The sequence below is a fragment of the Dipteris shenzhenensis genome, chromosome 12 (assembly GCF_047967505.1).
Source record: "Dipteris shenzhenensis isolate YYH24624 ecotype China chromosome 12, Dip_SZ_1.0, whole genome shotgun sequence".
Lineage (NCBI taxonomy): Eukaryota > Viridiplantae > Streptophyta > Polypodiopsida > Gleicheniales > Dipteridaceae > Dipteris > Dipteris shenzhenensis.
This window is the reverse complement of record NC_141607.1, coordinates 18,527,215-18,598,979: the sequence shown is the minus strand read 5'-3', so window position 1 is coordinate 18,598,979 and position 71,765 is coordinate 18,527,215. Positions and strand designations below refer to the sequence as shown.

The 71,765-nt window shown below is 43.5% G+C and overlaps 1 protein-coding gene across 1 annotated transcript; it reads left to right on the top strand.

The window, feature by feature from the left end:
- The first annotated feature begins 11,021 nt into the window (after positions 1 to 11,021).
- On the top strand, positions 11,022 to 39,818 carry LOC147895926 (arginyl-tRNA--protein transferase 2-like). Its single transcript, XM_087382772.1, has 7 exons — positions 11,022 to 11,154; positions 16,729 to 16,851; positions 20,447 to 20,485; positions 20,655 to 20,805; positions 20,944 to 22,224; positions 38,668 to 38,944; positions 39,099 to 39,818. The coding sequence occupies exons 1-7, from the start codon at positions 11,073 to 11,075 to the stop codon at positions 39,255 to 39,257; spliced, it is 2,112 nt and encodes a 703-aa protein (XP_087238898.1). The 5' UTR covers positions 11,022 to 11,072; the 3' UTR covers positions 39,258 to 39,818.
- The last annotated feature ends 31,947 nt before the right edge of the window (positions 39,819 to 71,765 follow it).

The following is a 71,765-nucleotide window of genomic DNA, read 5'->3' as shown; positions in this document are numbered from 1 at the left end:
CATGCACGATGCTTTGTTCTTCCATGTGCCTTAATGCTTTATGTGTGGATACCATGCTTTCTGCTATGGTCATCTCATGTACTTGTGCTTTTGGCATGCTTATGACAATGATGTGTGCATTCATGCTTTGATTTTCCATTTGTTGCAAAGGTCTTACCAATTGATTTCTTTTGATATTGGCAGTGTCTAATTGCATACAATGATTCTAACTTGACAGGCACGTAGAGCTCAAAAGATGATCACTTTTCCTTTTTGGAGCGTGTCCAAATTCTTCCTGGATTGCAAGTTACGGCTTGTCAAAGTTTCTGTGAAGAAGAGGGGGTCTTGATGATGTGGCACAAGGATTCACATGTTGAATTCCATACTGTGCTTAGCAAGTGACTTTGTGCTTAGGTGGCCTTGTGCCATGTGGCAAAACATTAACTTAACCAAACCTCAATAAACCTAACCATGGTCATATCCAATCTTGACATGTGTCAATCAGTGGGAACCTTAGTTAGAAACCCTGTGACTTGCTTGTGGAAATATGATGGCACACGGGAGGATAAGTCTGTTGCTCTGTCGACTCTTCTCGTTTGTCATTGAAGCTGCTCGCGGCTTTCTTCACAGAGGTTGTTGAATGGTTTGGAGAGGTCAAACTCGTGTGATGATGGCAAGGCTTGGAGCATGTTTTGGAGATGTAGATGGCGCAGCTATAGATTCGCAGAGCTCGTGGAGTGTGGTGCTGAGGCGGGAGGTCTATCGACTGGCTGGGCGTGTAGAGCTTCGTTGTAGAGTCGCGGGTAGGTAGGATTTGCATGTGGAAGCACTCAGGCCTGTTGTCGAAGGAGTTGTTTGCTGGAGGCATCATTTGGGCGACAAGGAGCCTTAGTAGAGCTAGGAGCTCATTACCTCTGGTAGACATTCGTAGGATCACAACCTTGCTGTGTGGTCAGATGCTAAAGAGGCTACCATTCGTGAGTTGTAGAGTTGCTGATCAAGGTCATTGTTAAAGGCGGTATAGACTTGAGGCTAGAGAGGCTTGTTTGGAGTGTCGAAGGCATTTGCTGGTTGTCCGCTCATCGTTTGGAGACTTGGGAGTAGAGGAGGTTGTTTCTGTTGCTTGATGAAGGGAGCTGTGAGCTCCCTGTGCTTAGCTGCAGTCTCGTATGGCAAGAGGCTGAAGCCGCCTTGCTTGAGTGGAAGGAGCATTGGCTATGGAGGCTGCACTTTCGGTTGCTGTTGCCACTGTGTACTCATTTGGCCGTTGAAGATGGACGTGGGTTCGATGAAGGAGACACTTGGTCGGCCAAGCCTTTGGTCAAACAGTGTCGATTCTCTCTCAGAGACTCCTTGAGTTCTATCTCCCTCTCTGTCTTGTTCCTAAGACATTTTCTTCTCTCAATCCCATCTCCTTGGCTCAGGATCTATCTTAGGATGTTAGCTTCCTTTCAATCTCACAAATACATATCCTCTTTTTCAAAGAACCTCACTCATGAATTTCTCACAAGAAGAATCAAAATGAGCCGAAGCCTATGGACGGAATTTTCTCTCACAAAGATCACTCAAGAAAAAACTCACTCTAAAACTGAAACTAACCTAGGAGAAAAACATGAGCTCCTAAGGCATGCCTACAACTAATCTAGGAATGGGAGCAATCCTAGTGAACTACTAATGAGCTGAACTAGGAGAGCTAAACCTATGCTCTGATACCATGAGAAAACATATGTGCCTCAGGATCTATGGAGCACTCTAAGGTGGATGGAACCTATGTGGAAACATGATGAAGAGAGTGCTCATGACATGTACCTCAAGTCAATTAGGTTCCAAGATAGATTAGCTTGGACTCATAAAGAGAATCTTGAGATAGTGCAAAGTGCTTGATTGATATTACTTCAAATGAACCTCCCTTTTATAGGTGAGGGTACTTACATCCATTTGCTTGCTCACATGTGGGATATCTCCTCCATGCCATGTGGCAGCTTGCCCTTTACTCATACCTTTGCTCTACATGTGCTCATGGCACCACAACTCTCAACAGTACTTGTAGCTTTTCCCATACCTCTCGAGAGATGAAATTGTGGCTCGCTCTTGGGTCCACGAGTGCTTTGATGCGCATGTGCGGTACCTATAGCTGAACAAGCAACCTGGATGGCTCTATTATTAGCTCATCCATTAGTTGCATCTGTTCAGTCATTGCCTTAAGCAGGGTCATTTGTCTACGTTGTCAGATCTTAGCATAATGGCGATGGCCTGGCGCTTTATCTTGGCCACCTCTGCCTTGAGTTCTTTTTCTCTATGCATGGCTTGAAGGGTGGGGATAGTGAGTGGTCCGTAGTAGCTTTTCAATTTACTTCCGTTTAGTAGCCATCATTTTTGTTCCATCAAGGTTGGCTATTCGGCACGACCCTTGGGGGTTGATCTCAACTACGCGGTAAGGACCCATACCTCGGTACTTAAGCTTACGTTTGGTGTTGCGGACACTATACAGGAGTGCCAAGTCTCCTTCCACCATGTCCTTGTTCTTGAGGTTGCGATCAAACCACTTTTTACGTCGAGCCTTTTCTACTCAGAGAGCATAGGCTGCTCGTAACCTTGTCTCCTCTAGCTTTTCGAGGTCGACTAGCCTTTTGGCTAGCGCATTTTTCGTGAGTCTTTCCTTTATGGGGCAAGGCGGAGGCTAGGCACTACATACTCCATTAGCATTATTGCCTCTACCCCAAAGGCTAACTTAAAGGGGGCACAATGTGTTGCCACCTTGTAGGAGGTCCTGTAGGCCCATAACGCTGCTATGAGCTAATGCACCTAGTCGGTACGACTGGCTTCTACTGTAGATGTGATAATCCTAGAGCAAGTTTTGTTGGAGCTTTCGGCCAAGCCATTTGCTCTGGGGTAGTATGGCATTGACTTCCTATGAATTATCATAAACTCGCTTGTCAGGATTGCTATGGTTTTGTTGAGGAAGTGAGTTCCTCGGTCACTGACTAACTCCAACGGGCATCCAAACCGCATGATGACTTGTTTATATAAGAACTTGGCGGTGGACCTTGCATCAGCCTTTACCATGGCTCTTCCTTCTACCCACTTGGTGAAGTAGTTAGTGGCTAGGATGATGTATCGAGCCCTGGTCCCCTTAGCGACTGGGCTTACAGGACCAATGAAATCAATGCCCCACTTCTCAAAGGGTTGGTTAGCCAGGATCCCAGTTAGGGGCATCATGTCTGCCTTGTGTGGGATTTGGATGTGCTGGTAGGGGTCACATCATTTGACAAATTCGGCCGCATCTCCAAAGAGCATTGGCCACTAGAGACCAGGTTGAAACACTTTACGTGCTATAACCTCAGTGGCAAAATGGCCTCCTATGATTCCTAAGTGGGCTTCTTCAAGCACCTCAATGTATTCGTATTCGCATATGCATCTTCATAGTATGCCATCCTTATCCATGCGGTAGAGTTGGCCTGTTATAAGTTGATATGGCGCTGCATCCTTAATGAGATTACGGGCTCTATCCTTCTTAAGGTCTTGGCCTAGGGGTAGTCGGTTGGCCAAGTAGTGGCCAATTTTGGCAGCCCATTCTGGAATGATGTCGAGGATGAAGAGGGAAGCATCAGGGAGATCATCTTCTACTCCCGCTGGACCTTTGCCGTTTGGGATCTGGTTGGCTAGAACGTGGGTTTTGCCCTTGCGCACAGTGACTATAAAGTCAAATTCTAGCAGGATCAGCATCCACCTAGTGATGCATCCCATCATGCAGGGTTTGTTGACCAAGTACAACAGTGCTTGATGGTCTATGAAGAAGACAAACTTATTAGCTAACAAGTAGTGCCTGAACTTCTTGAGTGCATAGGCCATGGCGAGACCCTCTCTCTCGGTGCTGGTGTAGTTAACTTCAGCCTCATTTAGTTGTCGGCTCGCAAAGTATACCAGGTAATCCAAATTATGCTCCCTGGGCTAGGCTAACACACCTCCAATGGCAAAGTTAGAGGCATCAATGTGGATGTGGAATATTAAATTCCAGTTGGGAGACCTTAGTACTGGGGTAGTGGCTAGAGCTGGCTTGAGGGTTTCAAAGAATGTTTGGCATTCTTTGGTCCACTCAAAGGATACTAGCAGTTTGTATAACGGGCGGGCTATGTTGGCGTAGAACAAAATAAATCTCCAGTAATATCCCATATGGCCAGTAAATCATTGGACTCCCTTAGTGTTGGTGGGGGTGGTAACTCCAAGCTAAATTTGATTTTGTTGTGGTCCATAGAGATTCCATTCCGGGACACTACGTGACCCAAGATGACACCATGTTTGACCCAAAACTGGCATTTAAGGGGGTTGAGGGATATGCGGCATAAGCATCACTTCTCGAGGACAAGCCTGAGATACTTTAGATGGTCATCCCATTTCAAGCTCACGCAGATATCATCCAAGAAGACTTCCACAAAGTCCCTTAGGTATAGTCGGGGCATTGGTTAATCCAAATATCATAACCCTGGCTGCATATACTCCCCATTCGGCCGCAAAGGCAGTCTTGTGTTGATCTTGGGGGGTGATTGAGACTTGGTTGTAACCCAAAAATCCATCTAGGAAGCTATAAGCTTCCTTTCTTGCTACCCTTTCGAGAACATGTTCCGTGAACGGCAAGGGGTAGTGGTCACGTCTTGTGGCTGCATTAACCTTCTTCAAATCCACGCATACTTTGATTTTTCCATTTTCTTTAGGACTATTACAATGGGTGATACCCAGTCTGTATGCTCAATCTCGTAGATGAATCCTGCATCTATGAGTTTTTGGATTTCTTCTCTCACTATGAGTGCGTATTTAGGATTCATAAGATAGGGGCGTTGCCATACTAGCCTGGCATCATCCATCATGGGGATTGTATGCTACACTACTGTGGCAGGTACCCCTTTCATGTCCATGTATTTCCAGGCCATGCAGTCCTTATATTCCCGTAGGAGAGATATTAAGGCATTCTCCTCATTGGGAGTGAGGTCATCGGTGACAAATACGGGTTGTAGGTCCTGCCCTTCTAGGGCTAAGTTTACTTCCTTGACCAGGGCTAGTCCATCATATCCTTGAGAACAACCATCCTCTTGAGATCTTTTGGCCTGTTGGTATAAGATCTTACGATCTTGAATAGTATAGGCCTTGTAGTGGGTTGGAACCCGGGGTTGGAACCCGTCGTAGGTCTTCTTTATCCTCAATCTCCTTCTCTTTTTCTGTCGGAGCAGTGGACTTTATGGCCTTAGCCTTGCCTTTGGATACATAGGATTTGGGACCTAAAGGGGGCTCTTCCTTTGTACTTATAGAGCCGACGGGGGTGGTTACCTTACTCACCCTGTTTCCCCAGTTAGAGGAGAACTCGTGGTGGGCGATCATGGCGCCTACGTAGGTCAGCCAGTGAAGATGTGATTTTACCCTTACTGTTCCCTTGCTTACCTCTTAGGGTTTGAGTATATTGAACATCCTAAGGGGAACCACTTGGGTCAGACCCTCGAGCTCTGGGTGGTGATCTGAAACCTTACTCTTTCTGGGACATCTATGTTGGCTAAGACGTGCATCCAGTTCTGCGAGAATTTTGGCTTAGGGAGAGGTGCATACCAGAAGTCATCAGACTCCTCATCCTCTTCCTTGTCACAGGGTTGGAATAGATTTACGGAGGTGGTTGGGGCAGTCGTGTCGGACTCTGTGACAAAGAGGTGTCCTAACAATGGGTGGGCCTTGTAGGTGTGCAGGTCCACTCTCATGGTTTGCTCCTCGTGCCGCAAGTAGATATTATCATTACGCCAATCATGCACGAGTCCGGACATTCGCAAGAAGGGTCTGCCCAGGATAGCTTCATATCTGGGTTGTCGAGTGAAGTCCATGACCACAAATCTGATAGGGTACGTGAATCCAAACACCTTAATGTTTATGCCAGTCATCAGTACTCCAGAGGTTCAGCAATTCCTCCATCGGCTAGCTTCACTACTCGAGTACGGGCTTTTCCCATTTTTCCCAGCATTCCTTGGTGCAGACACTCACTCCTGCTCCCCCATCCAGGATGGCTTCCACTTTTGGTTTTGATAGATTATGGGGATTGAGGCGTTTGTGTCATCACCCTCGAAATATTGGCCTAGCTTGTTGATGGGAATCTTGGGTAGGTTTTGCCCCTTTTCTGGCATTGATTGCTTGGGCTTAGGGCTAGGAGGGGCTGGAGGTAGGAATGGTTGGTTCATCCAATTGGATAGATCACACCATAGGATGGGATTTCCTCTTAGTAGAGACGCGATCAGCATTTTCACTTCTGTAGATAGGAAGGCAGCACTCCCCTCCTCGTAGGGGTAATAATCATGAGGTCCATGATTAGGGTCCGTTTCCTCCTAGTCGTTGGGCAACTTACCAACACTTGATTGACTAGGGCAATGCGAGGTAGCGGGGATTGTGGACCTAGTATGGGTGGAGGCAGTGGAGCTGGCTGAGCCTAGTATTGGCTAGAGCTAGTAGCCATAGGGCCACCTTACGAGATCTGGGGGTTGGGTGGGGCTGTGAGGGCCAATGGGGGTCACATTTGATACATGGGTTGGGGAAGGGACCTCGGAAATCGACATTGGGAGGTGTGATGGTTTCCCCACCTATGGCAATGTGCACAGTAGAGTGCCGGCCTTGCCCTTAGGCGCAAGCACTCATTGGAGGGGTGGTTGCCATTGCATACCCCGCATGAGACATTGTCTCTTTGTGGAAACAAGTGGGGGTTGTTCGGCACCTCTTTGGTGGAGGTTCCTGCTCTCAATTGCTGACCTAGCTGCTCCAAGAAATTAGAGGCTAGCTCACTCACATCCAAACTTTTAGGCTTGTTAGCCTCCTTCTTGCTTGACTCTACACTTGAGGATCTAACCGATGGGGCTACTTTGGAGGGGGCCGAGGCCTTGTTCGAATCCACTTTGTCCATCATATTGTCACATATATGGATGGCCACCTTGCTGCTAGATCAAAGGGGGTGGGATTCATCACCATGAGGTGGTCGTGTAGCTTTGGGTCTGCTAACCCAATAAGGAAGTGAGGCAACAGCCGTTCGTCGCTCATTTGCTCATAGGGTTCACAACAGAGATTGAGGTGCTTAATCCTCGCAATGTAATCCCTCAGGGATTCTTTGTCATTTTGTTTTACCACATGCAGCTGGTTGATCGGGCTCCATTTATGGCCGATGGGGGCGAATCCCACAATAAAAGCCTTTCTCAATGTCTCCCAGTTGATCTTTTCCTCTAGGGTGAGAGCCCTATGCCATTGACGTGCCTTGTCGTCTAGGCTAAGGCCGAATGCATTGGCCATTTCAAGGTCACCTAGTGCACCAAAGGCTTCACATATCTGCTCGAACCTTTCCACATGGGAGACCAGGTCTCCTTCTCCGAGGAACTTGGTCATTAGCTTGGAAATGGCTATGGGATGGCTTCTTGAGGGATTTGCCATCCCTGCAGGGAACATTGGGGTAGGTGGAGGTGGTGTTGCCTCCCTCCCTAGGGCGTTCACCAAAATACGCATAGCCTTGTCATTCAACACCGTTTGAGCAGCTAGCGGAGGTGGTTACTGTGGGCTTGACAGGTCACAGGGCTAGCCTTAGGCCTGCTAGCCTAGGTGGTGGTGTCCATGTAGTTGCTAGTGTCGACATTGGGACAGAAGTACCCATGACTCCGTTCATTGGTGCAAATGGTATAGACGGGAAGGGATGGACTCTCGGAGGTGGTGGGTCCTAGGGCATGGTAGCATTGGTCCCATGCTGTAGGCGGTAGGGTGGGAGTTGCGGTGCCCCAAAGTTGATGAACGCTGCTTGGGTTGGGGCTGTTAGAGGGTCATAAGGCATTCCACCTTGGAAGTTGGAACTTCTTGCTCGACTCGAGTCTTTTCTACGAAGTTCCCTCATCCATGGATGTTCATCATCCATGTTCTCCCATCGGGGGGGTCTGGCGTAGGCGGAGGAACCTGGATTAGCGAAGGTAGTTTCTGTCTCGGTCTGTGACTCGAGAAGTGTATGTTGCTAGCCTTCCCTTCCTGCGGACATGCCGGCAAAGGGGTTTTCCATGTCTGCCGACTTTGTTCATCCTAAGTGGCTGAACATGTTAGAGAGCGTACCTCTAGGCCTGGATGCAACCGAAGGTGCAAGAGAGTTGGGAGGGGCCACTGAAGGGGGCTTCCGAGGCCCTTGGACTTGAGGGGTCTTGCATCACTCCTTCAAGGCTCTCTGTTTTGGCTGAACTAGATGGAGTGTCTGGACGGGGACCTACGAATGAGTGGAGGCTCGGGATCGAGCTTCCAGATTCCCAAGTAGGGCAGAGGGTGGGCTGCGACGCACTTTCTTCTAGCATTGGACCCTTTGGCAAAATCCTTCCAGACCTCAAGTGCATGTGGGATGCCTCTGGCTGGGGACACCCAAGCTGAATTGAGGTTCTGAAATTTTCTGTTAATTTGTTAGCTACCCCACAGGTATCGCACCAGTCGGCGGGATAACTATACAGCACGGGTTGGTGGGCTACGGGTATAGCAACGGGTGGTGTAGTACAGTTTTGGTGACGGTGGCGATGTAACCTTTTAGCGCGATGATCGACGTAGATGTGGAGCTGAAAAGTGCAAGGCGCATGCACTCTTCGTGGCCCAGAAGTATGCATCTCCTTGTTCCTAGTATGTACCTCCTTGTTCTAGGCGGGGGCAACTGGAACATACAGCCTATGCACGTTGCCTGGAATCTTTGAATCCTTGGACTTTGGAGTGGACTTTGGGTATTTGGGGATCAAACTCCTTGAGTTTGAGCTATACTCCTTCCGTGTGTACATTGCTTGTAATCATTGACCTTGGTCTATTTGGGTATCAAACTCCCTGGAGCTTGTCTGTTGAAGTAGATCATTTGGCCTGGTCACCTTTACTCATTGACTACCCTGCATTTGGCGGTTGTACTCTTTGGATGTTAACAGGGTCCAATGTTGCCATTTCAACGATGCAAAACAAGCAAATGCCGGTTCGCAAGGTTGGTGCCACATGATGGGCGACCGGTGAGACGGACCCTGTAACTCTGTTCATGCACACGGAAAATAGTAGCAGTTGATTTGGAAGCCCTGCTATGTCAACTATCGCTGAAATTGGCATCGATGCCAGATCAATGGCATGGGTTTGGCATTCGACGATATGCGATTTACAGTGCGAGAGGGCCTCAAGCTCATTTTGTGGCACAGCTGTGCGTACAGAAGTGCACGTATGGAAAAGCACCAATCCAAGCTTGCCAAATTGCAGGGACACAAATTTTCAACAAATATGCCAATTTTCGTTTCCAGAGGAGGGGTTTCGTTTAGTTAGGTAGGATTCACAAACGGGCGTGGACGTTTTAGCAAAAATGATATCTGCGAATAGCATGCTGCCATTTCAATTTTCCTCCCTCAAATGGTTTCACAAATGGACACAGACATGCTTATGTGGCATCCCAATAAAGTTTGGGCAAATGATTTTTCTTGGGTGGCAATCCAAGGCCACCCAAAAAAAAATTGGACGCGGACAAGAGTAGAGAATTTGCCATGATAACCACTTGGCCACTTCTCATTTGTTGATATAGTTAAATTTATACGTTTGTTCGGTAACCGTTTGTGAAAGTGCTTATGCCGAAGCTACCCCTTAGCCGCGGGACATGTAGGGCCCATGGTCGAATGTCTGGCGCATGTTTGTGAAACCTCCAGACATGTAGGACCTCATCTTTGTGAGGGGAGGCCAAAAAGGTACAACAAGTTGAATGATGAGAATCATTCATAAGGCCTGCCCGAGATCGAAAAAGAAAACGAATTGGATGCATAGCATGGAAAAGAGGGCTGAAAGCACGTACTCACACACACACACACACACTTACACACACACACACATAGAGGGGGGGGGGAGGGTTTTGAGGGGTGAGAGATGAATTGGAGAGAGAGAGAGAGAGAGAGAGAGAGAGAGAGAGAGAGAGAGAGAGATGTTCTAGGGTTAACAAGGGAAATCATATAAATGATGAAAATAATTCATAAGGCCTGCCCAAGATCCAAAACAAGGAACAAGTTGAATACATTCAAAAGGCCTACCTTGGAAGCTGAGAGAGAGAGGAAGAAGAAGAAGAGAGAGAGAGAGAAAGGGGGAGAAAAAAATGGGGACAAAAATAGCAAGCAAGAAGAAGAAGAAGAAGAGAGAGAGAGAGAGAGAGAGAGAGAGAGAGAGAGAGAGAGAGAGAGAGAGAGAGAGAGAGAGAGAGAGAGAGAGAGAAAGGGGGAGAAAAATGGGGATAAAAATAGCAAGCACAGAGGACAAAAATAGCAGCAGTGGACAGCCAATCACCCGTTTGCATGAGTCAAAAAAAAAATCCACCACCAATCAAATTCAGCCACCCGGCTAGCCCCAGATAGGAAATTTATCATCTTTAATTAAGAGTGTAGAATGATTACTATAGCCTCTCCCTCCGAGTAGGCCAAAAAGAAGATGAATTGGATGGGTAGCATAGAAAAAGGGGCGGAAAGCTATGTGGGTGAGTGAGACAGAGAGATTTCCATGAGAAAAGTGTGTGTGTGTGTGAGAGAGAGAGAGAGAAAAAGATGGAGAAATTTAAGGGATGAAAATAGCGAGTGAAACTTGCACCAATCATAAAAAAGACAAAAAATAAACCTCAAAATTATGAAATTTCCCTTTGGGAAGGAAACCATCACTCGACTAAAGCCTACCCTCACAGCGAAGGCCAAAAATAGAAAGTGAAAGTTGGTTTAGAATTCGCTTCTTAACCAAAACACCTTTAATAAGGCCAAGCCATTCCGAATTCGCTTCTTAACCGGAACACCTTAAATAAGGCCAAGCCATTCCGAATTCGCTTCTTAACCGGAATAAATAAGGCCAAGCAAAGGGCAGGGCAGGGTAGGGCAGGGTAAGGCCAAAAAGAGTTGGTGGGGAGCCAATGGTTTTAACCAAACCATAAAACGGTGGTCTAAACCACCAGATAAGGTAGCCAGGAGTTTTGTTATAATAATCTTCCTTGATAAATTTCATCTTCGATTCCGCAGCTCTTGTAAGCAATCAAATTTCACAAGCTTTGGATCACTCTCCATTCATTCGATTCGTAGTCTATGCACAGAAAATTCTTGCAATCACAGAATTCCTTCATCTGCTATCATCGATTCCGTAGCTCTCCCGCTCATCGACTTTCCGGTACGTGATCGATTTCTCTAGCTTTGGATCATTGCAATATTCATTCGCAATCTTTTACGAATCACAAGAGCTATAGCTCTGCAAGAAAATGGACACCATTCGCGGCTCAGCAGTTCCGCTCGGAAAGTTGCTAGCTTTGTCGAATCCGAGTCTGTTTAGAGGGGAGCGGGAACGTGAATGAGAAATTCGGCAAGACATGCCTGCGCTTTAAATCTGCAGCGAGCGACGGGCGATAACGAACCGATCGGGAAAGTGAATGAGAAATTCGGCAAGAAATGCCTGCGTTTTAAATCTGCAGCGAGCGACGAGCGATAACGAACCGATCGGAATGGAAATTGGAGAACGCTTCTCATCAAGGCGATGAAACTGCAGAGTGAGATGATTCTGCAAAACTTCGTCACGACGAACGCTGTTGCATTCCACTCTATATGGCTTGCTCAAATACTCAAATTGGCTTGCGCCATCAACTACCAACACGCTTGTTTCGCTCCCCAGGACTTGTCTCGAAGGGCTTAAGTAGGAAACAATCCTAGATTGGCCTACACTTAAAAGACGAAATCTGGAATGCTGAAACAGTACATTCGCTGCTCGGTATTTGACGTCAGTGCGCACTGCGAACCAAAACCACAGTTGAACATGTAAAGCTGCTCATTGTAAGGCAAGTCATACTATCATATAGGTGGTGAAGTTCCAGAGAACACAAACGAGTAGCGAGGACGATCTCAAATTGCTTCCTTATCGTGAGGCGAGCCGTGACTTCCACGGTTGTCCTTTGTTATAGCATAGCATCAATCCACAGTGATAAAATACAATTTAAGCTCAATGCAAACATTGGCCCGCTTTGTGTGCCTTTTATGATGACTCCCGACATACATGGGTCATGTAGAAGAGACAACTGGCGGCTTAAGATCCCGACGATCTCCAGATTATAGGCGGAAATGATGCGGATGGAGCTGAATAAATTCGATACAATGAAAGGTTCTCAAGGAAAGGGGGAAGCAGCTTGCTTATCAGTCAGCTTTCACGACGTAATAACGAAGTGGAATGGGGTTTTTGGGGGTGCTTGCGTGAAGTCTCGATGGCAAAGCTGCATTCATGGCTGATTAAATATTACTCATTTGATTTGGTCAAGGGATTGGTCCAAGCTGCCTAGCTTGAGTGTTGTATGTCTGGTCCAATAAATTTGCTTGTTTGGTTCCCTATTGGGGGCCCTCTTTGCTAGACAGAGTCGATCTGGTGTTTGAAGTCTGTCATGTCATTTAAGGAGCTCCTATTGCATGGATTGACTTGGGTAAAGTCAAGACAACATTAGCTCTAGGGAAAGAAGATGCATGATATTGGACAGATGTATAGGCCGAAAGGACTTGGCTCTCATTCAAAAGATCATTAAGGTGTAGGATTTTGCCTTCTAATCTGTTCTTGGGCGAGCTCTGCTAAATGGGCAATTGGAAATGGGGATAAAATACGTATTTCTTTATTCAGCGATACTTTATACCTATAAACATTTCTACCCATATCAAAGGGTCTGTTATCATTCCTCTTGTCTTCAATGCCCAAGGGATTGGACCGTTAAGGTCTTTACAATTAGAGCACTAGACTTCAGCCTATATACTATGAGGCTGTTGAAGCACTTGACTTCAATGTCATGACAAAGAAAATGACTTTTTTGTTACTTAATAGACACCAGAACTTTACTACATTATGTGCCAATTTGATGACATATGTTTGGACACCGAATGGATGGTGAATCATTTGATTAGATAGGGCCCGTTGGACTGACGCCACGGCTTCAGATGACACCAAATTTGGACATGTAGCACTTATTTATCAATGAAATGAAAAGAGTCATACATTAGGCACCTAGGTGGGGGTAGACACATTAGAGTGCACTTTAATAAGGTCCAACAACCTCAAGGGGGGAACCTTAGTCATTTAATTGAGCTAAGTATATCCCAATTGGGTAAGTGGCGTGGTGCGAAGAGATGTGAGCCTCTTCATACGAAGAGTGTGAGGCTCTTCATGTCTCATCGAGTGTCTTCTTGATCACATTCACTCACCTCACCCACATCCACTTTGTACACACGTTGCATGTACTGAATGCTTGAGCAAGAGTCAACATAATACCAGTCTGGGGCCTTGTTCCCCATTGGAGGTCCCCATTGGAGGGCCATATCCTGCGCCAATTTCTCCATCCCTACACTCGTGTCTGCTGCAAACTGTAAGGAAAACAGACAGCATTGTAAAGCATTCACGAAACAGAGTCCTTTGTATTTCATTCAGCCTGTATGCTACAAAGCCGACTTTTATGAGAAATAGTTTGTACCTTCAAAAGAGTTGACAAACCGTTTTTGGGAAGGAAAAAGAGAGTTTACAAAAAATGATTGGATACTCACGAACCGTCTCACCCAGGCTCTGTCTGAATCTAACCATCTGCCAAACACTGCTCTACAATCAAAATGCAGCAGAATCAAGAGTCCTCCAAATGGGAATTTTTTATCCCAAATGGTCTCATTCTGAATTGCAATTGATTCTAGAGATCTCCAGGTGCAAAACACTTGATAAATATTTATTCACTCCAGCTGTTCAAGACAGCAAAAACAAAATTCATTTTTGCTGCTGGCCTTGAATTCTGCAGTACTCGTCTATGTAAGAAAGTATATTAGAGCCTTGTGGTTTGCTTTGACTTTTATCGATACAAGTAACAATGCCGCTTCTTGAAAGGCATGCCAGCCCATTTATTGGTCTCACACTCTTTGCCTTATTTGAATACCTATCACTCCATGGTCTTGTATTCTGCTTCCACAGTGAATGGTCGTGAAAAATCAGAGCACACCAATACTAGGGCTTCGCAAAGCAAATTTCATATCTATGAAACTGGCATGTGCTTCATTTGAATACAACAAGCCATCTTTCTATGTGAGGGCTGCCCTTCTAGCAAAGTGCCATATTAATCAACTGTAAAATGAGGCAAGGCCCAAAGATCCTCTCAACTATGTACAGTTATGTGGCTATGGCCATTCCCTGGACACATTCACCTTGCGTGATCTGCTCTAATCCTATGACATTATGTGCTAGAGATATTCAACCTCTTCTTCCAAAACGATGCATTGACTGGCTCTAGGCAAAAGCTGATGCATCATCAATATTTCAAGCACATTTTTGACATGCATGATGTGTTTCTACTTGCTCTTGTTGCATATTGCTGATTGTGGCAAAAGCTTTTGCAGGCTATTGAAGGCTTCCTAATTGCTGCTGACATGTGCAAGCATAACTTGCTTTAGGCAAAAGCTGATGCAACGTCAATATTTCAAGCACATGTATGAATTGAATGATACTTTCTCTTGTTGGGCATATTGCTGATTGTGGCACTAGCTCTTGCAGGCCTTTGAAGGCTTCTTAATTGTTGACGACATATGCAAACAGTAGTAAATGCTGCGGACTATCCTGGCAATGTGTGCAAGCAGTAGTCATACATTTACTGAAAAAAGAAATATCTATCGTTCAAATTATCAAGGGGAGTTTCCATTTGCAAATTTCTATTCTTTCCAATTGGCTGATAGTAGAGCAAGTGGAAAGTAGTGCAAGCTGTAGACACAACTTTGTTTGCATATTTTGCACAATGGTTGAAGGTAGCAAATGGACATATATCAATGGTTGTTTGGGATGTGCATTTTAAACTATGCAATATATTAAGGCTTTTTGTCTAATAAATTTGGCTTAGAATATCCTATGATATATGCTTTGATTAGCAACCAAAAGGAAAAAAACAATTTGAAAACTCACTTGACTAACATTCCCACCAATGCGAATTTGCCTGATAGAAATCCATCTGCGGAATATTGATTTTTTTAACAAATTGAGCAAATTTTGAAAAACTCCTCTTTAGGATATCATAACTCACTAGTAGGTCCGGAGGCAAGCAGGGAGAAGTCTATCCCAAGAGCATGATTATCTGCAAAGGCTTACGTGCATTCTGTCAGTGATTTGAATTTTAGAGGAGTTTTGGTTGATGGATCTTCAATTCTGGTTGTGTGAATATTGGATCTTACTACTAGAGCGCTTTCTTGGTACCAAGTTTGATATCCTCATGGTCAGGAAAGTATTAAATGGTTATGTAACCAGTTTGATTCGAGAGGCTCAAAGGCCAAGTGGGAAATAGTTTGATTTTAATGTAAGATATCAACCCTTAGTGGAATACCAATGTTAAATGAATCAAGCCACTCAATTTTTGCAAATGATTTGCTAGAATCCGTAAAGATTAGATATGAGTATGATGCCCTCTACTTTGGCATATAAAAGGAAGTTAGAAAGAGGGATTTTATGGGTGTGGCACCTATAGTAGGTGTGGAATACATAGTTGAGACACTAGATGTCGATGTTAGTGGCAATGTTGGTGACTTTAGTAAAACCTTTCCAAGTAGCTCCACCAAGAATGAGTGAAGCAACAAAATCTGGTGCTAATGAAGGACATGTAGAAAAAATATACCATTGAAAATGGTTATTTACTTTCTAGAGTGGAATATGTGTTCTTAGATGATAAAGGTACCAAATAGTTTTTGAATGTCATGGCAGTCCATATGTGGGACACCTAGGCATGTAGAAGACTTAGAAGACGTACATTCCTTTGAAGCGAGTTCTTTTAGCTACTTATGAGTAAGGACGTCCATGATTATGTAATAAATTGCTATAAGTGTCCAGTAAAAAAATTTAGTGTCTTAAGATAGGGGCTTGCTTCATACATTAGCGATCCCATTTCGCAAATAGAAAAGCATCTCCATGGACTTTATTGTTGATCTATCCAAGACTCAAAAGAGCCATGACTATATGTGGTTAATTGTAGATAGATTGAGGAAAATAAACCTTTTATTCAAAGTAGAAAAAGTATGAGAATCTTGAGTCAGCATGATTGATTGTAGAGGAGCGATTTTGGTAGTCTCTTTTTGGAAACAAAGTTGAATATCAGCACATCTACTTATTCAAAGTTGGATAGTTAGAGAGGAATCAATGAAAAAGACATGTGACAAGCATATGCAATTAAATGGCAAACAAATTGGAAAGAGGTGGCGTTGGTCATTGCTGGTGTTGGGTGCTTCGCTGGCATAACATGTCAGCCTCATTGTGGCTCTCCTCTAAGAGACATACTTACAAAAGGTCATGTTTGAAATTTAAACCAGTATTTGTTGAAGTCACACTCAGAACTCTTGAGGTGGCATTGTTCATTATTGGTGTTGGGTGCTTGGCTGGCATAACATGTCAGCCTCAGGGTGGGTCCCCTCTATTAGACGTACTTAAAAGGGCATGCTTGAAATTTAAACCAAGATAGTTTGAGAATATGGATTTGGAAGGACTTCTATTTCTATATTAATATTTGTGGAAGTCACACTCAGAACTCTTGCTCACTTGCTTTCTGCCTTTCGTCATTGATCTTGTGTTCTCCTGACACTGGAGTTTCATGGTGCCTTATGACTCCGTCACTTTGGTTGACCTTATATGTGCATGATAGGTTTGTGAAGTTTTCAATTTCTGTACAAGTTACTGCTTACTCCTTGTTTACCTTGATGTCTTGGTTTTCAGATAGTGGGGCTCACCACAATTGTGACATGGAGAGGACAAAGACAAGTGTGGTTGAGGGTCATGGTCTGTGTACTGGCCCTTGCCAATATTGCAAATCAAATGCTAAAACAAGTGATCTATATGGTAGGTGCTTTAGGCGTGGGACATAGAGACACAGTTTTGTGTGCATGAAAATGCAGAGTTATAATTTGTATGTACTTACATGGGCGTTATTATTAAGCACTTATGTGTTTGATCTTGAGTTGGCCAACTTGGTTACCTTGATGTAGGCACGTTAATGTAGTCGTATGGGCTAGCAATGCAGGTTGCTTCATCAGTAAGTGTGCAATATATTTATGCATTCGAAAGGGTATCAGTAGAGTCTGATATTAGTTCATCAGAGTGTGAAAAAAGTTATGCATGCTGTACTCTTTTCAGCCTTTTATCCTTATAACACAAAATTTGAGCTCTTAATGGTTGATATTTTGATCTGCATATTACCAACGAAGAACGTACACATGCAACTCACATCATAATTGTTTATAGCACTAACGAATGAGAACAAAGAGATGTAAAAGTTATTTATCTTTGTGTTTGTGTGTTTATATATGCACACACACACACACACCCCCACACTTTTTGTATGAAAAGAGTTATTTTTATATTACAGAGTCACAATCCAAAAGCAGGATGTGCTCAAGTACATCAAGAGAAGATTTCAAGATATGACAAATATACATCATGATCAAAAGTCCTTGTTTGCAAGCAATCAAAAAAAGATTGCTGCAAAGAGTGCCTGAAGGAGTATAGGGGGAAAAAGGGATCACCAAGGACTCTATGATTTCTATCTTTCCAGAGAGTCCATAGTGCCCATACAAAAAACAAATCAAAAACCTGTAGGTGTGGGTGAATCCCAAATAACCAAAAAGATTTTCCAAAAGCTGCATTGGGAAATCTGGTTTGTAAATGCTAGCGGAGCAATCCCAAAAAGTCACGAGTGTGAGAGCAATGCCAAAGAAGATGAGGCACTGACTCTTGTGGAGCCAAGCATCTGTGACAAACAGAAGGAGGCTTGAAGAACATCTTGTGGAGGGAGATCTGTCATCCCAAATTGACGCGAAAAATGATCAACACATGTTGCAACAAGTTGTGCTCTTGAAGAAGTCCAAACCCCATCAAGCCTAAGAGCACGACAAATATTTGAAGATTGCCTCTTGCAAAGCAACTTTTAAAAAATTCTTTAGACAAGCATCCTTTGTCCAGGAAGGCCTTTTGTCTTGATCTTGTCTTGGAGATTTTCCTGTGATCATTACTTTGGAGACAATGCCGAGCTTGACATCAAGAAGAGCTTTCATCCATGGAGAGAGGCCGAAAATGGCTGAGCTCAGTTAAAGATTGGCAAGTCTGTTTTGCTTGAGCTACATTTTCTCGTAGAGTCTTCATGTAATTCTTACCATAGGTCCTGATAACAGATTGCATGCGAGCAACAAAAGCATCCCAAGCATAATCTATATCAATAAGGCTTTGAGAGGAAAGAGGTTGACATGCATCATAAACCATGTCTCTGTAGATATTATGCTGCAAGTAACTGTTGTTTACAATGAGTAACCTTTTATGAGATAATCGATCATCTAGTATATCATGCAATGATATTCTCAGCCAGACAGGAGCATGATCTGAATGCACAAAGGTATAATCCTCCCACATTTTTGAAGTAAGATTGTCATAGTGTTGTGTATTAACCGTGTACCAACGATTGAGGCGTGTTGATAAGAGGAGACTGCATTGTGTTGCAAAGTGAAACCTAGCATAAAAGGTAGAGATTCTTTCCATAAGTCAGTCAAACGAAGCTGAAGTAAGAGCTGAGACCAATGATCCTTTTCAAATGCCAACATATGAGTGCGTCCAGTTGTATTATCGCCAGAATAAGGAGAATTATTAAAATCTCCACATATGAATGCATGATAACACCAAGGATAGCTCTGCATGCTATCATTATTTTTTCCCAAGTCGTATGCTTGTTGCTGCAGATGTTGGCAAGTAGCTGACTGCTACACTTGGGGGTTCTTTTGTTCGAAAAGTGCATTATGCAGCAAGAGGTTTTTTTGAGGTCATTATGACAGATGAGCAACATAAGCAGATGCTTTTGGAGCACTCTCCTCTTTACGTTGGACAGTAGATGGTACATGTCCTCCCTTGGTCACCAACCAGGGATTATCAGGCTCTTATTTGTCATAGATGTCCGGTTTGGGTGGAGGTGGTGGATTTCCCACAGCGTCTGGCTTCACTTTTGCCTAAAATTGCAGCATCCTTGGGCAAAGTAGTTTGCCCTTCAAGGCCAAATGGGAATTCCAACAGATTTTGCATATAATCCCACTTCTTAGTCCTATTCTGTGTCTTCTTAGCCCATTTCATCTTGCCAAAGCAAAATGATATTATCAAAGATGCTCTTACCTTGAAAGGAGGAGGGTTTGAAGTTTGAGGTTTATTGCCTTGGCTAGGATTTTGTATGTGGTGCCAAGAAGAGTGATATGCTTCCACTGGGAAACAGGTTTTGTCTTCCTCTTTACAAATGAGGTTAACAAGTCCCTCTGAGAGGGAGAGAGACATGAGACTAAAATCTCCTACAAGGCTAAAGTGATCGTAGCCCCTAAGGAGTTCCAATGAGCAATGAAGAAATTCCATCCTCACCTAGGCCAGTCGCCTTTCGACAAAGCAAGAAGTGTCATCCTAAGCTCTTGCGTCGTGACAGGGTTTGCTAAATGTGTCCTCGTCTTTATTGTGATCAGGCTAGACATGTGCTCCAAGCTTTGCATCTGGTTCGGTTGAGTGGAGAGAGGAGTACGTCTAGCAATTTGTCTATAGAACTTTAAGATAATTATGTAATTGTTTGATATCCTCCCTGCCAGGTCTCTGTCCAATGATCAAATTTGCATCTTCCCCCAATCTGAGTCCAAAAGGGTTCTTGAGCATGGTACTGGTTCTATGATTCTGATTAAGAAGCTTATGTTGCTCTTGGTGTGCAAGAGCCATCCTCTCTTTGACGAGTGTCCAATCTGTGTCTCACAACCTTCTTCTTTAGAAGGACTATCTTTGGTAGTGGTCGCTGGTCAGCTGAAGTGATATAGAGAGGCTTATGGAGCCTTTTCAGCACAAAGATCCTAGTTCTTGTAGATATCCAAGATCTACTCTGAAAGCTACTCGTCCATGTATAGAAAGTCTAGCATCTTGGCTCTACGATATGAGGCTATCCGTACCATGTTGTTGATGAGGAGAATGATGGAAAGATTGTCGGATGTGGTGATACCTACTGATATAAAAGTGCAGCCTAGTGTCCAGTCATCAATATGCAACTTAAGTGATAGAAACTCATTTGGCCTTTTCTTTCCGTTATCGTTTCCTGATCAGTTTGTTTGCCCTCATGCATCGCTGTAAATTGATCCCGCTAGGCTTTAAGAGTTTAAGCTGGTGCCTGACTAGCTTAGTTTTCATTCTCATTAGTTTTATGTTTCCAAGGAAGGCACTTCATCAGTTCTTTTTTCTCCATTAGTATGTGGGATTTGTTTGTTGTCTTGGAATAACATGAAAGCCTTGTTTATTGTATCAATTATATAGATGCATTCATGGATGTGTGGGCTTACTAATAAGGAATATGTATTGGGAGTGTAACATACTATGCTAAATTCTCATATAAAGGATCAGCAGGAGGATACACCTGATGAATGATTCTGGTTGACAGGTTTATGGGCTCGCTCTTTATCACCATATGATTATCAAGGTGGTAATTCCTATCAAGTCATTGCTCTTGACCCTTCTTTTCAGGTCTTAGTTTGTAACAAGTGTTAATTTTATATTTTTCCTAAGGCACCCATAAAAGCTCTTGTACATCGTATTAGAGCACGAAGTTCAATTGCCTTCTCAGTTTTTGTTTTGCCACTTTTGGTTAGATCTTCTGAATCGCGGTTGGAGGACATGTGGAAGGTTCCTGTATAGACCTGAAATGGAAAAAACATGCTGTCCATCATATACAATACGACTAAGAGTTGACTTATTCCATCATTCCAAGGAGCAAATTCGTGTCATATGTCGGATGCAAAGGTGTGGGCAAAAGGGAGAAAAAGTGTTTGCTAAAAGTATAATAGTTTCTTCAAAAAAATTGAATAATTTAGACTTCCTTTTGCTCTGAATACGCATGGCATGCATGTTTACCTGTTCATTACGTACGCTGCACTGCAGGTATCTAGATGGAACTTACACTGGGCCTCCTTTGAAGGACAGGGACAGGGATAGCAAGGCGGTCCTTGAAATTTTTCCCAACTCAGGAAGTGAGGTTGATGGGCTCTTGATATCAAGTAAAATGGTAGGGATTGGTGCTACTGATATGAATTCTAGTGAATCATGTAAAACCTGTTCTAAATTAAAAAAAAAAGGGAAACTTCAGAAGGGTGATGACTTGACCTCGGGTGTCTCCTTTGCCATTGAAGATGCCCTCAAGTCTTGCTTAAAATCAGGCAAATATCCTGCCAATCTGGAAATTCCAAAAATAGTATTGCAAAAGGTTAAGCCTTCCGTAACAAGTCGCATTAAGTCTGCAAGTGGAGAGCTTCGTTATACCTGTAATATTGCTTTTCTTTGTGCCGCTGCATTTTTGAAGCACAAAGCTGTTCATGAAATTGGCGATCATGCTTCTCAACAAAGTGACAGAGGATATGATGTTCATGATAAAAGTATGCAGAAAAGTTTACCAGTTCTTCTTGCTGAGTCAATTGCTTTAAAGTTGCAGCACCATGATGGTCTACATGATTTTAGAGTGGAAGCTTGCAATGGCCACCTAAATTTTCTATCTACAGATTGTGCCACTTCTGATTCAGCTACAGATTGTGCCACTTCTAACATGGAAAATTCTACCAAGAATATGGATGGTGAAGTTGTTTCAAGAAAGGGGGGTAACATGGATGCTAAAGATTTTTCCATGAAACCATCTGTTAAATCATCTCATGTCCTTTCATTTACATCCAGACATACCCAGGTAAAACATAAATTGGAGTTTCGAATGAGGAGGGCATCTTTTGATCCCGAAGAGTTTGCTTTGTACAAAAAGTATCAGGTAGCAGTTCACCACGAGGAGCCAAAGGATGTGACAGAAACTTATTATCAAACGTCTATTGTTGAAACTCCCCTCAGTTTTGTACCGTCTCCTGAAGAGGGGACTTCTTTCTGCGGTTTTGGCTCCTTTCATCAACAGTATCTAATTGATGGGCATCTTGTGGCCGTTGGTGTGGTGGACATTTTACCATTTTGTCTATCAAGCAAATACTTTTTTTGGGATCCAGACTTAGCTTTCTTATGCCTTGGAAAGTACTCTGCTTTGCAAGAGATAAGGTGGGTGCAAGAGGCACAGAAATATTGTCCAACTATGGAGTACTATTACCTTGGCTATTATGTACATTCATGTCCAAAAATGCATTATAAAGCGGCCTATCATCCATCCGAGCTCCTGTGTCCTGTGAGGTTCCAGTAAGTTACTCAATTTCTACCTTTTTTGTTGTTGAATCACTGATTGAGGTCTACAGAAGATGGAGCCGTTTTACAGAATTTGAATAATTTTGTTCTAGGAATGACATGGTTAATGTACTGGCTTTCATGGCATAGGTATGGACGTATTTGTTTTAATGTCATATTTGCCATTGTTCTTTAGGAAGCCCTTGAAGGCTTAACTTTGAGGTTTCAAAATGTGATCATCTCTATGATCAAATTTCTGTTAATGAGAGCAACCGAGGGCACATAGACCTGAGCTTGTGTGAAGGGGACAAGATGGTTGCTTGGTGGGAAGAGTTGTAATATAGTGGAGGTAGAAGTTTTACAATCCGATGGATACCTATGGTTGATAAGTCATCTAAAAATGATAAAAGGTAACAATGATATCCTCTTACTTCTACTGCTGCATTGGTTAAGTCTGGAAAAAGCCTGTTTTGTAAGCGAGATTTTCTTGGAAGTTGCTAGATTTGGATCAATTGTTTCTTTTTCATGCCTATAATTGCTGCCGTGTGTATAAAATCTATAAGTGGTGTAATCCTTCTGTTTCACACAGAAAGCATAAATTTGACATGTTTTGCAAATCTCTACTTTTACCGCCGCCTGCCCTTCCTGCTCACCCGCCTCACTCCTTGCCCTCCTGCTTGACTCTCTGCCCCCCTCGCCTGCTTTCTGTTGAGGATGGTGTAAATTGCACCTTAACTCTAGGGTGTAGGGGCAAACCCTAACCCTAACTCCAATAGCGACTTGACGACCAGCTGCCAACTCCAGCGAGCCGCCATAGCCTTCTCAACTGCGACTCCTTTAGCACCATGGACGACAGCCAAGGCGCATCAAGCCTCCAAAGGCAACCCGATGGCCATACCTTGTCAGTCTTACGAGCCTCTTCATCAACAGAGCAGAGTATCATACGTGCACCTTCGGCCCCAGATTTTTAGCCTCTGGATCACTCTGTCCACACCGACTATGCGGTCTTCATCGACCACACATCATTTGACATAGATTATACTTCTATTGCAGCATACCTCCGCCATTGCTGCCAGTTCTTTTGGGTCGGTGACACTCTTGTATGTCACAATTCTTTCTTCATCGCTACATTGACGAGCTTCACATTTGGATGCCTCTTCTATAGAGCAGCTGCACAATCCACGGCGGCTCATGACATGTTCAGCATGCAGCCATACACACCGTTCTTCACGCAGTCATCTTTTGATCGACCGGTCTTTGATTCAGGTGGACTTTACTTTCTGCATATTTCCTTTCTTTTCCTTTCGGCCTATCTTCTAGGTTTTATTCCCAAAGGCGAAGGATGACCCAAGGGAAAATCCACGTTATGTACAGGATCTAGTAAGTTGTACTCATTATACATGCTCCCGCTACGTAGTCACTGTGCTCACATAAACACATACTACTATGATTTCTTTTTAGTTTTCTTTTTCAATTTTGGATGCTATCATATGCACCAAACGAAACACAAAAAGGTCTTGTACATGCCCCCTCTACCTACCCAGTGCAGTTTAAGAGGGGGTGTTGAGGATGGTGTAAATTGCACCATACCTCTAAGGCATAGGGGCAAACCCTAACCCTAACCCTAATCCTAACCCTAAGGGGTTCACATGTACATTTCATGTTCAATACAACTTAGTGTACATGTAGCTATATCGTGTGCATTCCTCTCTCTCTCCCTCTCTCACTTCTGGTATCACTTTCGGCCTGCCCTTTCTGCTCTGCCTCACCTCCTTTCACCCCACCTCACATTCCTACCCCCCTCGACTGCCTTTCTAGACCCCCTACCCCTCAACTCTTCCCCGAGCCCCTCTCCTCTCAGCCTCTCCTCCCTCTCTGCCTACCTCCTCTCAGCTCGTCCTTCAGCCCCTCCCGTATATATGGTGTCCAGTTATAGGATGACAAGGTGGCAATAGGATGGACTTGGTGCTCCCCATCACAAAGATAATTGTGCTACCCAAATGTCTGAGGCTGTGATACTAGCAACTATCTCTTAGATACTGTCCTCTAGAGAGAGCTTGGTGCATTGCTTGGAGGGTGGAGTAGCGTCGTGAATCTCCTAGTTTGTAAATAACAGGCTCTCTCCACCAAGTAGGTGGGGAGAAGTTGTGTCATCCCTCTATGAACCAAGTTACCATATCCTTCCAAACCCTCATTGGATGTGATGCACCCAAGCAACGATTGTGAGCTAGTACTGATAGATCCTCTATGAAGGATGGCTCCATAAATAGTGTGCAATAATATCATGGTCATGTGTTGTGCAACAATGTCAGATACCATCTCTCCTCATCTACTCCAGTCAAGGTCCAAGGTGGAGGCTACCATGTGCGACATGCCAGAAGAAGTAGAAGATCTTGCATGGGTAGAGGCTCGGTCCTTCGCTGAGACCCAAAATGTTGAGCAATGATCTCAACATCATGTGTTCATATGTGCATAGTACTAACACAAAAGAGTGCTAAAAGGCACAAGGATTGGAAACCCTAACCCTAAACCTATAGGGGTTTGTATATATTCATTCTTTTCAACTAATACCACTGTAGAGTTAGTCATTTGTGGTGTGCTCTCTAGTTGTGCCCTCTCTCCTCATCTCCACTCTTCTCCTCTCCCTCTCCATATTTGTTCATACCTTGTGTGCTTCAAATATTCTCTCCCTCTGCAGGGAGTCTTGGGGGAGGTGGCTATTTGTAGAGGTCTGCCAAATGTGGGTGATGTATGAGAAAGGTATCCTCACTGTCCTCTCAGATTACCCTACCTAATCTAGGTGATTCATGATGCTACTCTACCGTTTGGGTAGGCTAGAACCGATTCTTAAGTCCCACTATACATCTCAGAAGGGGTGGCTCTCCTAAAGACAAAGCATCCACTCCTCATTGAACGGTATGGGGTTGATAGTCCACTGCTTTCCTAACCTTGCCAGCACTTTGATCTTTGCCATTGCAGTAAATCCAACATTTTGTGATCCAAAGGATCACTGAGAGCTACAAGGAGCTCTAGATAAAGGGCCCCACTTGAACCTATACTCTTGAAGATAGGTGATCGCCTTTTGTGCATCATCCCATCCTTGCACCATCTGAGGTGATCATCCATCAAGCGAAAGAGGGACTCCAGTTGTAGAGAACGGCTCCATCAAATGGACCTCTATCGTATCCTCATCACCTTTTCTTAGGCCTTTATGGTAGACCTTTGGAATGTGTGTCCCTATCTCCTAAATCCGATGTCCTACTTCTCTCAGGCGGGCCAACATCTTAGGCACTCCACTAGTTGCTGTGGAAGGTGGTTCCATGCCCTCAGTGACCCAGCTAGGCCAAACTTTCATTATGCCTAATTGAAGTGCTTATTGTGACCAAGCATGTGACCTCTAGATCGTGGATCTCTGCGTGCTAGATGAATAATTGGCATTTTGTCTTTTCTTTGCTCGATTGGTGAAAGCCATTGCAAGATGTGGTGAAAGCCATTGCAAAATCCTCATCAAAATTCATATCAAGAAGGAGCCCTTCCAAGTAAGGGGGGCCTTCCATTGGTGAGAATATTGCCACCGTCCTCCCATCTTCAAGGTGTTCTGTAATATGTCTTGTGGGTGAGCTTAGGGTAAGACCCACACAGTAAGCTTGCCCAAAAGGGTTGTGTGCTATCCATCTCTTGGTCAATGATTGTGTGCATTTAACCTATCCATGGAACATCACACACTAGTCACTTAAGATGTCCCATGCAACCTTTGTGAAAACAACAGCATGATGCGATATACTAGGCCATGGCAATCAAGTTAAATACCAAATCCCTACCGGCCAAGGAAAGCTTGGTAGAGCTCCAATATAAAAGCTTCTGGTGCGCATCTCTCGAGAGATGGGGTAACCTACTACTTTGTTGAAAATATGACTTTACATTTACACACAACTTACCATTGTAGGGTTGTGTGGAAGCAAGGGAGCAGAAATGCGAGGGAAGGAAGCAAGGGTTGAAGTTACTTTGGAAACATCTTAGTGATACTTGGAACTAATGCCATGGTTGCACATGCTCATCCAAAATGATATAGCAATCTATGGAAGTACAAGAGTGGTATATTCACGTAACAAATGGAATCAAGTGTAAAGCTTGCCGAAAAGCTTCAAACTTGGGTTGAGGAATCACCTTGGTGAAGATATCTGCCAGATTGTGTTGTGTCAAAACGTAAGACAAGTGAATCTCCCCTGCAGAAGTCTCTCTCTGACATAAGGATAATGAGCCTCAATGTGCTTGGTATGCGCAAGAAATGATGGTCCACGCATTTTTTTTTCCCCCCGAAAAAACAGTGCTGATTATATTACTTCGAAAAACAAGAATACATGGGGTTAGTTTTGCAGCTGACGGGGCTGCATTCACAAATCAGACGCAGCCCTAAGAGGAAACAAAAAGCTCTCTCTCACGAAGGGATCAGGCGGGTGTGAATAAACAGCCAGAGAGGCGGTGAGTAGCGCCACTGAAGGCCCTGAGATGTATACTCAAAGAAGAGGCCCTGCGTATCCCAATCTCGGAGGAAACGTCTCCGCTTCTCCCGGCCAGCCCGGGAATCCCCTTGGATCTGGTCCCACTGGCCTCTGAGCGTGTGGATAATCTCGCTCCAGATGTCGGCCATGACCTGGGCAGTCGAAAGAGAGGTACCTCCGAGGATCTGCGCGCAGCGCGAGGTCCAAATGTGCCATCCGACGATGCTGCTAATAATCTCCCAGACTGACTGCCTCACCTGAGATCCTGTGTCCACCTCTGCCAAGTGCTGCGGGATGCCCTCAAGCGGCCCCCAAGTCCCCTGCGTGATGAGGAACATAGGGTCCTGCGGGCCTGCCTCGAGGGCCTGCCTCGAACAACTGGTGATAGCCAGGTGTGGTGCTGCACCAGCAGAACGTGCCCCAAGTGATCAAACCTAACTCCGGTGCTGCACGAGTAAGGATCCCGAAGGCCCACCTCCACACGTCCTGGGCGCGAGTGCAGCTCCATAGGGAGTGCTTTGGTGACTCCTCGTCCTCATGACAAATCTGACAGAGTCCTTCCTGACCAATCTGCCGCAACCAGCTCCCCACTGGAAGTCCCTTGTGGGTGAGTAGCCGAAGGAAGTAGGAAATCTTCCGCGGCCGCCAGCTCTCCCACAAGGCCTTCCAGAAGGCCTGCAGAAATAGCCTGGAAATACCCTGAGCATACCAACTGGGCCGCTGGGTGGGCGGTCTGCTCTGCATCCTCCCGAGAACGCTCCTGCCCAGTTTCGTACTGTAAGCGAAGAAAGGGGTCGGCCCCTGGTCTGCCACAACCTCTGGCCATCTCCACTCTCCTGGGTCCCAGTCAAGCTCTGAAAGGGCCCGCCCCTCCCAAAGCCAGAGACGCCACAACTGCAGCTGATCCTGCTCTACTCTAGGATCGATCCGCCAAACCTTCCCCACGAGGCCTACGACACGAACCCTCTGCCACGAGAGAAGGGGGTCGATGAGCGCACCCTCTCTCCTGAGACGGCCGTCCCCCAAAATGGCGAAAAAGGAGACAGGTGTCGTCCAGCCGGCCTACAACAACCAGTGGGATGCCACGAGGGGTGAACTGTCCAAGCCAACGGGCATCACCAGGCATGAGGGTCTGAATCTCTAGTGGAACCAACCATCCGGCAGGAATCGCTCCGTCTATCTCTGTACGCCTCGCCTGAGCTCCACGGACGCCCCCGGCTGCGGCTGCTAGTGCAGCAGTCTCCAAGTGTCTGTAAGTGTCCCTCCAAACTCGAAGGGACCGGGCGGGCCCCCGCATCCAGCCATCCCACGAGATATGCGACCTCTTCTTCAGCTGAAGGCCCGAGGCATCTCTGACCTGACCGTTCTAGATGAGCGGCTGGCGGTCGATCTCCTCCTCTGACTGCTAGGAGGCGACTGGATGAGACTGAGACGAAGTCGCCTCCAAACCGTGAGCAGGCTACGAATGAGCGGGGAACGGGGGCGGGTAAGCGGTGCAGAGGTGAAGATCCACCTGAGGGACGGTAGCCACTCTCCTCCTTGGCGCGGGGTGCAAGAATTGATCCCCTGCTGAAGTAACATCTTCCACGTTTGCCCCCCCGGGGTCAAACTGCGGATAACTAACTTGCCTAGCAGGGCCTGACTCTGGAGCTCTGGATCAATGACCCCCAAGCCACCCTCAGCCTGCGGAAGAATGACTGTCTGCCAGGCTACCCTGGCTCTGGTATCTCTGAGACCATCCCCTCCGGACCACAGGAAATTCCGAACCATCCTCCTGAGCTGTGCCACGCAAGATCTCGAGAAGCACCAACAAGAGGCCGCATACCAGGCCGTGGCCAGGAGAACCTGATTGACCACAAGAGCACGACCTGCAAGAGAGAGCGTAGCAGTGCTCCAAAAAGCCAGCTTCCGTCGTATGGAATCTAGCACTGGGAGAAACTGCTGAGCTGGCGTGATGTCCAGGCCGACCTGAAAACCGAGATATCTAGTAGTCTGCCCCCGCGGGATCCATCTGAAACCCAAAAACCTCCCCCACTGTGAGCAGGCCCCAGGGTCTGTGAGAAAACCAACTGATTTGTTCCAGTTGATTTTCGCACCGGCTGCCGAACATAAGACCTCTAAGGCCAGCCTCACCCTCTCCAGCGTCATCTCATCATCCTGAACATACAGCGCCGTGTCATCTGCATACTCCGAGTCCAGGAGCTCAGTGTCCTCCCTGATGGGAAGGCGAACACCCCGAATCCCTGTCGACCTCGCACGAAGATAGTGCGTCATCGCCTCGGCGAAGAAGAGAAACAGGTAAGGAGCAAGTGGGCAGCCCTGACGCACTGATCTCTCCAATCGAAATCGCTCTCCCATCTTGCCGCCGATGATGACCCTGCTGGAAGCTGTCCTGTATAAAGCTGAGATACCCTGAATCCATCCCACTGGGAATCCAAATCTCTTCAAAGTACCCTCCAGGAAGGACCAGTCCACTCGATCGTAAGCCTTCTCAAAGTCGAGAAGTAGGATGGCTAAGTGAAACCCGCTGTGCTGAGCCCACTCCGTCGCCTCTGAGAAGGTGAAGACATTATCCAGGATACTGCGATCCTGGACAAAGCCTGTCTGAGTGTTATGAATGAGGTCAGGAAGTAGTGGCCGAACTCTGGCGCTGATCATTTTGGCAAGGATTTTATAGGCAGTGGTGAGGAGAGTGATCGGGCGCCACTGACGCATCTCCTGCCGATCTCCCCCCTTCGGGATGAGGCAGATCAATCCCGAAGAGAGGCTCTCTGGCATATGTCCGCTGCTGAAAATCTTCTGGAGGGCTGCAAGGAGGGGCTGATGGATCTGATCCAGAATGAAGTGAAGAAAGCTCTAGAGAGCCCATCCTCACCAGGGCATTTCTGCCCATCGATGGCCATCAAGGCCTCCTGCATCTCGACGGTGGTAAACAGTGCCATCATCGTCGTCTGCATGCTGGGCTGAACAAGGGCCGGAATGTGCCTCCACACCTCCTCGCGGGAACGTCTGGTACGGGGGGCAAGCTGCTCCTGCTGGAAAAGAGTCCTGTAGAAGTCGGTAGCCAACCCCATGACCTCCTCCTGGTCGGTAATGATGTGGCCCTCCGTTGTCCTAAGACTCCGGAACTGGTCACTTGCCGCCCTCTGGCCATGCGTCCTGAAGAACTCTCTGCTCATTTGGTCGCCCTTCCTAGCCCAGTAGGAGAGGGAGGCGTGATAAGAAAACTCCGAGCGATGCTGGAGAGTCTCCTCAAGAAGGGCTCTGGCTCGAAGGGCCTGGATCCGAAGCTCCTCCGAACCCGGAGCTGTCTGCTGGAGCCGCTGAATGGAGGCGAGGTCCCTACGAAGAGCTCTCTCTCTGTCCCACCACTCCTGACGAACCTGAAGGGCTGCTAGCTGGCAAATCTGGCTGGACTCCTGCAGAGCCTGCGCCACCGACTCTGCCAGATCCACGCACTCGCCCCAATCTCTATCCCAAAGGCTACTACTGCGCACCTCCTCCCTAGAGAAGATGGAATCAGGAATTCTGCACGAACGGGGGGGAAGGGACTGAGCTGCTGAGTCTAGTGTCAAGAGCACTGGCGCGTGGTCGGAGAGTGTCGTCCCTGGCACTACACCCACCTGACCATGTCTGTTGATGGCCCAATCACTGACATAAAATCTGTCCAATCTCTCCAGGAGTCTGCCCCCTTCCCTGCGGAAACCCCACGAGAAGTCGAAGCTCCCTTGCCATCGGCGGAAGGACGGGTCTCTCCAGCTATCCCTCCCTCCTGTCGCAAAGAGAAAGGAGTCCCAAGCGGACTGCTCTGCCTGAGCTGTACCTGTAAACTCTGGACCTCTGCCCTGCTGGTCCTCCAAGGTCTCAAGATTGTTGAAGTCACCTCCAACAATCCACGAATCCATGTCTGGGAGAAGCTCTGTAAGTGTCCTCCAGAAGGTGGCTCTGCGTCGGAGTTTTGTGGGTGCATAAATGTTGAGGACTCCTATTTTGGAGCCCTCCAACTCTAGGCCAACCCACAGCGCACGGCCTGGGATCAACGTACCATGGTCAAAAACTCCCTGGGCAATCGACTCGCAGACACCGCCACTCCTCCCCTGTTCACCGATCGAGGGCTCCCAATAAGTGTGAGAGCGCCCAGGGAGGATCTTCCCGCAACTACGGGTATGAGCCACTGAAAGCTTATGCTCTTGGAGCAGGAGCATATCCAAGTGACCAATCACCGCTGGTTGACGTTCCTGTCTCAAGATAAGCTTCCTACGACCACGGGTGCCAGAAGAATGAAACCCGTTCACATTCCAGGAAACAAAGTGTAAGCTCATGGTGAGGACTGGTAGGCTGCGAACAACTGTCTGCTCGCGGCCGAGGTCGATGAAGAGGCTGGTAGTTCGGAATGAAGGCGCAGACGCATCGGGTTTGGAGGGGGAGGCGGGGTCATCCTGCCTGTTCTTCAAAACTTTTAGCAAAGGCATGAGGCCTTTGGTGCCATGGACAAACGCTTTCTCGAGCCAGCTCGAGATCTCTGAGGTTGTCATCCCGTAGAAGGCGCGAAGTTTCTGTGCTGTCCAGACTTGCTGTCCAGACTCTGACATCCTGGGGGAGGGGCCAAGGCAGAGGGGGCCTGAGGATCACAATCAATCTGAAACGCTTGGCGACGCATCGCCACCGCAGGCGCACGTCACCCTCGGACCACTGGGTCTCCAGAAGCTGTCCACCCGTCGGGCCTATCCAGGAGCAAATCTGAGCGTGTGTCTGCTCTCTGAGAGCCTCCCAGACCGAGTCGTCTGTCCAATTCTTGGTGCCGTCGCTGAGAAAAGTGAAGGCAAAGCTGGGTCCATCCCTCGGGGCCAAGGCTGCGATCTTCCCATCCGCCCCTTTGCGGAGCAGGAAGATACTGATGTCAAGGCAAGCTGGGAAGGTCCCGAGGTCGGCCACATCCAAGTAATCCCAGGGACCGGACCTGTAGAAGTCGCGAGGGAGCTCTCTCTCCTGGAGCTGAGGCCCGCCAGAATCTGCAACTGAGGGGGCCGGGCTAGCAGACAAGGAAGGCTGCTCCTGGGGTGGTGCAGTCTCAGGGTGCCCTGCCTGGGGTGAGGAAGGGGGAGGAGGCTGCGGGGTGGGAGACACTGACTCCACTGAAGCGACTAGCAGGGGGGCCGGAGGTGGGAGAGTAGGGGCTGCACGCGGCTGAGATACCACCGGTGAAGCAGACACTGCGGGAGAGCTGAGAGGGGCGGGGGGGGGGGATGGGGCTGGGGTTGGGGCTGGGGCTGAAGAGGAAGAGGCGGGGGTTGAGGCTGAGGGACGGAAGAAGGGGACTGCGGCTGGGGTAGGGGCTGGGGCTGAGTGGGGGGGAGCTGGGGACCGGGAGAGAGGGGGACCTGAAGCTGCGGGGGGTGGGTAACAGACGAAGAAGAAGCTCTCCCTAGACCTTGGGGCGGCTGCCTGTCATGTCTCTGAGGCACTGCTGCAGAGGCTGGGTAACCTCTGCCTCCTTGCCTTTGTCAAAAGTCTTCTTATTCTTTCCTCTTTTCCTTTTGACCTCGGTCCAGCCACCAACCACCTCTGGACCGGACTCCGGCTGCCTCTGCTCTGCCTGGCGTGGCTGCCTGGAGGGAGGGGGAGGGGGCTGCAGGGGGGGGGCCGAGAGGGGCTGGAGAAGCGCGGGCAAGCAGCAGCCAGGTGCCCAAAGCCATGACAACGCAGGCACTGGCCTGGCTGTCCTGTGACCACCATGCTCTGAGTAATGCTGCCAGCATCTGTCACAACCTCGATCTCTGCAGGGAGGGACGCAGGATCTGCCACGGCCACACGGACTCTGGGAGCTCCTGCGACAGCAACCGTGTCGACAAAAGTGTCATGCATCACCCAGCCAAAGTGGGAACCCAGGTCCCTGACTATCGGCCGCAACTCAGCAGCAAGGCCAGGAAATACTAGCGTCACTAGGTGGCGAGGTATGCGGAAGCGAGCATCAAAGTCCACTGCGCTGAATCCTCGGTTCCAAGGGACTATCATGATGATCTTTCCATCCACAGATGTGGGGGAACCAGCAATCAGGTTGCTCGTAGCTTTCGCAGTGGAGAGTTTAAGCCAGAAGATGCCCCTTCCCATAAGGGCCACCTCCTCGATGTGGCTATCCTCTAGCATAAGGGTAGATTGTAGCCAATCCCTGATGGAGGGAGAGTGTCCAATGACTCTGCCATAAACTGAAGTGTGGGCAAAGTCATTGGCAGCCTGTTTTACCAGGGAAGACTGTTGCTCTGTCAGAATCACGCGGTAGGCTTCTGGAGAGGGGGGGTCCGGTTCCGGGCAGGGAGCCGCCATACTGCCAAGATAGACTGCGAGAACTCCAATGAGGAAGAGGCTGCCACCAAAAAGGAGAGCTAGACGAGGGGTGGAGCCTGGGGGTGGATGAGGGAACGAGGCTCACAAGGACGCGGCTCCAGCAGCCGAGCGAGGCCACGCCGGGGGGAGATGTCGTCGAGGTAGCAACCGGACTGCCACACGCACTACTGCGAACTGGGACCTCGAACACTTGGGCGAAGCAGCGAGCAGTTGGGCGGCTTCGAGCAGTTGGACGGGGGGAGGTCCTGAGCTATGAGCAGGCGGCGGCGGCAACGGCGTGCTGAAGGCGACTTTGCGCGCGACGAGGCCCAGAACGGGGGGGAGAGGCGGCCAGCGTGAGCTTGAACAGGAAGACGCACGCGAGGGGCGGGGGTTGGCTAGGCGAGGCGAGGTGACGGCGAGGCGATGGCGAGGCGAGGCGACGGGCAGTGGCGAGGCGAGGCGAGGCGGAAGAGGCGATGGCGAGGTGGGGCGGAAGAGGGAGATGGCGAGGCGAGGCAAGGGGCGGAATAGAGGCGATGGCGAGTCGAGGCGACGGGCGGAGGAGGGAGATAGGGAGGTAGATGCGATGGCGAGGGAAGGAGGGCTCGCAGGAGCGGCACCAGCTTGGATTGCTTTCTGCCCTTTCTCAGTGTGGCAAGAAGAAGATTGATGGTCCACGCATTGGCTAAAGCACTTTGACTATCACTGTAGATAGTGATGGGAAGCAGTCAGCCTGTAAAAGCATGTAGAGTAAGTGAATAATGGTGACCATAAAGACGGCCCAATTCTTGATTGCGTTTCAAGTATTGGAAGACATGCTTCACTGCTTGCTGATGCTGTGTACTGGGACTATCCATGAATCTGCTCGACTGGGAAACAAGTACTGAAGATTTGGCCTTGTGTGACACAGATATATCAGGCATCCAACAGCCTATTGATAGAGAGTGGTTCGAAGGGATCAACGACATCCATGGAGAAATGGAAATTAGACTCAACAGGTGTAGAAACTGGTTTGCAGCTGTCAAACTGAAATTTGTGTAGGAGCTGTCTAAATACAGTGGACTGACTCATCATAAGATGCCCCTTAACATGAGCAAGTTGAATGCTGAGATAGTATTGTAGCTGGCCCAAATCTTTCATAGCAAATGACTGCTGCAAATCAGCCTTAAAGGCTGCAATATGCTGAGTGGAAGGTCCAAGCCAAGAGCACATCATCAACATATAAAATCAGAATCAGCAAGTTGGCATCACGTTTGCGGACATAGAGAGTGCTCTCTGTAGGGCTGTTCTGAAAATTAAGGCGGATAACATGAGTATGAATCTTGGCATACCAAGCCCAGGGTGCCTTAGTGCTGTGTGCAGATATAGGGCATACCTTATTTTCAGACCCTTTGACTACAAAACCAAGAGGCACTTCCTCTTGCAAATCTCCAGAAAGGAAAGCAGTTTTGATATCAGGCTGTTGCACTTGCCAATCGTAGTAATGTGTGACGGGGTGCAAATGTTTCCTCAAAATCAATGCCCTACTTCTAAGCACAACCTTTTGTAGCAAGGTGGGTTTTGTAGAGGTCAACCCTACCAGCAGCCTTCCTCTTGAGTTTGTATACCCAATTTATGCTTATAGCATGCTTGCCTTTAGGCAAGTCACACAACTCCCCAAGTGCCATTATGATGAATTGAATCTAGCTCAAATTTCATAGAATCTATCCAATCTTTGCTCTCAAAAGCATCCTTGAATGCTTGAAAAAAACCCAACCCTACAAATCAGCTATCTGTGTGGCACGGATTGTGGAAAAAGTACAAGAGAAGTTCTAACTGTAGTATAGCATGTTTCTAGGGAACCCAGCTCACTGCCTAGGGAATCTAGAAACAAGGGTCAACAACCAGGGTGGGGGGCTATACAACCAAAGGAAACCTCAATCCATGAATGTGTAGAAAACACCTGCAGGCCAAGCCTTGTGGAAATGTGCCCGCCTTTCGGCAGTTGTCTGAGAACCCGTTTTCCCTCACTCCCATATGGTGCGCAAGTATAGTTTTCTGCCAAATGCCAACGAGGGAGGTTGTTGGAGGTACTTGTTGCCCCCCCATCACCAAACTGCAATGGGCTACCCAGAGGTTCCAAGCAATAATGATGGAAACCATCGCATAAACACAGTCCTCGGGTGAGGGTACAGGCCATTGGCGGGAAGGGGGAATTGCATCTTGCATCTTGATCCGAAAGACTCTCTATCCAGCAATCATGTAGCCTGAGACATTATCTTTATCAAAAAGGCACAACCCCCCTAAGTCAACCAAGCTGCTATGCCCCGAGCGAAGTCTCATTGCATCCCTCGCATTCAAGCCACTGGCTAGAGGGGCCCATGATAGATTTTTTGTGCTGCAAGGCAGCTCCATAGGGAGTGCAAATTCATCTCCCATCCACTCGCATCTTCTCCAACCACGGACCAATGGGCAGTCCCCCGACTGGGGCCACCATCCAGAAGGAATACGTAATCTTGCGTGGAGGGAGGCTAGTCCATAGGAGGGACTAGAATCCGGTAATAATCTTGTGGGGCACGTGCTGCTCTACCCAATGCCACTCTCTCAAAGGGTCCAAGCAGCGTACCTTGTGTAGGACAATCTCTAGCATTGGGCAATCTGTTGCTCAGCTCAAATGTCGATGTCCACATGATAACCTAACTACCGTGCTGTAGGATCTTGTAGAATCTAGTAGAAAGCTAGGGCCTTGAGTTTGCAATTGTGCCCCCACCTTGCTGACGTTATCCATGATACACCGATAGGTTTTGTTCAGGAACACAGCATCCTAGATAACATCTTCGCCTTTGGGAGGCAATGGACTAGGCCCGTGAGCAGTATCAACCTATCATAGTCCTTCTCTTTGATTTTGAGAAGGCGTATTATAGGTTGGAGTGGGATTTTTTGCAAAGCACCATGCAAAGAATGGGTTTCTCAGACTAGTGGATTTGAGGGGTCTCTACCCTATATATAGGGTGTTCTAGTCCAATGCTTATTAGACATCATACAAGGGGTCCTTTTTTCTTTCCCGCTCAATGCATAAAGGTTTCCCTCTACCTCCATTCTTATTCCTCTTCGTGGCAGAGCCTTTGGGACAATGGGCCTCACAGGGATGGGTCTCCCCATTTGGCAGGAGTAGTTACTGGAATCCGAGTTTGTAGATGAAATGGCCCTTATTGTGGAGGCTTCTACTGAGAGTTTAGAGTCGATTTCAGGCACCCTTAAGGTGTATTGTTAGGCATCGTGAGGCAAGATCAACTAACCGAACTAGTCGGTTTTCTCACGGCAACTAAGGAGATCCAAGAGATCTTGGACTGAGGGGCCTCTCTTAGATCTTGTAGGTGGTGTAGAGAAGGGTGATCAGAAACCACTTATGGATAACTGAACGGTCTCCCCCTTTCGGGATCAAAAAAATCCAGCCCTGATTGAGCAATTGAGGGAGAAATTCTGAGGCAAAGATCTCTTGGAAGGATAACAACAGGGAAGCATGAATTCCCTCCCAAAAGCACGTGAGCAAGGACAGCTTCAGGCCATTATCGCCTAGGCACTTCTGAGCAGGAGGCCTCTAAGATCTCCTTGTTCGAAAAAGTGATCGACCTGCGTGCTGATGGACGAGGTGACCACTAAAGGAATGTGTGTTCAAATTGTCTCCCGGGCTGAAAGAACGTGTGACTCCTCCTCTGTGTTAAAAAGCTATCAATAGAAGGAGGCGGTCACCTCTGAAGTCTCCTAGGGATTTGAGCAAATGTGGCCACTCTCATCTCGTAGCCTCTGCAACTAGGTTTTTATTGAGCGAGGACCAGTGGTTTGGTATCTAGTTATCCTATCTCCTTGCACGCCTTGGAGGAGTGATAAGATAACTCTAGTGTGTAGATCTTTGTGGCTTGGAGGTCAAGCCACGCACTCTTGTATTGTTTGTAAGCCACTGCGAGGTAGGATCCTGCACCCTGAGTGTCTCTATGGAAGTTGAGTCATGTTCTTAGTGCTCTCTATCCCTCTCAGAGAGACTAAGCAAATTGGTCCAATGTGCTATGCTTTATTGATGGAATCACCAAGAAAGAGGTTCCTCTATGCTTGTCCTCGTCAAACTCTAGGTTGTTGACGTCTCCTCCAACAGTAGTCCAAGAGTCCACATCCGAGAGGCTCTTTGTAAGCCATCTCTAGAAAGGTGCGTGCTGTTGTGGACTAGCGGGTGCAGATCAAACACCTATGGGGCTAGAGTCTGGGCTACTGCACACACCCCCGCTCCTACCCAATGTTGGAGAGCATATCTCCAGACCTCTCCTTTGGAGGAGACAGCGCCCTCGCCTAATATCAGGCTGAAACCTCTAGTGCCAAAGTTGCTTGGATCCAATCTTGAACCTGGCTGTGAGAGGGCCTAACGCCTACAATGCGGCCCCCAATTGCTGTCTTGAAGGGATTGTACGGCTATCTGCAACTGCTGCTTCTCTTCTGGGGAGAGGGAAATTCAAATAGTTGGGGTGTCAAGGGAGCTTCCATGAGAGCCCCTCTAGCCAGACCAGAAAAGGTCACTACCAAGATTACATTCCTTAAAATCAAAACAAGAGCTTTCCTTGCTAGCAAAGAATGGAGAAGAGGGGAAAGGTGGAACGGAAGGCTTGGCTGTTTAGGCAGCCTGAAGGGGAAAGGGCCAGAGGAAGGGATGAATGGGAAAGAAAAGAGGAGGGATAGAAAGAGGGAAAAGTAAGGGGGTTTTTGGCAAAATACAGACACCCCAAAACGGCCTTCGTGGGCTGTCAAAGGCAGCTTGAAAGGGAGCAAAGGAGGGGCAAGGGGGCAGAGATGGCAGCCAGAAGCTGATGTCCTAGCCCCAAGGAAGGGAAAGCAAGGGGCTCCAGCCTTTCTTCAGCGCAGAAAAGGCTGAAGCCCAGGAAATGCTGGTGCAGCTGGCCCAACCAGCAGAAAGGAGCGGTCTGCCCACAAGCAGGTGAGGGCAGCACAAGGGGGGGAAGGTGGGATGGCATGAAGGGAGGCGGAGTAGGAGAGGACAGCGAGGAGGGGATGGCGTGAAGGGAGGCATGGGAGAGGATGGTGCGAAGGGAGGCAGGGGAGGGAAGGAGGTTTGTTGGAGGGGAGCTTGAGCAGCCCATACCTCAGTTCTAAATTTATGTGATTAGATGAGAATTTTTAGTGGGGGGTGTTATTACTGGCAATTTTTTTTCTTGACAGCAGTCTACAATCATATGGGGCACTATCGATAAAACTGGGGTTTAAGCGGGGGTTCATCCTTCAAAGAGAAAACTAAAAACTACTCATCCAAAGGCTATTCTATTTTAGATTCTTGATAGGTATATGATGTGTTGTGGAGATAAACATAGATAAAGGGTCAATACAAACTGTGGAGGACATGCAGCGAGAGTGAATATGCAGCAGAAAACAGAAGCTACAGAATCACATGATCAGCGAAGGTGCCCATATGAGTTTTGCAACCTAAGGTAGAGATGGGTGAGAGTAGGGTAGGTATGCAATGTGAGGAATTTTGGGGTTTGAAGAAAGGAGAAATGGGGCTAGGAGAAGTATTGAGGATAGTCAGGTCTCTAAAATTCATTCTTAGCTTTCAAGAGTTGACCTTAAATGGGTTTATCTGATGCAGATGGGTTCCATTTGACATTGCTCGCCCCTTGCTTGACAAGAAACTCTATGTCTGCCTGTCAAATTATTTGAATGCTTCTGCATTGCAGAGTTCTGCCAAAGACTCGCTCACAGAAAATGAACCCAATGACGAGCCAAGACAGAGAGTTCTTTGTGAAGTAGAGATTCAAAGACCAAGTGGAGCAGCTCAAAATTATGAGTTTTCTAGTAGCAGTAATGGGTCCAAAGATGTCGACAATGTTCTACTGAAGCTAGGCAATCGATACCTGCATTTCAAGGTAATTATTTGGCTGTTGCATGGGCTATAAAGATGAACTGACATACCCTTTCAATGTAATTTTCTTTTTGAACAGATCTATGTCTTGCTTCTTAGTTACTTGTTTGAAGTCCTTTGTTATGTTTCATTTGCTCATTTTGATTATCCTTGTGAAGCATCTACAAGCACTGACAGATGTGCCACAAAAGCATATAAATGCATTGGCATGCAACCTTCGCAAGTACTCACAAGTTGTTGGCCCCAAGTTAGCAGCAAGAATGGCATATACCCCTAGGTTCATGAAGATATCAGACAATCACATTTCGCGAGAATGACATGAGGGCACTGGAGTCATGGAAAATATGTCTGACAAATATTTATGGCTGTCTCTCAGCCCAATACATATGTCCATGATAATATACCCTATAGCAGTGGAACAAAGGCTGTGTCCAGTTTGAACTGTAGCAAATAGCTGGTTTTCAGCGCCTTCTGTTGTGTATAACATGACTTTGTTCTGGACTGACTTCATTTCTTTGGTCATGCTTTGTGAAACATAAGATCTCATCTCAAGATTCCAGTTTGACTATTAATGGGAAGCATGAAGATTCCACGGCTGCAACACAAAAACCTGAGGATAGAGAGTTCAACAAGAAGCTGTCTTTGCCCTGAATCCTGATAAAGTTACAATGGAAGGGGCTGGCAGGATGTTTGCACATTTTCTATGAAATTGAGTTTTGGGAATCCAAAACACAACTGCTGGATCCCCTTGGAGGTTTGAAATCTACACACAAATCAAATGCAAATTGTGCAAGCACACCACTGACCATCCAAATGACAATATTACTTTAAATGCCTTGAGATAGTCCAAGAAAGGGTTGTACGTTAAGAAATTTAAATCGAAGCACCAATAGCAACATGGATGAAATCCATAGAAATTGCAAGTGTACATTGATCAATACTCACGAATGGTGGCTACACCAACCTTAGCTATCAGCAATTATAATGGAAAATACAACAATAATCACATAAAACAACTGAGAAGACATGCACAATTTAGTAATAGCAAAAAGGAATTTTCAAGTAATCAGTAGATTTTGTAAGGCAAGTACAATTACAAACTCCGCATCTATCATGTAACTGCCAAAAAGAGACTTTTTAAAACGCTTGGACATATGTAAAGAGAGGGGGATTCTTGCAGGGTTTATTATGTACATGTCCAGCTTTAATGGTATTTCAAGGGGTCTATCTTCATATGTCAAGGATTTCCTAGCATTCTACAATGCGCACAGGCCTTGCATGAAAGAAATAAGTGAAATCCTCTTAACAATTGATGCATATACTTGCCAACTTGCATAAAACAAGTGAAAAGCCCCTTAAGAATTGATGCCTATACTTTCCAACTTTGCACCAAACATTTGTTTTTTGTGGTAGCTGAAGCATAAGACGTAGAAAGTCAAAATGCCTATAGCAAACTCTTTGAAGTAGCACTATAATGTGCGTGGTAAAAGGTATAAATTAATTAAACCTATACTATGATCCAAACATAAAGGGCTTAAACAAAATTCTTGGCAAACAAGGTAAAGACGGTGTTTATGTTCTTTTAGTTTTCTCAAGAGGATTGATTGGAGCTCATAAAATGTGGCATGAGTGGGAAAAGTATAGCACATGTCATGGATCAAAAGAGATCATCTCTCATAATGTATCTAAACATAATTTCTACTAATGAAAAGGCAACTACATTCCTTTGTCTTTTTGTTGCAACCTACTTAGTGCACCTTGATGTAGAGCCCTGGCGATCATGACAATACAATGTTGGTTCATACTCACTACCTCTCCAATCCAACGCCTCGAACAATCCCATGCTCTTATGCCTTATTCTTGATGTACTTGCTTCATGTCAAACCTTTTTCTTTCATGTCTAGCTCCATACACCTCTCTTCTTGGGCCACTCTAGCTACCTTCTCTCTCTTGGCATTTTTCTCTTGATTTTATTGTTTGCCCTTACCTTCTCTATCCCTTTTTGGAATATATTCTCGTGGAATAGAGCACAAGTGCTCACCCCCAAACACCTCCCAAAAGTCCTCTCAAACTATCCCATTCTCCCACGAGGTTGGCTTGCACAAAAAGGGCTCTTCTTGTGTGGAGTATAATCTTGACAAACCTCTTCCTCCTGTCAACCTCTTCCAAGAATTCACCTTATTCTACATCAAAGCTATTACTTCAATCAATCTTGTGTATGTCACAAATTTGAAGGACAAAAATGATGCTTGGGTTGCTTAAGAGTTTAGGCTAATATCTTTGTAGAATGGGTCCATACAAGGTTTCAAGAAAGGACAAAGCAAAGAAAGAGAAGCATTGGAAGGGTCGTATTATTGGGTTTTAAAGAATAAAAAAAGGTCTCAAGTAGGGTTCAATATGTGTGCATCGCTCGAGATATAAATTTGGATTCTACAAATCGAGCTTGCTTTCCTTCACATTGTATGTATATTTATGCATCATTTACCTTGTCATTTTTGCATTATGGCAATTCATTTGTCCATTCTAGTGTGTATGTATGCGTGCGTTGACAGAGACAGCCATATTGACCTGTGTGGAAGAGAGAGATTGAGAGAGTATGAGAGGTGTGTGAGCGAGAGAGAGAGAGAGAGAGAGAGAGAGAGAGAGAGAGAGTATTAATGTCTGCAGGGGACCAAAATGACCCATGGGACCAAACAAAACTTGATACAACCAGATGTCCCTTGTCTAGGGGTATTACTGATGACTTGGTCTCTGTGCTCTAGGAGCCATGAAAATAAATGCCTAGAGATGCATATGAGGTGTTGACCTTGGCTAACAGGTGTTGCAGACAAGTACATTCTTGAACAGCTCTTTGAAATTAGCCTTTATGTACCTAGGACATACAAGTGCGGAGAGAGAGAGAGAGAGAGAGAGAGAGAGAGAGATTGGTTAGCATATTGACGTCTTGCTTATCATTGCTTGGTCTTATGTAGACATATTTCCTTCCACCAAAGTTGAAAGCCAACCCTTAGAGAGTGTCACCGGAACATTTCAATTTTTCCATTTATGCATTGGGGAGTTCATCTTCTCAGAGTGTTCATTTCTATAAGGCATGCTATCAAGTACTAAGGGACTCTTCCTAATCCATTCTTGTATATGCATTTAGGATGAAGATGAAGTTAGATATTCAATCATCAGTGAATTTACTTGTGAAATCTATTGGTTTGAGTTGGTTTCTTTCCATTGTATTTATCCCATGCTTCAAATAAGTCCTTATTAACAAAATTAAGACCTTTTGGGTATGCGAAGTCTTGGTAGAGGAATTTCTTGATAATCTCTTATACTTGGTTGAAGTGGTATGTAAGAGAACTTGTTTTCAGAAAGGAGATAATTTTAGATGTGTAGTTAATAAGGAAAGTTTAATAACAAGTTATCAAGTTGTGCGTGGAATTTATTATATGAGATATGCTTATAGATGTTGGAAAAGTAATCATGGCACATGGATTATGCTATAATGGACACAAAAAAGATAGAGATATGTATGCCAAATGGTGAAATCCAATATATTGAGGTTACAAATAGTTGGACCTTAAAGCACATTCAAGAATACATTGCTATCACCTTTGATGACTTAGAGTTTTTCTTTACATTGAATCGAGGTAACGAGGTGGCTTGAAGCAACAACAATGCTCAATAAATGGAAGGCTCCTTGTATCTTGGCCATTCATACTTTGATTAAATAAATTTAATAGATTTTTTGTGACATCACATGTGAATATAGAACTCTTGAATGACAATTTTGGATTCTAGGCATTGAGTCTATATTGTTTTTTGGTCTATTGAAATGTGATTAATTTTGGGAAAGTGTGTCTTGCCAAACTATAGAAAATATATTATATATCTAATCATGGTAATAATTTTGAAATTTTGGTTTTTAAATGTGTGATGGACAAGTTAATACATTTTATTGCCCATTTTGTTGACAATTTTGTTTGGTGAGATTTAATTTTCTAAAGTAGACTCAAAGTTTTAGCAAAAAAAGAACAAAAAGTATATTTTGACTATGAATGAATTTTTTAATAAGTCTAGAGTATGTATGCAGACCTTAGAGCTTAATCTAGTCTTTATTGCACTTGTCACCTACACAACACCTTCCTTAGTACATCTCATACCACCTTCATAGACACCTCTAATGGCTACCTCATGCAAAGTATACCACAATTTTGTGGCAACCACTCGTCATGTGAGAAGAGAGGAGTTCTACAAATTTTTGATCACGAGATAGACTTGATCAAGATAGTAAAAAAGTACAAGGACCTTTTTGGTGATGCCACAGAGTATATGGATAATTGTATCAGCCAATACCTTGTCCAACTGCACCTGGAGGAATTGCAGTGGGTGCCTTGTAGTCTCTTCTTACAATATCACAGTAGTGATTTCACATTCAGACATAGGTTGTATAGAATTTGTAAATTCTTAGGTCCTAAACACTATAAAAAATATCAAACGAGAAGGAAATGGATCTTCAAAATAAGGTCCATGGGAACCCATTTTTCCCCTCTTTTTTCCCCGTAGAACTAGCATACTAATGCATAGTGATTTTAGAGATGGAAGATCCCCCTATGCCTAGATTCATACGGGAGGTGCTAGCTCTACTTACACTCGAGCACGATAGAGATATAGAAGAAAAAATTGATGTGGCTACTGAAGCAAACCTAGCTCTAGAACAATACAACGATGATCATTAAAAACATAGCTAAGGCAAAGGAAGACAATCTTTTGTAAATAAAAATCAAACAGTGTTGTGTATGATCTTTTTAAAAATCTATGTGGGGTGTGCGTGTGTGTGTGTGTGTGTGTATGATCTTTTTAAAAATCTATGTGGGGTGTGCGCGCATGCATGTGTGTGTGTGTGTGTGTGTGTGTAAAGTTTGGGCACTCATGCATCCATGGGTGGGCTTTTGGACAAGACGGCATCGCCATCTTTCCCAAAAGTGTGCTCGTGCACACATGGGCATCCGAGCATCTTCACACACACACACACACACACACACACACACACAAAAACATTTTTTTGGGGTAAAATTTTTGATGCTTTATATTACAATGGAGTTGTCCTAAACTGGGAAGCTGAAAAGTACATCAAGAGAAAATCTCACTTTAGGACAAGTATACAACATTAGAGTCTATGTAATGCGTTTGCAGGCAATTAAAGAGAGATTGCTACAAGGAGTGATGAAAGAAAAGAAAAATAAAAACCAGAGGATCACTAAAGACTTTGTGGTTTCTATCTTTCTAGAGAGTCCAAAGTGCCCAGTAGTGAACCTAGGAAAAGAACAACTCAAACTCCGATCAGTGAGGATAAATCCCAAAAAGCCAAAAAAACTTGTTGAAGGTAGCATGAGGAAATCTCAATCGCAATTGATGTCGAAGGAGGCCCAAGAAGTCACAGGTTTCAAGGCAGTGCCAAAAAATATGAGACACAGACTCCCTCGGAGCCAAACAACAATGACAAATAGTTGGAGCAATACATCGGTGTGCTAGAAGCTGTCCAAACAGGAGAACCCCCAACAAAATGCACCAAGAGGGACCTTGGAATGCCAAATCTGACTCGATCTTTTTTGCCACCATTTGGTTGGACGATCCAATCACCAAATCTGATTTGCCCTAGCTGAAACCCAAGGTGGAGACAATAGAACTTTATATCAAGAGGGCATTGTAATATGGGATTGCCTTAAAAGGATGAGTGTGTTGAAAGAAGAGTCCAATCCTGAAGCTCTAGAGGCAGTACTAGCTGAAAAGGTAGGAGCATATGTATAATAGCCTACCATACAGGACGATAATGCATCCCTAAACCATACTTTCCTATAGCCAAAGGAAAGGAAAGGAGAGTGCCATCATCATGAATGACATGAGCCACAGAAGAGATTCCTTTCAAATTAACGAAATATGAATGTCACGGCTCTTGCAAAGCTAACAGTGGGGAAAAAATCTGTGAGACCAGTGGATGCTCTCAGCTCTCAAAGAGTTACCCTGCAATGAGTCACGGCCATGCCAAGCCAAATGCAAAAGAATATGCTTCCAATCCAAAAACATTCGAGAAACAAGGGTCCAACCTCTGGCCTTGTCTTCAATATGACCCAAAGGAAGTCCCATTGAGTAGGCACCAGGAACCAAAAGTAGGGGTGGTGATTTGTAGTAGCAAAAAACACATTATAGCATCCTAATGGTGATCACCATGTAGAAATTGTAGTATCATTTTCCCCTTATGAGCAAAAATATGCACATGGATATTAAGAATATTCAACTATCCATGCATCTTTGGCGAACATAACTGATATATCAGAAGCAAGCACAAGCTTTTCCTACCATGTTTGGAACGCCAGAAGATTTACATGATGATGGACATAAAGGAGGCAAGATCCCCTTTGCTAAAAAAGATCAAAGCCAAATAGAATTGAATGTAGGCCACCAAAATGGATTGAACAAATTGGAGCCCGGACATGCAAAGGCCAAGTGGCTAACTTTCAATATTCAACCTTTTTCTTTAATTGGCAAGAACCCAATCAGTTCTGTTGACGATGAGTAATCATCCAACATAGAGGATAACTAAATTGGTGTCTGGGAAGAAGTTTGACCAACCCTTTCTTCCAAGAATCTGGCATATATTGATTTTGCCAAGCAGTATTAATCAATTAAAGCAAAGGCATTTTCAGTAGATCCCAAAAGGCCAAGACAAATTCTATTGTTAAGCCATCCCAGCCAGGAGATTTCCATCTACCACATGATTTAATAGCATCACTTAACTCTCTTTTAGTGAAAGGAGCTTCCAAATCCAAGGCCTGTGCCGGTGAGACAATTGGAGAGACATGCTATAATAATGTTTCCCTTGCTGAAATGGACCTCTGCAAAGGTAAATCGGCTTTCCCAAACTGAGAGGAAAAATGTCGAACACAAGCTGTGCCCTAGAAGAAGTCCAAACACCATCCAATAAAAAAGCCCTGCAAATATTTTGTGAAGACCTTCTATAATGCAGCCCTTTAAAAAATGCTTTAGAGGAGCAGCCTTTATCCAAAAAAGCTCTCTGTCACACACGTGTCTCCCATTCGGCAATTTTCCTATTGTCATTACATTGCAAATAATATCATGCCTAATATAAAATTTGATTTTCCTGAGAAGAAAGATTTTTGAAGTGACTTAGCTATGTCAAAGACTGACACTGAGATTTTGCCTGAGCAACATTGTTGACTACCTGCATTCATGTAACAAAAGCTTCCCAAGAAAAATCAATGCTAATGGCAGCCTATTGAGATAATGGCTGAACCATATATTTAACCAGAGCCTTATATGCTTCATGCTCCAAATAGCTATTGTTGACACTAAGCAATCTTTAGTGCACAAGCCTGTCATCGGGTATCTCATGGAGACCAATCCTCAACCACAAAGGGGCATATTCAAAATGTGTGAAAGTGTAATCTACCCATAAAGTGACAGTGAGAAAATCATAGTGCTGAGGATCATCAACTCTATACCATCGATCCAACCGAGCCCGATAAACTGACTGAGTATTGTGTTGAAATGTGTAACCAAGCATCATAGGATGTGATTCTTTCCACAGATCAATAAGAGGAAGGTGAATCAATAAAGTAGACCAATGCTGAAGCTCATAAGCTAACATGTGAGTGTGACTTGAAGTATTGTCACCTGGTTGAGGAGCATTGTTAAAATCTCCACAAATGAAGGCATGTTGTTTCTAGGAATAACTTTGCATATCAGCCCAAATCAAACCTCTGTTGTGAGAGGATTGTGGCGCATAGACCGATGCAAATTCAAAAACTTGGACCCCTGTATAAGACATTGGATAATCATTCATCTACCTTGACTATCATTTAAAGCAACAACTGGTTGTAACTCATGTTTGACTAGGAAAACCACCCCTGAAAAAAAATGTTCTCCTGCATAAAAAATACCATAACCAAAAAAAAGCCCTTGCACACACACACACACACACACACACTACCACTATATAAATTACTTCTAATCTACACACACTCATATCCCACCGATTACACAACCACACACACTAGGGATGTTTTTATCAAAGCTATGCTTATATATTAATATAAAATCTTGGTGAAAGTTTTCAAGATCATTTTTTTAGTTTCACAATATTAGTAGAATGTAGTACTTTTTTATATTTTTTCTTTTAAAATTTGAAGGAAAATGTAGATCCTAGCGAAACTTTAAATTTTTTTGCATAAAAATTTCAAATCTTGGTGAATATTTGGAACATTTATTTTTATTAGGGCATACTAACTTTCAATGCCAATATACAAGTTTAGCTACTAACTTGAAAAAATCATTCATGACACATACACACAAGCACATCATCATCTTTTCACTTACCCTCTGTGTGCTAGAACATCCCATATGAGGTTGGTTCTTTTATCAGCCACAGTGATAAATATTTCCCTTATACTATAAAGATTTTGTGTAAATAAGTAGATACTAATGGATTTTCAATTATGGTAAGATTCCCTCTTTTTATAATTTTGTAACCAATAGTGAATGATTTGGATTAATGGTAATTAATGTGTTTTAATGGTATGTGTTTACCCCGTCGCCCCTTATACACTTTAATTGAATTGAGGGAAATTATTCTAACCTAATTTGATAACCCCCCCTCCCCCCCTCTTGTTCCCCCTTCTTATATGTGGCCTAAACCAAATTGTTGTAATCTTAGTATATATATATAGTGAGGAAAGCTAGAAGAAATCAAGGATCCTAGTCTTAGCCTGCTCATGAAACATGTAATTTTCCCGCTTGCTTTTGTTATACAAAAGCATGGTACTCAAGACAACTGGTATAGGGTGCTATCAATGTGTTTGTATTGATCCTCCACGTGTTCATTATCTCCATCAGTGATTATAGGCAGGATCTCTAATTTATGATGCTAAATGTAGCAAAATGGAACATTCAAATGACTATCATCTGAGGAGGCAAGGAGATGAAGCTGTCTATCTTTTCTCTAATACAAATTTATGCAACGCACTATCAACTAGTTAGGTTCAACATGTTGAGCAAGCACAAACTTTCTATTCAAAAAATTGATAGGCTTTAGCTTACAAGAATCCCATATGCTAGCTGCGACTGAGAAAACTGCATGTAGAGTTTTTTTGAGATCTATGTAGCAGGATGAAATCAACATTCATCCCCTTTTCAATGCGTCTATGTTTGATGCATAAGGTACATTTCTTCAATCTTTGGTCATGCGTGCATGATGAGATTTAGCTTAATAGCTCCTAAGTGAGGGATCCATCTTTGTGAATGTAGATTGTAGGATTTGGTCCTGCAAGATGGGTAGAAATCAAAGATGAGCATGAGCTGCAAACGTTCATTCTATATGAAGAGCAAGGTAAAAATGAGAGCGCATAATTTTTTCGGACAAGATCCTTCAGTATTGCGGTCTAGCTTTACATAACATTTGTGTGTACAAGTACTCTACTTCAGAGTCCACTTCAGAGTCCAATGGAATAGAAAGCATAAAAAATGCCAAATCCTTAGGGCTTTTTATTCTTGTGATCTCAAATTTTTGCCATTGAGTCTCCCAAAGCTACTGTAGACTGTGTTGTGTAGTCCACCAATTGCTGGAGACCATGGAACATTGCAGTGGGACAATAATTGATTTTGGAAAGCAATGCAAATGTGAGGGTGTAAGAGGTGACCTAATGAGAGGGGTTGGAGGATGGTATAGTTATTCAAAACGTAAGTCAAAGCTTTATGTGGAAAGTATTGTATCAAAAATGTACACAAGTTTTGACTATCATGACTTTGATGGCCACTATTAATAGAAGGGAATTGCAGATCATAAACCTAAACACCAGCATTCTTGGAAACTATGCAAACAGGTCCACCTATTGGTTCTCAAACCTGAGAGATCCTTGTGTCCTTCAAAACTTGCTCTACTTCCTTGTGCCTTGTCTTTTGCAATTCACAAAATCCCTAGCTATATTATATATTATCATACAAATATTTGCAATTGCTCATCCTTTCAAAATTGCTTGTTTTCAATCTAGATTCTTACAATATTCCTCTCTTTTATGCATGTTCTCGATGTGAGGGAGCAAGTAAATGCAAGCTAGATGCAAGATTGAAAGATATCGACACTTTTATTTGCATGATTGTAGTCCATGTGACAATATTGTATAGAATGCAATGAGGAATAGTTATGAGATCTTATGAGCATCATCTTATTCATGTATTTGTTGGGCTTCAATTCTCAAATTGCACAAACAATATGGCCATCACCAAGTCAATAATAAATCACCACCCCTGACATTTGCAGGGAGGATCAGGTCCTTTACTGTGTTGTGTCTCATATCCATATTTTTAGTTGTTCATTTTGTTCTTTAAAATTTTAATAAAATGCTATGATTTAGGTTTAGTTTCAAGTTAGTGGTTACGTTCTCAAAGATGAAAGAGCTACCTACCGCCACAACCTAGTTTATCTCTCTCTATAAGCCTCACAAATTCAACTAACTACTCACAATTGGGACCCAAACCCCTTTAAAAATTAACCACTTCACTAACGTCTATAATTCTTTTAATGCCCATGCACATTCTTAGCGTTGAAGAAGGTTCACCTCCTTTTAAACCTTCACATCATTACCTCTTGCCCATTTGCATGCTACGATTGAATCTCCCTACCGCATTGCTGACTTTATGTCTTCATCCCCTCTACCTGCTGTGTGCAAACACCATCAACATTACACATGGCTCCTTCCTTGCTACTTCAGGTTCACCTTGCATTCTACCCTTCCTTAGCTTCCTTGCTTGTTGCTACCCTTGCTTCCCTTCATGCCTCCTTATGCTCCCTACTACTTCTTTGGGAGATCTTCCTTTTTTGTTATTACTTATTCGATACTTTTACCAATTCATTCTTTCATTTCTCCCTAATTTATTTCAAGGCTTTAGACTACCCCCCTTGGCAAATAATTAAATTCATTCAATATGGTATGTTCTTGGATGTGGATTACCCCCCTTATTAAATTCATTCATCTTTTATTTTCACTTGGGCTTGCATTACCCCGTTTAATTTTGCTTGTTCATTAAATTTAGAATCTCAAGAGTTGTTCTTGTTCCTAGGTGAAGCGTTGTTCTTGCTCCAAGGTGAAGTGATAACAAGCTAGGGAGCATAGGCATTACCGATCTTCCCAAATTAAGCTATATTGTTCTAACATATGGTTTATAAACATGGTGGTAGGTAAGTGGACCTTGACCTTGGAGATTGGACTACTTGATGGATTCGACACTTTTGGTACCCATTTTTACATATTGAATATGCAACCATGTAATGAAATGTTTCTTATCCATTCTTATTTGACGTTCACGTGCTATGTTGGAAAAAGCTTTATTTTTTAAACACACACACATCCAAACCTTGTTAACCCTTGGGTACGTTAATCATGTGTCATGTTGGCAACCCTTGGTTGGGTTTGCCATGTGCCACGTTGCTCGCTAAACTCTTTTCAGGTCATGCAGGAATGTTTGGAACAATTTCCTACAATGTCTTGATTTCAAAGATGACATCAGTGCCCCTCCTACACAAGGCATTCAAACCATTCTTGCATGCTTTCCTAGCAACGAATTTCATTCAAAGCTAATATAATTCAAAAAGGAAGAAAAAGCAAAGGACACACCCTCGACTATTGGCATTGTGTCCATCAATGATTGGTTATAATTACTTTTGACCTTCCGAAAGGACCTCATATTGCAAATGCCACATTCGACTCCTTTCTTTGGCAACTCATTGACGTCAACACTTTAGATGGTTAGGACGTAGATTTTCACCACAAGTCACTCCCTTCCATTGTCAACAAGATCTTGTTAGTAAATAATCTACCCTTGATTCCCATGCTAGTCCAGGTTTCTTATGTTCCCCTTAACTCAGTTATCCATGTTGATGGTCTCAATCCAGCCAAAAAGGAAGCCTTAGCTAACTTAACCCAATACTTTGCCTCATCTGAGAGTTCTAATAATAATCCCTTTGTCAAGTTTGCATCTTTCATCCCTCTTCTTCCCCCTCATCAAGTAGAGTTGGAGTCTATTAGACTTGTTCATAAGCTTTGCGCTTTTGAGACCATTATCCCACCGTGCCCCTTTCACTCTTGAGTCTCTCATTACCTTATGCAATCTTTCCTCTGATGTTGTTGAGACCAATGTAAGGTGTCCGTGTGGCAAGGCAAAATCTTCCTCTTTGCTGATCTTAATTTCACCCTCCCCATGTTTTCTCTCTAAACTTTTGATCATTTCAAGTGTGCTAGCCATTGTGTCTATTTTTGTACCAAAGCAATCCCTACTAAAAAACCTAGCAAGAAGTATGTCAAGACTCTTTTGGAATGTCCATATGCCGTATATCAATTGTCATTGTTCTACTCAGGATGGGTTTGGATGTTCTTTGTTGACTATGTGACTAGACCAAGTTCTTTGGTATATGATCCACAACCTCCATTACCTTTTTAAACTTGAGTCCCCCAAATTTTAATTCTATGCCTTTATTGCATGGGTTGCTTCCCTGCCTCTTGAGGTCACGACCAGCCTCATTATGTCCTACTTGTTTCAAGAGAAGTTTCTTTAAGAGGCTCACAACCTAACCCATTCCTCTCCAAGTTCCCATCTCCTCCCCAAGATTAACCATACCCCTCTTGCTCACATAATTGAACAAAATTGAAGCTTGACCTTGCCATTGAGTCCTCTAGAGGATCTTTCAAGAAATTTAGATTCTCCACTCACAGGGATCGTCATCATCCCACTCCTCTAAGCGACCCATGTGTGGAATCAAGAGATACAATGATGTCTCCAACATAGCCAAGCAAATATGGTGGCCCTCAATGTACTTTGAGTACTCAAGTTAATGATATGAAGTCTATTACAAAAGGTTCATTCATGTATGTTTCTCCTCTAAAGCTTTTGAGTTTATAAAGCCAAGGTGGATTTTGATGGAGGTTAAAAGTTTGATCCCTCGAAACTATATATTTTCAATGATATTGGCTTTTCATGCTCTTACACTTCAAGTATGACCAAATGGTTCTATCATCCTTTGGACACTTTTACCACTTCCCAAAACACTTCTTGCATATGTATACAAAGCAAATGCTTTGCCCCCTTTCTCAATGATGGATTCTTAAAAATGTCACATATCCTTAACACGTATATATCTATATGCCATCATCCCAAGTTAAAAGAGTTTCTTTCTAAAGGTCTTAATCGCATTCCCCCACTTCCTCCTAACCCATTTGTGGCCATTTAATAAGTGTATAAAGCATGGTCTTATGTATGTAAGATATTGGGTATCATGCCTAATACCCATCATAAAGACAAGATCAAGGCTCTATGTCTTAGAAAATGACCTATTGGAATGCTTCTCAACCATGGTACAAAGATGAATGCATCATGAATGAATTTGAGTATTTAAACTAACATTTTTTTGTGGTAGAATTGGATAAATCACCTCAAATCCCCACTTTTGTTTCCAAAAGATTATGGCATTATTAGCCATTAAGAGGATTTATGGAAATGAATTCAAGACCCCATCCTATGGAATGAAGAGGAAATTACAATGTTTATTAAAGAAAGAAGATTAAGATCCTTTGAGATAGGTAAAACGGATGTTATGACACTTCCGTACCTTATGTGCAGTTATAAAAGTCATGAGAATAGTTTTTGTTGGATCACAAATGCTCATTCATGTGTTTTCTCGAATATCACTGGTATAATCAACTTTGGCCTTTCTATTTTGATTGTGGGACTAAAGAGGTCCCTTCTAATATGCACAATGATGCTTGGAAATTTTGTCATAAGAAGACTAATGACTAATGCTTTCTAGTTGATTAATAGTTCATGTGACTTCTTGATTAATATTCCCTCATCTATTGTCTCTATGCACACTTTTGACATTGCTACATGCTACGAGACCATCCCTCACATGGGGGAAGATAGCCTAATGGATGCCTTAAAATTCACTTGGAACTACTCAAGAAAAAAGGATACTTAGGATTTAGATTGCACAAACACACGCTGATACTTACCAAGGATTAAAAACCCAAGATTTTCTTTATGCAATTACATCTTTACATTTGACTAATGCCTTTGTGAAGGTTGGAGAAAACATTGCCAAACAAGTACTTGGGATACCCATGGGATATTGTTATTCCCCCTCATGGTGCAATCAATATCTTCTCAGGTTTGAGATAGCATTCGTTAAGAGACTTATGTGCCTTAATCAGTGAAATATGGCAGAGGACTTTCTATACTCATGTTGTAGATATCTTGCTAATCTTAACTTTTGCAATAATGAGTTTCTCTTGAGATGCCTTGATCTTGCTCAATGTAGATCATCTAAGAAACCTTGGTGGATTCATCCTCTTGACATCATTTCATTAAAACCCACTTTGAATTTCATAGGTTTTGCAACATAGAGCTCTACTTTTCTTAACACGACCTTCACATTGCATAGACCCTTTATTGGAAAGTATGCATCATCAATTGCATGGAAAAAAGATAAGTTAGCTGTCCCAATGTTGCCTTGTAGCATATACAATGGGGATGACTTTCTATACTCATGTAGATATAGCAATAGACCTAGGGACAATTATCACAAGCTTTGTCTCTATCTCAAGTCATCCCCATCATATATGCTAGATCACCACGAGATGGATTGGCTAGACTTGACTAAACTTATATGGTTAATTTGTGAAATGGGTTTCTACATCATAAGATTGAGAGTCTTATCATCCAATTCATCGTTCGCTAGGAATCATCTTCCTAGCTGTTGCAAGATTGACACTTCTTCCCTGCTTACACTTTTTGGTGGGGGGCACAACACCATATGATGGGTGTCCTACTCCTATCATGTGGTGTCCCCTCGGGTAAGGGTGGACACACACACACACACACACACACACACGCATGCACGCACGCGTGCACACACACAGACATACACACACAATATAAATTACTTCCAATCTACACACACTTCTATCCCGTCTATTAAAAAACCACACATACACACAAGCACATCATGATGTTTTCACCTACCCTCCATGTGATAGAACATCCTATATGAGGTTGGTTCTTTTATGGGCCATGGTAATAGAGAGTTCCCTTATGCTGTAAGGATTGTGTGTAAATAAGAAGATCTTAATGGCTTACTATCATAAGATTTTCAATTTTTGATAAGAGCCCCTCTGTATAGTTTTTGTAACCAATAATAACGATTTGGATTAATGGTAATTATTGTGTTTTAATGGTATGAATTTACTTATCCTCATCTCCCCTTATACAGTTCAATTGAATTGAGGAAAAATATTCTAACCTAATTTGATAACCCCCCCCCCTTTCTATTATATTTTTAGTTTTCCCCCCTCCTTTCCCCCCCCGCCCTTCTTATATGTGGCCTAAACGAAATTATTGTAATCTTGGTGTATATATATATATATATATATATGTGTTTCCCTTGTTATGGTTACTATTTCTATAGTTAACCCTTCCCCGTGCCCATACCCAAACCCCTAAAACCAACTCTCTCCTAACTCCGACTCACATAAGCTTTTACAAAACAACCCCCCAAAAAAACCCCATTTCTCTAGACGTTTAAAGGGTTCTTTATAACATAAGAACCCCCCTTGTTTGTCTCTCTCTATAGGCCTCACAACTTCAAGTAACTACTCATAAACTCGACCCAAATCCCTTTAAAATTTAACCCCTTCACTAACGTCTATAATGCCCTTAATGCCTATGCACATCCTTGATCCTTGAAGAAGGTCCGCCTATTTTTAAACCTGCATGTCATCACCTCTTGCCCATTTGCGTGCTACAATTGAATCTCCCTCCTGCATTGCTACCTTTTATGTCTTCATCCCCTCTGCCTTCTATGTGCAAACTTGCCACATCGGCAAGCCACATCATCATAGCCACATGGCACACAACCCCTTTGTAGGCACAATTGTTTCTCTTGGAGGCACACTTTTGGCACCTTGCATGTGCACAAAGCTTCCACATCATCACACAGTGCTCCACAGCCACACCCCTTGCCAAGCACATATGTTGACAAGAGTCTACCTAGTCAGCGGTTTGAGTATTGTCATGTATCGATGGGCATTGGATAGTATGCTCACTGGTTGCTCTCCCTTAAAGGCACATTGGCCTTTAACTGGGAGGCTAAGAACACTATGCCTTAACTTCGATTATGTACAATACTCAAACACACATATATATGGATAACATAGAAGATTAAGGTGTTCTGCACCCACCCAAACTTGTATGGCTCTCTTCTGGCTCTCCCTCTATCTCACCGTCTTCCATTCCGCTTCCATTGAGAGCACTCTCATATAGCGCATGGCTATGAGCAAGGATTTGGACCTTTATTTTTCAAACATGTTTGCGGGGTGTTAGCAAAACTCTTGATATCCTTGGATTTATGCTATTAATTTTCCTCCACAAAGATTTCTAAATTGCAAATAATGCAACCCAAAGAGGGGCACCATGTATGGCTTCACATCATTCATGCATTACAATTGCCATTTTTTTAGAGGAAACACCATAGGGGGAGCTTGGTAGTAGTTTTGATGCAGAGGGAAACATGAGGGAAGACATTATAGCAAAAGATGACCTTAGAAGTGATGAATGTAGAAATGAAAGAAATAGGAAAGAAACACTTACCTTGAGGGGAAAGGGAGAAGAAGATTGTTGCAAGTCTTGGAAGTGGAGAGGGAGCTTAGTGCAGAGGATGGAGAGGAGGGAGGTGGGGAGCGAGCTTTATAGGATGGAGAGGTAAGAGGTGGGGAGGGAGCTTTGTAGAATGGAGAGGTGGGAAAGTCAAACACGAAAATAAAGGAGGAGCCATGAGCAGAGGAAAAAACATAGAATGCTAGGAATGAGGCATTGCGGGAGGCGCTCACAGGATTTTCATACTCAAAGAGCCATTGGTATATACCAATGGTATATAAAATACACAAGTCAATACTACTGTTGGTATTTTCATTGGTATGTCGATGCCTATACTTACCGTAATCATGGACTAAACATGACATTTTTTAAATTTCATGGGCTCTTGGGTGATCTGTGATTTTTTTGGGATTTGACTTGGCTTTCTGTTATGGTTTTGGAGCTATGCAACTGGAGAGAATGAGAGGAAGCTCATCGTATGGGGGACCATTACGTATGCACGTGCACACACATTTTCATTTTTGCTTTATGACAAATTCATTTGTCCATTCTACTGTGTATGTTTATGTGTGTTGAGAGGGGTGACCACATAGAGATTGAGAGCAGGTTGTGTAATATCTAGGGGCAATCTTTTAGGGCAAGTCATTGATACTATGGAGGAATAACTTTTTAGCACTAATCCATGGTAGAAAGGGCCTTTATGAACTCAAAATGTAAATTGAAGCTACTGCCGTCATCACATAGTAATGGGGAATAGATTTTTACTTTTAACTTTTCAAAAAATTTGTGTACATAGAATGTTCCTAACATACCAAGGTTTACAATGCTCAAAGCTCCTTTTTCCATTGAAATGTCAAGGTTCTAAGCCATAAAATTGAGCTTCAACTCCGTCTGCACACCCAACATGTGGGAAGAATTGTGCTGAGTCCCCTTTTTGCACTACTATGAGGAAAACAAACAAAACACAGTACGTGAAAAAATGTTGTCTAATTAAGTTAATCAAGCTAATAATTAAAATATGGAGGGCTAACTTTTTCGCACTAATCCACGGTAGAAAGGGCCTTTATGAACTCCAAATTTAAACTTGAATCTACTGCCGTCATCACTTAGTAATGAGAAATTAATCTTTATTTTTAACTTTTCAAAACATTTGTGTACATAGAAAGTTTCCTAACGTACCAGGGTTTACAATGCTGAAAGCTCCTTGATCCATTGAAATGTCAGAGTTCTAATCCATAAACTTGAGATTCAACTATGTCTACACACCCAACATGTGGGAACAATTGTGATGAGTCCCTTTTTTGCAGTACTATGAGGAAAACGAACAAAACATAGTACATGAAAAAATGTAGTCTAATTAAACGAATCAAGCTAATAATTAAACTAATCTAGCTACAACTAAAACAAAATAATTTGTTTAGGACAATCACATATAATCAAGCTAATAATTAAACAAAACAAATTCAACCACTGGGCTAAGTTTATCTCCTCCTCCTCTACCCCCCTATGTCTTGAGGCCAACTCAAATGTATAAAAGTCGGTGATGTGTCACGTACTAACAATAGTGTTTGACATGGCTAGATCCACATAAATGGACCCAGCCCTTCTATAAGCAGAGCATCCCACATGGACATTAGTTTTGATTGTTATTTAGACTAAAAAATAGAATTCAAATGAATGGAATTGACCTTACAAAGAACAATTAGACTAGAACCTTTGGACTTGCTTGAAAAATTACCCAGTGAGAATGTGATTGATGTTTGTTAATGCTTTAGAAATATTTCTCCATGGTCATAGATATAGGTTATGTTAATGCATGATGTTTTCACAACAATTTTGCATGATGTTTTCACAGCAATTTTGCATGATGCCTTGGGAGACCTAACATTTTTTGTTGTGGTTTTCAGTGATCATGTCTTCCTCAAGTCGATACCCTCATAGTTGATAGGGAAGACGGAGGACATGGTATCTCTCATGATGTATTGTCTACAAGCACAGGGATGGCTGGTACCATTTCTCAAAAATCAATTCTTCCAATAGTTGAGGAACAACCTTTGAACTCTATTCCAGAACAGGGTGAACATAGTGGGGATGATACAAATTTGGTATCTCCTAAAGGAAAGGGTCTACAAAGGTATGGAAGGGAGATAAAAAGTGACATTTTGCAAGATGTCATTAAGTATTTTGTTATGAACTCTTGAAAGTCACCTCCTCCCATACCCCTATGCAGACTTGTCTTGAATGAGGCCATAAGGACCATTGGTTAAAATGTTTCTATGCTTGCCTCAAAGTTTGAAAGTGTGGGATATTGTGAGACCATGAGGAGGTTTCTAGTATCCTTGAAAAATCTAGGGGAGCCAGAAATGGAAGTCAAAGATGAGGACTTAGAGTTGTGGGGGAATGTTTGGAGGGAAGTCAATGAGGGGTTTGAGGTGGAGCTTCAAGATAGTGTGGAGTGGAGGCATTTTAGCAAACAAATAAAATGGTATTTGGGAAAGCAATCATAGGTGCAAAGCATGGATGGATTCCTTTTGAGTATTTATTATAAGATTTACTAGAATTTATATGTTTTGAATCTCAAAAAAGTTGTGGCCATTTGTGAGCCATTTGTACAATGTATCCTACTGTCCACTCACACCATGTGCATGTTTGTTGTCAATTTCTAGAATTTGACAAAGTACAAGAGGGCAAAGTGTTTCTTGCATTTGAAGAGGTGAATAGGTTAGTCACTTATGCTTATAGTGGATGGGTAGTGTCACTATCCTTAATCTAAGCTCACATCATATTAATTTCTCATTTTCTTGCACATTTTTAGGTTGGCTAGAGTCCATGTGCCAAGCACATTGGAACATGAGGTTTTCTTGATGCAAAAATTTGGTATGTCAAACAAGACAACCTTGATGAGATACTTTAATGATGATATGTGCTGCAAAGATCGGGCTAGAAAAGTAATATCTCTCACTTTTAATTATGACTTCTCTTTTTTTTTCTTAAATTGTCTTCTCTATCATGCTTCTTTATATTTCTTGTCCATTTGTGAAGACCGGACATAGATTTTTTTGAAATTGTTGGAAGAAAGAGATTTTGAAAATACTAGCAGCTGATGGACACACCCAAAATAACCTTGGAATGCCAAGGGATAACAAGAAGTTCAATAAATACATATGCAAGGAAACATACTAGAACCAAGTCATTGACCTTGCCATGGAGCTAGTTGTAAGTTTTGCAGGAGAGATGGGAGAATGTGTGCAATTGCCCACACATGCAGTTGCACTTCAAGGATGCCTTCCATTGTTTGCATGATAGCATGAACAATTCCTATACCCTTGACAAGAAACCCGAGTTGACACTATCTCTACACCATCTTATGTAATGGTATGAGTGTGGAGTAATCCAAGTGCACCATTTTAGGATACTCTCAATCTCAAGCTAACAAGATTGGTTTCTTGCAGGTGGATTATTAAAGTTATGTAGGTGGGGGATCTTCCAAATCTTTTAATAAATTGCAATGATTAGCTTATTGAGGCCAAACCTTCTTCCATGTATCGAGAGGCATGAATGATGATAACATCATAGCACGGGAGTTGAAGCAGTGTCCATGGTGGTTAGAGTATCCTTGTGGCAAGAGACACCACCGTCCGAGGCATCTCTGTTTGCAGGTAATGTTATTACTGTTATAGAAATTGGGTTTTGCATTGGCCTTTTTACTCTTCTAAGCTGAAATATATTCCCTCAAATTTCATGAAGTGAAAGAACAACATGCCAAAGCTCTCGAGACAAGATCTACCACAAAAAGACAAAAGGAGGGTAGATCAAAGCACAATGAGGATAGGCTTTCCAAGAGAAGAATTGATTTTCCAAGGTCTCTGAGAAGTGTTCTAGTGATGGACTTGCCCAAAAAAGGAGGCAACAACCAGCAGGGAGAAATATGAGTGATGATTTGAAATAGTTTCCTAATTTTCTATGAAGTACTGCTTCTAATTCCAAGCACTTGACTTCAAGTAGGGCTCTTAGAAAAATGAGGAGGTTCATGAGAAGAAAGAGGCAAGGGGATCTTTCTATTCATGGACGTCCTAGTTAGAAGGTGGCCATGATGATGTGGGCAGCTGAAGTGCCAGAGTGGAATATTTTGACTGTGGAGCTATGTATGGTTTCTTGCAAGATTGCTTGGAAATTTTTGGCTGATGATGGTTGGTTTATAACCACCTCATTGGCAGATCACTTTCATGTCATGCAAGTAGCTGCAAGTGACCATGGGTTTTGCCTATACCACACAACAATGGTCTTTTGCGATGCTGGATACCAAAGGCAAGAGCTAGAGTTGAAGATGTGTGTCTTTGTTATTTTTTAAGCATTTGGTACATTAGGTCATATTTTATGATTAATGTATTCTTACTCGTCTTTCTCAATACTGTATAAGGTTGCTTGGTTGGTCCTTTGTTCTTTTTTTGTGAGGGTTGTAAACCCATGCTCTATAATAAAAGAGGAGCAAAAAAGAAAATGGGAAGAGAGATATGTGCACTAAAACAATTTTGGTTAAGGGAGTGTCGGTTCGAAGATGCCATCATTTTTTAATATTAAAATGAAGCTGTTCGCGGCGGTGCTGAGAGACAAGTCCCTTGTGCAAGTAAGAATAAAAAAATGAGTTCAACTTTAACTACTTTGTGACATGCACACCCCATCTTTTTAATCTAACCTCCCACTTACACTTCATTTGCATATATATGGTCCATGCTTACACGAGATAGGGAGACACAGTCATAGATGTATTTGTTGGGACAGGAAACAAAGCATGTGGGGAAATGGCCCAACATTGCATCTATTTGGAGAAAGATGACGTCTTGCTAGACAATTTTCTTTGGTCATGTGCTTGAGGGTTATGATACTTTTATTATTGTCACATGACATAAACTTTTATTTCTGTGGGCTTGAGTACACCTTCGACTCTATCTATCTGAAGATAATTGCTTCATAAACTTGAATGAGAGTGTCCAAATGTTTTACATGCCTAAATATTGCAAATGAATTGCCACTCGCTTTTTGGGGCTATTGCATGGAAGTTGTAGCTGAAATGTATGGATTGATGTAGATGGAAAATGAATTGTCACTCTCTCTTTGGGGCTGCTACATGGAAAGTGCAACTGAAATGTATGTGTCGATGTAGATGGCAAATGAATTGTGATTGCCTTTGTGGGGCTCTTACATGGAAAGTGGAGCTGAAATGTATAGGTTGATGTGTAAAAGGTGTGTAGTGGAATAGAATTTTTATTGGTTGAGGTCTTGAATCCACAAGGTCATACAATGTCGTGACATTGATGTTCAGATCTAATGTTGCATGGAAAGAGGAGCTGAAATGCATAGTTGATGTAGATTGCACTCTCTTCTTGGGGATATTGCATGGAAAGTTGAGCTGAAATGTATGGGTCGATGTGCTGAATAGGTTTTTGTTGGTTGACATGGGTGGTCTTAGATCATGCAATGTGGTCACAACAATGTTTGGATATGTTCTCTCTTTTAATGGTATGGCCATGTTGGATGGAACAAAATATAATTGTTTTTTGTTCAAATAACATAAAAAGTAGTGGAAGCAGTCTAGTTGTATCCTCTCTCTAGCCCCTTGGTGCTAGGCTTGCTTTCATGGGGCTACGTTGTTGTATATCTGCCTACAATTTCAAAATATTTGGATAAATTGGAGGGACTTGTGTTTAAAGTTCATCTTTTGTAATTGATTTGAAGTTCTAATTAAATATAGCACATGCCAAGGATGGAATAAGAGAGATTGCCACAGGGTAGATCTGCAAGGACATTTACCACATGGATAGCATGTGGGCTACTATGTGGGCATCATATGGGACTGCTATGTAGAACCTAGAAGAGGGTAAATGAAGATGTGACAAGAAGCAACCTATTTGGGGCTACTCAGGGCCAATTTGTAGGTTCCACAGCCTTGTTGAGGATTCAGTGAGATGCTAGCAATCGATCACAATGGCCACAATGGCCCCTAAAAGCTATTTTGAAAATCTCGCCACAATGGCGACGATGTCCCCTAAAAGTTCTCCTCGCTTGAAAAGACTCACCTAAAATAGCTCGCAAAATATCATTCTTCCAGAGCTGGAGCACTGCAATGACATGGCAAGTGATGTCAATAGCAGTTGTACGGATCTGTATGGAGAAGTGGAGATGGTTGTATAGATCTATGGCATGGAATTTAGGGGTTGGAAAGGCCTTGGATAGAGACATAATAGTAGCATGTGATAGGCGCCTGAAACAAATGGGATTTGGGCTTGACCGATGGCTTGGAAGAGCTCGAGGCATGGGCCAATGGCTACCTTTGCCACATGACCAAGAAGCCTTGTAGGGCCTCAAGAAGAGAGTTCCCAAGTTGGTTTTATAGACTACAGGGATTGCAGACAGGTTGGTTAAAAGGAGGCCCCAAGTTGGTTGGGGTAGGCTGAAAGTTGGCCATGGTTGGGGGGCTCTTGGCCCTTATATAAGAAGCCCCTCTAGGGCTCAGAACACATCCATTTGAACAAGAAATTAGGAGCAGATTGCAATAGTACAAAGCTAGCCTAAAGAGCTTCCACAAGACCAAGTAAAGTGGCAAGGACATGCAGACAAAGAGCTCACTAGAAGGGCAGGGGAAAGGAGCATGGGAGGGGCAATGAGGGCATAGGAAACGTGGGAGGGTGGAGGAGCATGGGAGTGGGAGTGAGAGTGGAAATTGGGTAGAAGAGGAGCATGGGAGGGGGTAGAGGGAATGGGGGAGGAGCACGGGAGGGGGCCCCAATGGGGGATTGGGATGAGGGATGGGGGGCCAATGGGAGAAGGGGTAGTTGGATGAGAAATGGGGAGCCAATGGAATAGGGGGAGGGAAACCCTAGATTTTCTTATATATACTATCTTTCTCTCATTCATTGTCCCATTTCAATAAGCAAGACCAAGAGAAAAGATGAGGAGCAAGAGGACGAGCAAGCAAGATCAATTTTCAATCTCAAAGCCTTTTCTAGGCAATTCTTTATCACGTTCAATGCAAATTATGTACTTTCAATTTTATGTCTGAATTATATAGAAACTAGAGAGATAATTTAAAGAGAGAGAGAGAGAGAGAGAGAGAGAGAGAGAGAGAGAAAGAGAGAGAGAGAGAGACTTGGTTCTTCCACGTTGCCATCTATGCACGATAGGTACACAAAGATGGAGGCAAGAGATCAAGATGAGGGTATGCAGTAGTGGGGCAGTAGTATTGATGCATGTGTGGCGAAAGATTGCAAGTAGAGGAAGCGCTCAGTCTTATGTTTCCATCCCTCCGCTTTGCAACATGGAATCCATAGAATTCTGCTCTTTCACGCTTGCCTTCATTCCCAATTTATTTAGATTCTCTCCAAACCTGCCCTCTTGGTCTCTAGCCATGCCTTCTTAGCTCTCCAAATCCTCCACGCTTTAGACATGTATAGCCTTAACCTCAAGTTGTCATGGTGATAGTGGTGATCTTGCAGGCTCCACCCTACAATGTATCTAGTTGACATAAATTTGTCTATTGACATGAACAACAATGATAAGACTACACCTAAAAAAGATTAGATGAGGAGATAGAGCTCAATACCAACAATGGGCCATGCACCATTATAGCTTGTATCCTAAGCAATATACCTTCAATTAAAAGAGAATTGTAAAAGCTTTCTATTATAAAAACTTAAACATAGAGTGCCTGCGAATATAAATAATCTTACTCCAATTATACTAAGTCTTATAAGGGATAGGTGTTTGTGTACTTGATTTTGCATCACAATTTTTGCAAAGGGAAAAAGTTTTTGTTGTAAATGACATGAGGAGGCCTATGGGAGTGATCACAACCATGTCACGGTCCCGTTACCTATGCTTGCATACTAGACAAAATGGGTTCTTGGAGCTCGTCCTACCTTCGGGTTAAGGGTTCCTAACATGTAAACACAGATAGAGCTGCTCTATTAAGAGTCTTAGAAGAATAATTTTCTTAACACGAACTCTAATTTATGTTCACCTCATAGCTAGCATCGTCAAATATGGCAAAGGTAAAGTCTAGTTGGATCGCAATGAGATCAATGAATTTCCATGGCCGATCCCTCATAGGCATTTTTCATGTCCTTGCAGCATCTAGACAAAAGGGGTCCTAGGATCAGCTTGGAACACAAGCGAGGAAGGGTGACAAATAAATGTGGTAGCTAAGAGAGAAATGGGAGGAAATTCGACATATATAAGTATACATAGTCATCATCGGATGATCAATGAAAGCCAAAAAAAATTATTCTTTCTTGCTTCTCCCTAATCTCTCACCAACAAGAGTTGCTCTTAGCACTCCAAAGATGGCGTGATGTCAACCTTGCTGTAATGGAACTATCAAAGCTATAAAGCTCAACAAATAAGGATGACAAGACTATATTCATGATGTTGGTAGTCAAGTGCTCTTTGAAAGGATAAGTGATTTGCTCACACAAAGTATTGTATTCGGAGGATGAGTATTTCTCACAATCTCTTCTAGTGAATCTTTTCAAAATTGGGTTGAGCATGACAATACTTTCTTCTTTATGCTCCAAGCATACAAAATGGACACCCTATGTGTCAGCATTATATTATTATGGTTCCGCCTAATCATTCGTGTCATGTGGCAAATTCCTATATAGTTAGAGGGTGCACCTCGCGAGGTTAAAGAGATGAGATTAGACGTAAGAATTAGAGGTACATCCAATCTAATTATATTATTATGGTTCCGCCTAATCATTCGTGTCATGTGGCAAATTCCTATATAGTTAGAGGGTGCACCTCGCGAGGTTAAAGAGATGAGATTAGACGTAAGAATTAGAGGTACATCCAATCTAACGCAATTAACCTAACTCTATCATGGCTACACCTCAATTGTAACACACCTTTAGTGCCAAACAGTCTTGTTGCCATGCAATGACTCAAGATGAATCAACGAAGGATCCATTGCTTAGCTTTTGCAGTGCTATTGATTCTTGTAAGCTAAACACATTATATCAATATACACATACCCAAAACTATTGGGCAAGAAGCAAACAAGCGTGTTTTCTAGTCAGTGATCCTATTTACATGTAATACGTATCTCTTTGCTTGCTTTTGTGTGATGTATATGTAGAAGGAAAATTGCATATTTGATGCTCAATGAGTGCTCAATCCATCCTTCTTTATAAGTAGTCATGGTTCCCAAGGCTTGATTCAACTTTTTCTTATTGTCATGTAGGTGTCTAGTCAAATACGACCATTATCTACAACAAGAGCGCACAAGTAACTTATCAAAGGTAAGCCTTCTATGTCTAAACTATGTAAAACAAAACAAAGAGCTGAGCAGAAAACTAGTCTGAAAGTAGAACTGAAAGCATAAGAGTTGAAAGAAAACTGAAAACGAAAGTTTACGAGAGAAGGGCATGCTCTCTCATATTATAAATAACTGTAGAGCAAGTGTGGCATCTCTCCCCATATGTCAGGTATAATTTTTTTTAAAAACAGCTTTCTTACTTTTTTCAATTTCTTAAATTTTTAACTTTTAATTATTTTGGGGTTTTTTGAAAGGGTAGAAGTTTTCTATTCATGAATGAAATATGTAAAATACTTTTTTTACAACACATTCCTATAATTTTATGAGTTTACCTATGTTCTTGATGGTGAGTGAGCATTAAGGAATTGAAAGAAACGACCTTCATGAATCCAAAATTGACAAACGATAACTCCAACATTCTATCATTCACGTGATCGTAGTCCATGTCATTATATCAGGTTGCAATGATGAGTACTCCCATGTTATTGAAAAGTGAACTCACAAGCTCATGCAAGTAGTTCCTTTTTTTAATAATTGTTGGGCTTCAGTTTTCACAAAGCACTTTGTCCATCATGAATAATAGCTACCCCTGATATTTACACGGAAGATCAAATCCAATGGACCTGATGTCATGCGTCATCTCCAAACTTTTTCTATTTGTTTTTCTACCTTCTTTTTAAAAATGTTAAAATTAGATTATGTCCCAAATGAGCTATTATGTGCGAAATAAAACTATACATTCTATGACATATAACTTGGTCATATTAACTTAATTCATGCTTACTAATCGCTCCTTTGGTATTTTCAATCAATTAAATTGTTCCTCACTAGCCCTCCTTATGCTTATTAACCTAAGCTTATCTAAATACTTTGACTGCATCATTGTCAAATCGCTTCAATCGATCCTAATTCACTCTTCTCTATGCCTCCATGTGCCTTCCTTGCCACCCTGCAACTTCACGTCCCTCCACCTCTCCTTCTTTGACCTCCTTTGATGTAGGAGAGGTTCCATTGATTTAGGCCACCCTCTCTCCCATTCTATAAAAGACGGACTTCCCTCTCAAATCAATAGAACACCCATTGCAACATCTTTTATGTTCTCACTTCTCTTGCCACAATGCATCTATTCTTCCCCCCATGTTCCAACATCTTTGTCATCGACATTGCCTTTGCTTCTTGCAGATCGTGTTGCCATCACGAACTGAAGTTTGAGGCGAATCTTTGTGATCACCATTTCCTTTGCTTCCTACAGATCATTTTGCCATCACTTGTTTCCAAAGACCTTCTCACATGGTAAGCTGCTTTCCCATGGTTTCAATGTTGTCATCTCTCCAGCTTTGTGATCCAATCAGTAGCCACGCTTGTTTTTCCATTCAAAAGTTGCCCCAATCGATTGATTTCTATCCGAATTTCTATCTCCGTTCATCTCTCCACTCCCCGTTGCTAATGATTGAATGCTTCCTGGCTATGACGATCAAAACCGCGTTGTATCCCCCCTTGCTTGCATATAAGCCATTGCTGATTATTTCCATTCAAAAGTTACACCAATCGGTTGGTTTTTGTACGGGTTTCTGTCTCCGTTCGTGCTGCATCGTCTCTTGAGTCTCCATTGTTGCTAATTGAATGCCACTTGCAGCTAATCTCGTGAGTGAGCGAAATGAAAAAGAATTCGAAGTTTCTTGGAAATAGGATTCATGGGCATTGTATTTAATCTCGAGAAATGGCGTATACTCAAGCAAGGGGGGACGTCGACTACTAGTGACAAGCAAAAACTAGTCACTCGTCTTGAGAACTTACAAAAGAGCATATCCACTTCGTAGGAGACTACTATACCCTTGGCAATGGGATGTTGAGTAGGTAGAAATGCACGCAAAACGCGAGTAGGTAGACATGCATGTTAGAATCGTTAGGTAGGCTGTGAGTCCGGTTTCCTTGAAAGTTGAAATTCTTTGAAATACATGTTGAGGCACATTCCCAGCTTTAGGTGATCGATCGGAAGCTGTGACTCTTATGCACATTGTTGTCGTCTTTGGAGGCGATCGGTCAGAATTTGTAGCAGATTACTAGATTGATCCGATTCGGTACAACCTTCGACAAATTGCCAGGTAACTTATGAGTCCTATTTTGGGAAAGTTGGGGTTCTTCTCATGAATTAAGTTGCAGAGCGTGTTGAAAATCATCGAAAAGCGTGTGATCAATTCGAATTGTGACTCCTAGCACACTTTGTGATGATTTCACAGGCTATTGCACACAATTTCTAGCAGACTAACGAAAGAGGTCACAATGTGTGCTTTGTTAATGATATTTTTGATTCATCTTTCTTCACAGGTTGCTTTCTGTTGCTCCTGCAAGGAATGATGGCATGCAACAGTCCAGTGGAGCATAAAGTTGCCTTCCCTTCTCCAATAAAGCCAAGAATCAATATAGATCGTCTCAATGAAGCTTTACTTGGAAGTGGCTTTCACCTCCAATGTCATGTATTTCCTAGTGTTTTAACAAGGTCAGCGGAGCAATGAAGGGCAGGGAGATGATGATGTGACTGCTATTGATTGTGATGTTGGACCTGCTCTCACTGATGATAAACCTCCACATGAGATGGAGATGGGAGCTCAAACAGAGATTGTGCTAGATGTCGCTATTAATTGTGATGTTGGACATGCTCTCACTGATGCTAAGCCTACTCAAAGAGAGATTGTGCCAGATGTTGATACTAACAGAGGAAAAGAAGCTGTAAAGAATCAAGTAGGTGATGATGTGAACCTCATTGTGCTGGATGCTAAGACAGAGACTGTGCTAGACGCTAAGACTAATTTGGATAGCACAGGAATAGCACCCATAAGGAATCAAGTAGGTGATGATGTGAACCTCATTGTGCTGGATGCTGACAACACAGGAGATCAACTTGGATGAAGAAAATATTTCTACTGATCTAGCAATCCTTAGTAAAGAAAGTAATGTTGGTGAATATGGAAAAACTGCTGTAGACGAATGCAAAAAATATGGGAGACTTTCTAAAGAGGTGAAGTTGTACTTGTCTGAGGGTACAACAAGGAGATTGGTTATCCTGGATTTACTTTTCTTGCAAGTGATGATGTTGGATTTCTTTTTGCAAAGCTATGCAGGAGAAAGAAGATATGAGAGTGAGTTCTCTATCTTGGGGCACACGTGCACGTGCGCATGCACGCACAGTATCTATTAAGTTGCTTTTTTAATTAGAGAGCTTAATGCTAGAAAGCACATGTTTTGTTCTTTACATGACCATCGTAGATGATATTGAGCCATGTGTCAAGTTTTAGACCCTTAGATTGGTTAAAGCTAAGGGTGTTATACACTTGCCCAAGGCTCATGGAGAGGCAAGATTGCCCATCCATAGCCTGCCCCTTGTGGGCATGCCCAAGGCTTATGGATGGGCAAGATTGCCCATCCACAGCTGCCCACGATGGAGATTCAATAAATGCATGGGCGGCTAAACATATCAAAGCTTCGCAAGGAAGGGAAAAGCTAGCTAAGCTTGCAAGGTAGGGGAGGAAAAGTTCAAAGTGTAGACAAGATGTGTATGTGGATGCTGCAAAATAATAGAAAGCGAGCTACAAGAGATGGATTAAAATATCACTAGCTAAGTGAATCGGTGAGGGATCTCATCGAAGTAATAATTCAGACGAATAACAACAATTGAAGGGCCAGGTAAATACTGAGATAGCCAGACTGGATGCGTTGGCGCAGCTTTAATTTCTATGGGCATGCTACAGCTGAGGTATATATTTCCAATGTTGCATCAAGCATGTCATGATATGCTAGTTTGTTAGGGAACAACGGATGGAGCTGTAGGGAAGATTGTATCATGTTCGAGCAATTTTCGATTTGAAAGTAAACATCTACGCTGCAGATCTAAGGGAGATGGTTGGCTCTTCGAAGTCTGATCGACTATGCATGACAGGAACACAAAGATGGAGGCAAGAGATCAAGATGAGGGTATGGCGGAAGATTGCAAGTACAGTAAGCTTTCACTTTAATGTTCCCATCCCTCCGCTTTGCAACAGACAATCCATAGAATTCCACTCTTTCACGCTTGCCTTCATTCCCAGCTCATCTGGATTCTCCCCAAACCTGCCCTCCTGGTCTCCATCCATGCCTCCACAGCTCTCCAAATCTTCCATGTTTTAGACATGTACACCCTCAACACAGTCGTGATCCTGCAAGCTCCACTCCTACAATGTATCAAGTTGCCTGCTGACATGTACAACAATGATAAGACCGCGCCTGAAATCGATTAGATGAGGAGATAGATAGAGCTCAATACCAACAATTGGGCCAAGCATCGTTACAGCTTGTATCCTAAGCGATATACCTTCAATTAAAAGAGAATTGTGAAAGCTTGCTAGTCTACAAACTTTTTTTTATTGGGCGAGCAAAGAAAAAGTATATACTAAAAAGGGGAAAAACCAGCTTGAAAAGTTGAAATTACATGGATTCTCTGAGTGCTTTCACTGCTGGTGACAAAGCCTTTAGTCTCTGACTAAAAAACTCAAGTGAATCAAGTATATTCACCTGGGGAGGCCTACTGAACTGAAAAACTACGGCATTCCTAGCCTGCCAGATATCTCGAATAACAATCCCCTGTAAGATGCTCCAGAGAAGCAATTGGGATTCATTAAGCCATCTTTCCTCGGACATTCTCCCAAATCCCCCTGGACAGGATACATTGCCAAAAGAGATGAAAGTGGTTTTCCATGGCAACGTTACAAAATGGACAAAGAAGAGAGAAGTTCGTCCAATTACAAAGTCTGTCTCTCGTAGAAAACTTAGCCATGATAAAGCAACACATGATGAACCTATCAGATGGTGAAGACCTCCAGATGGAGCAAAGTCGATAATCTCATATCTGCAAGGAATCCCATGGTGCCCGTTGCTTCCAAGCCTTCTGCGCCACTGAAGGGACATTGGAGTTGAACCGGATGGAAAAATCTGTGAGACAAATCTTGTGCAATTTCTTACTGCCACAATTATCCCATCCTTGAAGTCTAGTACTCTGGCAAAGAGATGCAGACGTTGGCCAATTTTGTTTTACTCGTGCTAGAGTAGCGCGAACAAACTCAGCCTTCCGTGCAGACAACTGAAAGCGACTGGCCACATCTTGAACATCCTGCCAGCAATGAGCGCGACTATCCCACAAATCTGCTCATTGACAAATTCCTTTGGCGTTGAGTCATTTTGCCATCCGTGGCCTTACCTGAACATGTGCAATGTTATTAACAAAGGGGCAACGGTTTACCCAGATATTGAGCATCAATGAACCATCTCCCACAAAGCGTTGAGTACCTTGCCCAAGTGCACGCCCAAGTGCACGTGGCAAGTTGCCTTCACCATGGTAAAATGACCTTGCTAAATACCTTAGACTGAGGCAATTTCACAGGGAATTTAGAAAAAAGGATCTCTCGCCAAGAGCAGCTTCCATTATGGAATCCCAATACGCCTTGCTGCTGCAACTAATGCCACCCTATACCAGCCCAAGGCTGACACGAAGAAAGCTTGGTGATCCATTTGGAGCATAGGCGATCACACATACTTTCAAAGGAATCAATCCCAAGACCACCTGCAGACTTAAGCATGAGCACCATCGACCAAGGTATGGAATGCCATTGGTCCTACTAGATAAACTCTTTGGAAATCTTCTCAAATGATGCAAAACTAGCCTAAGAAAAAGGGAGCACAGTGGAGACGTAAAACATCATAAGTATTCTAGTATGTACTATAAATGGAGTTAAAAGGGTCTGTCCCTCCTTGGCAGGATCACCATGCTCAAACACATTTGCATCCTCTGCTTCATCGTGACATATACTCCTACCGGACAACCCAAGTACCTGTTAGCCAACCACTTTGGTGGCACAGCAACATCAAGGATCGTTGTGGTAGTCTTGGAGGTTGGAATCTGAGACACCTGCAAAGGCGTCATACATCAACATAAGCTGCTGCAATTTGTCTTCGTCAGCCTCCAAAACATTGGTGTTGTCGTCAGCAAAAAACTGGGACGTCAGTATGGACCCATCTGGTAATGAGAGACCGCGGATAGCACCACTTGAGATCTTTGCATCAACTTGATGCAAAAGAGGATTAGTTATTACAGCAAAAAGAAATGGGGCCAATGGGCACCCTTGACGCACAGAGCAACGAAGAGGAAGTGGTAGCCATTGAGGGCAACACTGGCAGACCCATTAGAGAACAGAGTTCGTGTCATTCTGCAAAACCCCTTACCAAAACCAAGTTTGGCCATCGACTTAAGAATGAAGTCCCAGCGTAATCTATCGTACACTTTTTCAAGATCTAGATTCAAGAGCATAAAGTGCTTGTTTTGTAGCAGAGCAAAGTTAATAGCCAGCAGGATATTGAGGATCGCATCATGGATGCTCCTTCCAAATATGAATCCATACTGTCGATGATGCCATAATCGAGGCAGAAGGAATTTGATGTGATTGGCCAATGCCTTGGCAAGTACTCCGTTTAACATAGTGAGGTGGTGCCACCCCTTGGGATTTAGAGATCAATTTTATCACCCCTTTGTTGATGCAGTGAGGAAGCTGACCTTGCTTACAGCATGAATTGAGTAAGTAGTCTACTTGAACTTAAACATAGACTGCCTGCAAATATTAATAATCTTACTCCAATTATACTTAGCCTTATAAGGGATACATGTTTATGTATACTTAGCCTTATAAGGGATACATGTTTATGTTTGTGTACCTCTGGTTGCATCACGATTTTTGGGAAGGCAAAAGTTTTATATACACGAAGTGAGGAGGCCTAGGCATCACGA

What these genes read in the sequence shown, in the direction of transcription:
- LOC147895926 (XM_087382772.1), top strand. Translation starts at nt 11,073, where the DNA reads ATGCACAGAAAATTCTTGCAATCACAGAATTCCTTCATCTGCTATCAT. An exon ending in GTCATATGTCGGATGCAAAG is followed by an intron (nt 20,806 to 20,943) that starts GTGTGGGCAAAA and finishes GCTGCACTGCAG; the next exon opens with GTATCTAGATGGAACTTACA. An exon ending in ATCGATACCTGCATTTCAAG is followed by an intron (nt 38,945 to 39,098) that starts GTAATTATTTGG and finishes ATCCTTGTGAAG; the next exon opens with CATCTACAAGCACTGACAGA.